Source organism: Eurosta solidaginis, unplaced genomic scaffold, assembly GCF_040869045.1.
Source record: "Eurosta solidaginis isolate ZX-2024a unplaced genomic scaffold, ASM4086904v1 ctg00001320.1, whole genome shotgun sequence".
In the NCBI taxonomy this organism is placed as follows: Eukaryota; Metazoa; Arthropoda; class Insecta; order Diptera; family Tephritidae; genus Eurosta; species Eurosta solidaginis.
This window is the reverse complement of record NW_027137070.1, coordinates 13854-85942: the sequence shown is the minus strand read 5'-3', so window position 1 is coordinate 85942 and position 72089 is coordinate 13854. Positions and strand designations below refer to the sequence as shown.

The following is a 72089-nucleotide window of genomic DNA, read 5'->3' as shown; positions in this document are numbered from 1 at the left end:
GTTCAATAGACATGTCGGTTAACCCCACCCACAATAGATGTGGACACTTATCCCTTTTAGTGGGTTAACCCCATCCACTTTGGCGTAGAAATTGAACCGTTAAAGATAGAACCTTGGATCATCTTGTAGATTAATATACACATAAAAGCCTATCATCAGCAAAAACAAATTCGATTCTATCTTGCTTGGTTCAATAGATATGGATACTTACCCCTTTTAGTCGGTTAACCCCATCCACTTTGACGTAGAAATTGAACCGTTAACGATACAACCTTGGATCAGCTTGTGGATTAATATACACATAAAAACCTATCATCTGCAAAACAAAATCGATTCTATCTTGCTTGGTTCAATAGATATGGACACTTATCCCTTTTAGTCGGTTAACCCCACCCAGTATGACGTAGAAATTGAACCATTAACGATAGAACCTTGGATCAGCTTGTGGATTAATATACACATAAAACCTACCATCTGCAAAAATAAATTCGAATCTATCTTGCTTGGTTCAATAGATATGTATACTTATCACTTTATCACTTTTAGTCGGTTAACCCCGCACACTATAACGTAGAAATTGAACCGTTAACGACAGAACTTTGTATCAGCTTGTGGATTAATATACACATAAAGAACTATCATCTGCAAATCAAAATCGATTCTATCTTGCTTGGTTCAATAGATATGGACACTTATCCCTTTTAGTCGGTTACTTTGATGTAGAAATTGAACCGTTACCGATACAACCTTGGATCTGCTTGTGAATTAATATACACATAAAAACCTTCCATCTGCAGAAACAAAATCGAATCTATCTTGCTTGGTTCAATAGACATCTCGGTTAACCCCACCCACAATAAATGTGGACACTTATCCCTTTTAGTCGGTTAACCCTATCCACTTTGACGTAGAAATTGAACCGTTAACGATACATCCTTGGATCAGCTTGTGGATTAATATACACATAAAAACCTATCACATGCAAAAACAAAATCGATTCTATCTTGCTTGGTTCAATAGATGTGGACACTTGTCCCTTTTAGTCGGTTAACCCCACCCACAATAGATATGGACACTTATCCCTTTAAGTGGGTTAACCCCATTCACTTTGGCGTAGAAATTGAACCGTTAAAGATAGAACCTTGCATCAGCTTGTAGATTAATACTCGCATAAAAACCTATCATCAGCAAAAACAAAACAGATTCTATCTTTCTTGGTTCAATAGATATGGATACTTATCCCTTTTAGTCGGTTAACCCCATCCACTTTGACGTAGAAATTGAACCGTTAACGATACATCTTTGGGTCAGCTTGTGGATTAATATACACATAAAAACCTATCACCTGCAAAAACAAAATCGATTCTATCTTGCTTGGTTCAATAGATATGGACACTTGTCCCTTTTAGTCGGTTAACCCCACCCACAATAGATATGGACACTTATCCCTTTTAGTGGGTTAACCCCATCCACTTTGGCGTAGAAATTGAACCGTTAAAGATAGAACCTTGGATCAGCTTGTGGATTAATATACACATAAAAACCTTCCATCTGCAGAAACAGAATCGATTCTATCTTGCTTGGTTCAATAGATATGGACACTTATCCCTTTTAGTCGGTTACTTTGATGTAGAAATTGAACCGTTACCGATAGAACCTTGGATCTGCTTGTGGATTAATACACACATAAAAACCTTCCATCTGCAGAAACAGAATCGATTCTATCTTGCTTGGTTCAATAGATATGGATACTTATCCCTCTTAGTCGGTTACTTTGATGTAGAAATTGAACCGTTAACGATAAAACCTTGGATCTGCTTGTGGATTAATATACACATAAAAATCTTCCATCTGCAGAAACAGAATCGATTCTATCTTGCTTGGTTCAATAGATATGGACACTTATCCCTTTTAGTCGGTTAACCCCATCCACTTTGACGTAGAAATTGAACCGTTAACGATACAACCTTGGATCAGCTTGTGGATTAATATACACATAAAAACCTATCATCTGCAAAACAAAATCGATTCTATCTTGCTTGGTTCAATAGATATGGACACTTATCCCTTTTAGTCGGTTACTTTGATGTAGAAATTGAACCGTTAACGATACAACCTTGGATCTGCTTGTGGATTAATATACACATAAAAACCTTCCATCTGCAGAAACAAAATCGATTCTATCTTGCTTGGTTCAATAGATATGGATACTTATCCCTTTTAGTCGGTTACTTTGATGTAGAAATTGAACCGTTAACGATAAAACCTTGGATCTGCTTGTGGATTAATATACACATAAAAACCTTCCATCTGCAGAAACAGAATCGATTCTATCTTGCTTGGTTCAATAGATATGGATACTTATCCCTTTTAGTCGGTTAGCCCCATCCACTTTGACGTAGAAATTGAACCGTTAACGATACATCCTTGGATCAGCTTGTGGATTAATGTACACATAAAAACCTATCATCTGCAAAACAAAATCGATTCTATCTTGCTTGGTTCAATAGATATGGACCCTTATCCCTTTTAGTCGGTTACTTTGATGTAGAAATTGAACCGTTAACGATACAACCTTGGATCTGCTTGTGGATTAATATACACATAAAAACCTTCCATCTGCAGAAACAAAATCGATTCTATCTTGCTTGGTTCAATAGATATGGATACTTATCCCTTTTAGTCGGTTACTTTGATGTAGAAATTGAACCGTTAACGATAAAACCTTGGATCTGCTTGTGGATTAATATACACATAAAAACCTTCCATCTGCAGAAACAGAATCGATTCTATCTTGCTTGGTTCAATAGATATGGATACTTATCCCTTTTAGTCGGTTAGCCCCATCCACTTTGACGTAGAAATTGAACCGTTAACGATACATCCTTGGATCAGCTTGTGGATTAATGTACACATAAAAACCTATCATCAGCAAAAACAAAATCGATCCTATCTTGCTTGGTTCAATAGATATGGATACTTATCCCTTTTAGTCGGTTAGCCCCATCCACTTTGACGTAGAAATTGAACCGTTAACGATACATCCTTGGATCAGCTTGTGGATTAATGTACACATAAAAACCTATGACCTGCAAAAACAAAATCGATTCTATCTTGCTTGGTTCAATAGATATGGACACTTTTCCCGTTTAGTCGGTTAACCCCATCCACCTTGACGTAGAAATTGAACCGTTAACGATACATCCTTGGATCAGCTTGTGGATTAATGTACACATAAAAACCTATGACCTGCAAAAACAAAATCGATTCTATCTTGCTTGGTTCAATAGATATGGACACTTATCCCTTTTAGTCGGTTACTTTGATGTAGAAATTGAACCGTTACCGATACAACCTTGGATCTGCTTGTGAATTAATATACACATAAAAACCTTCTATCTGCAGAAACAAAATCGAATATATCTTGCTTGGTTCAATAGACATGTCGGTTAACTCCACCCACAATAGATGTGGACACTTATCCCTTTTAGTCGGTTAACCCTATCCACTTTGACGTAGAAATTGAACCGTTAACGATACATCCTTGGATCAGCTTGTGGATTAATATACACATAAAAACCTATCACGTGCAAAAACAGAATCGATTCTATCTTGCTTGGTTCAATAGATATGGATACTTATCCCTTTTAGTCGGTTAGCCCCATCCACTTTGACGTAGAAATTGAACCGTTAACGATACATCCTTGGATCAGCTTGTGGATTAATATACACATAAAAACCTATCACGTGCAAAAACAAAATCGATTCTATCTTGCTTGGTTCAATAGATGTGGACACTTGTCCCTTTTAGTCGGTTAACCCCACCCACAATAGATATGGACACTTATCCCTTTTAGTGGGTTAACCCCATCCACTTTAGCGTAGAAATTGAACCGTTAAAGATAGAACCTTGTATCAGCTTGTAGATTAATGTACACATAAAACCCTATCATCAGCAAAAACAAAATTGATTCTATCGTGCTTGGTTCAATAGATATGGATACTTATCCCTTTTAGTAGCTTAACCCCATCCACTTTGACGTAGAAATTGAACCGTTAACGATAGAAGCTTAGGTCAGCTTGTGGATTAATATGCACATAAAAACCTACCATCTGCGAAAACAAAATCGATTCTATCTTGCTTGGTTCAATAGATATGGACACTTTTCCCTTTTAGTCGGTTACTTTGATGTATAAATTGAACCGTTAACGATAGAACCTTGTATCAGCTTGTGGATTAATATACACATAAAAACCTACCACCTGCAAAAACAAAATCGATTCTATCTTGCTTGGTTCAATAGATATGGACACTTTTCCCGTTTAGTCGGTTAACCCCACCCAGTATGACGTAGAAATTGAACCGTTAGCGAGAGAACCTTGGATCAGCTTGTGGATTAATATACACATAAAAACCTACCATCTGCAAAAATAAATTCGAATCTATCTTACTTGGTTCAATAGATATGTATACTTGTCACTTTTAGTCGGTTAACCCCGCCCACTATAATGTAGAAATTGAACCGTTAACGACAGAACCTTGTATCAGCTTGTGGATTAATATACACATAAAGAACTATCATCTGCAAAACAAAATCGATTCTATCTTGCTTGGTTCAATAGATATGGACACTTATCCCTTTTAGTCGGTTACTTTGATGTAGAAATTGAACCGTTACCGATAGAACCTTGGATCTGCTTGTGGATTAATATACACATAAAAACCTTCCATCTGCAGAAACAAAATCGATTCTATCTTGCTTGGTTCAATAGACATGTCGGTTAACCCCACCCACAATAGATGTGGACAATTATCCCTTTTAGTCGGTTAACCCTATCCACTTTGACGTAGAAATTGAACCGTTAACGATACATCCTTGGATCAGCTTGTGGATTAATATACACATAAAAACCTTCCATCTGCAGAAACAGAATCGATTCTATCTTGCTTGGTTCAATAGATATGGACACTTATCCCTTTTAGTCGGTTACTTTGATGTAGAAATTGAACCGTTACCGATAGAACCTTGGATCTGCTTGTGGATTAATTTACACATAAAAACCTTCCATCTGCAGAAACAGAATCGATTCTATCTTGCTTGGTTCAATAGATATGGATACTTATCCCTTTTAGTCGGTTACTTTGATGTAGAAATTGAACCGTTAACGATAAAACCTTGGATCGGCTTGTGGATTAATATACACATAAAAACCTATCACGTGCAAAAACAAAATCGATTCTATCTTGCTTGGTTCAATAGATGTGGACACTTGTCCCTTTTAGTCGGTTAACCCCACCCACAATAGATATGGACACTTATCCCTTTTAGTGGGTTAACCCCATCCACTTTAGCGTAGAAATTGAACCGTTAAAGATAGAACCTTGTATCAGCTTGTGGATTAATATACACATAAAAACCTATCACCTGCAAAAACAAAATCGATTCTATCTTGCTTGGTTCAATAGATATGGACACTTGTCCCTTTTAGTCGGTTAACCCCACCCACAATAGATATGGACAGTTATCCCTTTTAGTGGGTTAACCCCATCCACTTTGGCGTAGAAATTGAACCGTTAAAGATAGAACCTTGGATCAGCTTGTGGATTAATATACACATAAAAACCTTCCATCTGCAGAAACAGAATCGATTCTATCTTGCTTGGTTCAATAGATATGGACACTTATCCCTTTTAGTCGGTTACTTTGATGTAGAAATTGAACCGTTACCGATAGAACCTTGGATCTGCTTGTGGATTAATTTACACATAAAAACCTTCCATCTGCAGAAACAGAATCGATTCTATCTTGCTTGGTTCAATAGATATGGATACTTATCCCTTTTAGTCGGTTACTTTGATGTAGAAATTGAACCGTTAACGATAAAACCTTGGATCTGCTTGTGGATTAATATACACATAAAAACCTTCCATCTGCAGAAACAGAATCGATTCTATCTTGCTTGGTTCAATAGATATGGACACTTATCCCTTTTAGTCGGTTAACCCCATCCACTTTGACGTAGAAATTGAACCGTTAACGATACAATCTTGGATCAGCTTGTGGATTAATATACACATAAAAACCTATCATCTGCAAAACAAAATCGATTCTATCTTGCTTGGTTCAATAGATATGGACACTTATCCCTTTTAGTCGGTTACTTTGATGTAGAAATTGAACCGTTAACGATACAACCTTGGATCTGCTTGTGGATTAATATACACATAAAAACCTTCCATCTGCAGAAACAAAATCGATTCTATCTTGCTTGGTTCAATAGATATGGATACTTATCCCTTTTAGTCGGTTACTTTGATGTAGAAATTGAACCGTTAACGATAAAACCTTGGATCTGCTTGTGGATTAATATACACATAAAAACCTTCCATCTGCAGAAACAGAATCGATTCTATCTTGCTTGGTTCAATAGATATGGATACTTATCCCTTTTAGTCGGTTAGCCCCATCCACTTTGACGTAGAAATTGAACCGTTAACGATACATCCTTGGATCAGCTTGTGGATTAATGTACACATAAAAACCTATCATCAGCAAAAACAAAATCGATCCTATCTTGCTTGGTTCAATAGATATGGATACTTATCCCTTTTAGTCGGTTAACCCCATCCACTTTGACGTAGAAATTGAACCGTTAACGATACATCCTTGGATCAGCTTGTGGATTAATGTACACATAAAAACCTATGACCTGCAAAAACAAAATCGATTCTATCTTGCTTGGTTCAATAGATATGGACACTTTTCCCGTTTAGTCGGTTAACCCCATCCACTTTGACGTAGAAATTGAACCGTTAACGATACATCCTTGGATCAGCTTGTGGATTAATGTACACATAAAAACCTATGACCTGCAAAAACAAAATCGATTCTATCTTGCTTGGTTCAATAGATATGGACACTTATCCCTTTTAGTCGGTTACTTTGATGTAGAAATTGAACCGTTACCGATAGAACCTTGGATCTGCTTGTGGATTAATTTACACATAAAAACCTTCCATCTGCAGAAACAGAATCGATTCTATCTTGCTTGGTTCAATAGATATGGATACTTATCCCTTTTAGTCGGTTACTTTGATGTAGAAATTGAACCGTTAACGATAAAACCTTGGATCTGCTTGTGGATTAATATACACATAAAAACCTTCCATCTGCAGAAACAGAATCGATTCTATCTTGCTTGGTTCAATAGATATGGACACTTATCCCTTTTAGTCGGTTAACCCCATCCACTTTGACGTAGAAATTGAACCGTTAACGATACAATCTTGGATCAGCTTGTGGATTAATATACACATAAAAACCTATCATCTGCAAAACAAAATCGATTCTATCTTGCTTGGTTCAATAGATATGGACACTTATCCCTTTTAGTCGGTTACTTTGATGTAGAAATTGAACCGTTAACGATACAACCTTGGATCTGCTTGTGGATTAATATACACATAAAAACCTTCCATCTGCAGAAACAAAATCGATCCTATCTTGCTTGGTTCAATAGATATGGATACTTATCCCTTTTAGTCGGTTAACCCCATCCACTTTGACGTAGAAATTGAACCGTTAACGATACATCCTTGGATCAGCTTGTGGATTAATGTACACATAAAAACCTATCATCAGCAAAAACAAAATCGATCCTATCTTGCTTGGTTCAATAGATATGGATACTTATCCCTTTTAGTCGGTTAACCCCATCCACTTTGACGTAGAAATTGAACCGTTAACGATACATCCTTGGATCAGCTTGTGGATTAATGTACACATAAAAACCTATGACCTGCAAAAACAAAATCGATTCTATCTTGCTTGGTTCAATAGATATGGACACTTTTCCCGTTTAGTCGGTTAACCCCATCCACTTTGACGTAGAAATTGAACCGTTAACGATACATCCTTGGATCAGCTTGTGGATTAATGTACACATAAAAACCTATGACCTGCAAAAACAAAATCGATTCTATCTTGCTTGGTTCAATAGATATGGACACTTTTCCCGTTTAGTCGGTTAACCCCATCCACTTTGACGTAGAAATTGAACCGTTAACGATACATCCTTCGATCAGCTTGTGGATTAATGTACACATAAAAACCTATGACCTGCAAAAACAAAATCGATTCTATCTTGCTTGGTTCAATAGATATGGACACTTTTCCCGTTTAGTCGGTTAACCCCATCCACTTTGACGTAGAAATTGAACCGTTAACGATACATCCTTGGATCAGCTTGTGGATTAATGTACACATAAAAACCTATGACCTGCAAAAACAAAATCGATCCTATCTTGCTTGGTTCAATAGATATGGATACTTATCCCTTTTAGTCGGTTAACCCCATCCACTTTGACGTAGAAATTGAACCGTTAACGATACATCCTTGGATCAGCTTGTGGATTAATATACACATAAAAACCTTCCATCTGCAGAAACAAAATCGAATATATCTTGCTTGGTTCAATAGACATGTCGGTTAACCCCACCCACAATAGATGTGGACACTTATCCCTTTTAGTCGGTTAACCTTATCCACTTTGACGTAGAAATTGAACCGTTAACGATACATCCTTGGATCGGCTTGTGGATTAATATACACATAAAAACCTATCACGTGCAAAAACAAAATCGATTCTATCTTGCTTGGTTCAATAGATGTGGACACTTGTCCCTTTTAGTCGGTTAACCCCACCCACAATAGATATGGACACTTATCCCTTTTAGTGGGTTAACCCCATCCACTTTAGCGTAGAAATTGAACCGTTAAAGATAGAACCTTGTATCAGCTTGTAGATTAATATACACATAAAAACCTATCATCAGCAAAAACAAAATTGATTCTATCGTGCTTGGTTCAATAGATATGGATACTTATCCCTTTTAGTAGGTTAACCCCATCCACTTTGACGTAGAAATTGAACCGTTAACGATAGAAGCTTAGGTCAGCTTGTGGATTAATATACACATAAAAACCTACCATCTGCGAAAACAAAATCGATTCTATCTTGCTTGGTTCAATATATATGGACACTTTTCCCTTTTAGTCGGTTAACCCCACCCACAATAGATATGGACACTTATCCCTTTTAGTCGGTTACTTTGATGTATAAATTGAACCGTTAACGATAGAACCTTGTATCAGCTTGTGGATTAATATACACATAAAAACCTACCATCTGCAAAAATAAAATCGATTCTATCTTGCTTGGTTCAATAGATATGGACACTTATCCCTTTTAGTCGGTTAACCCCATCCAGTATGAAGTAGAAATTGAACCGTTAGCGATAGAACCTTGGATCAGCTTGTGGATTAATATACACATAAAAACCTACCATCTGCAAAAATAAATTCGAATCTATCTTGCTTGGTTCAATAGATATGTATACTTATCACTTTTAGTCGGTTAACCCCGCCCACTATAACGTAGAAATTGAACCGTTAACGACAGAACCTTGTATCAGCTTGTGGATTAATATACAGATAAAAACCTACCATCTGCAAAAATAAAATCGATTCCACCTTGCTTGGTTCAATAGATATGGACACTTATCCCTTTTACTCGGTTAATCGAATCCACTTTGACGTAGAAATTGAACCGTTAACGGTACAACCTTGGATCAGCTTGTGGATTAATATACACATAAAAACCTATCATCTGCAAAACAAAATCGATTCTATCTTGCTTGGTTCAATAGATGTGGACACTTATCCCTTTTAGTCGGTTAACCCTATCCACTTTGACGTAGAAATTGAACCGTTAACGATAGAACCTTGTATCAGCTTGTGGATTAATATACACATAAAAACCTACCATCTGCAAAAATAAATTCGATTCTATCTTGATTTGTTCAATAGATATGTATACTTATCCCTTTTAGTCGGTTAACCCCACCCATTATAACGTTGAAATTGAACCGTTAACGATAGAACCTTAAATCAGCTTGTGGATTAATATACACATAAAAACCTACCATCTGCAAAAATAAAATCGATTCCATCTTGTTTGGTTCAATAGATATTGACACTTATCCCCTTTAGTCGGTTAACCCCATCCACTTTGAGGTAGAAATTGAACCTTTAACGATAGAACCTTGTAACAGCTTGTGGATTAATATACAGATAAAAACCTACCATCAGCAAAAATAAAATCGATTCCATCTTGCTTGGTTCAATAGATATGGACACTTGTCCCTTTTAGTCGGTTAACCCTACCCACAATAGATATGGACACTTATCCCTTTTAGTGGGTTAACCCCATCCACTTTGGCGTAGAAATTGAACCGTTAAATATAGAACCTTGGATCAGCTTGTAGATTAATGTACACATAAAAACCTATGACCTGCAAAAACAAAATCGATTCTATCTTGCTTGGTTCAATAGATATGGACACTTTTCCCGTTTAGTCGGTTAACCCCATCCACTTTGACGTAGAAAATTGAACCGTTAACGACACAACCTTGGATCTGCTTGTGGATTAATATACACATAACAGCCTATCACATGCAAAAACAAAATCGATTCTATCTTGATTGGTTCAATAGATGTGGACACTTATCCCTTTTAGTCGGTTAACCCCATCCACTTTGACGTAGAAATTGAACCGTTAACGATAGAAGCTTAGGTCAGCTTGTGGATTAATATACACATAAAAACCTACCATTTGCGAAAACAAAATCGATTCTATCTTGCTTGGTTCAATAGATATGGACACTTTTCCCTTTTAGTCGGTTAACCCCACCCACAATAGATATGGACACTTATCCCTTTTAGTCGGTTACTTTGATGTATAAATTTAACCGTTAACGATAGAACCTTGTATCAGCTTGTGGATTAATATACACATAAAAACCTACCATCTGCAAAAATAAAATCGATTCTATCTTGCTTGGTTCAATAGATATGGACACTTATCCCTTTTAGTCGGTTAACCCCATCCAGTATGAAGTAGAAATTGAACCGTTAGCGATAGAACCTTGGATCAGCTTGTGGATTAATATACACATAAAAACCTACCATCTGCAAAAATAAATTCGAATCTATCTTGCTTGGTTCAATAGATATGTATACTTATCACTTTTAGTCGGTTAACCCCGCCCACTATAACGTAGAAATTGAACCGTTAACGACAGAACCTTGTATCAGCTTGTGGATTAATATACAGATAAAAACCTACCATCTGCAAAAATAAAATCGATTCCATCTTGCTTGGTTCAATAGATATGGACACTTATCCCTTTTACTCGGTTAATCGAATCCACTTTGACGTAGAAATTGAACCGTTAACGGTACAACCTTGGATCAGCTTGTGGATTAATATACACATAAAAACCTATTATCTGCAAAACAAAATCGATTCTATCTTGCTTGGTTCAATAGATGTGGACACTTATCCCTTTTAGTCGGTTAACCCTATCCACTTTGACGTAGAAATTGAACCGTTAACGATAGAACCCTGTATCAGCTTGTGGATTAATATACACATAAAAACCTACCATCTGCAAAACTAAATTCGATTCTATCTTGATCTGTTCAATAGATATGTATACTTATCCCTTTTAGTCGGTTAACCCCACCCATTATAACGTTAAAATTGAACCGTTAACGATAGAACCTTAAATCAGCTTGTGGATTAATATACACATAAAAACCTACCATCAGCAAAAATAAAATCGATTCCATCTTGCTTGGTTCAATAGATATGGACACTTGTTCCTTTTAGTCGGTTAACCCCACCCACAATAGATATGGACACTTATCCCTTTTAGTGGGTTAACCCCATCCACTTTGGCGTAGAAATTGAACCGTTAAAGATAGAACCTTGGATCAGCTTGTAGATTAATATCCACATAAAAACCTATCATCAGCAAAAACAAAATCGATTCTATTTTGCTTGGTTCAATAGATATGGATACTTATCCGTTTTAGTCGGTTAACCCCATCCACTTTGACGTAGAAATTGAACCGTTACCGATACAACCTTGGATCTGCTTGTGAATTAATATACACATAAAAACCTTCCATCTGCAGAAACAAAATCGAATATATCTTGCTTGGTTCAATAGACATGTCGGTTAACCCCACCCACAATAGATGTGGACACTTATCCCTTTTAGTCGGTTAACCCTATCCACTTTGACGTAGAAATTGAACAGTTAACGATACATCCTTGGATCGGCTTGTGGATTAATATACACATAAAAACCTATCACGTTCAAAAACAAAATCGATTCTATCTTGCTTGGTTCAATAGATGTGGACACTTGTCCCTTTTAGTCGGTTAACCCCACCCACAATAGATATGGACACTTATCCCTTTTAGTGGGTTAACCCCATCCACTTTAGCGTAGAAATTGAACCGTTAAAGATAGAACCTTGTATCAGCTTGTAGATTAATATACACATAAAAACCTATCATCAGCAAAAACAAAATTGATTCTATCGTGCTTGGTTCAATAGATATGGATACTTATCCCTTTTAGTAGGTTAACCCCATCCACTTTGACGTAGAAATTGAACCGTTAACGATAGAAGCTTAGGTCAGCTTGTGGAGTAATATACACATAAAAACCTACCATCTGCGAAAACAAAATCGATTCTATCTTGCTTGGTTCAATAGATATGGACACTTTTCCCTTTTAGTCGGTTAACCCCACCCACAATAGATATGGACACTTATCCCTTTTAGTCGGTTACTTTGATGTATAAATTGAACCGTTAACGATAGAACCTTGTATTGAACACTTATCCCTTTTAGTCGGTTAACCCTATCCACTTTGACGTAGAAATTGAACCGTTAACGATACATCCTTGGATCGGCTTGTGGATTAATATACACATAAAAACCTATCACGTGCAAAAACAAAATCGATTCTATCTTGCTTGGTTCAATAGATGTGGACACTTGTCCCTTTTAGTCGGTTAACCCCACCCACAATAGATATGGACACTTATCCCTTTTAGTGGGTTAACCCCATCCACTTTAGCGTAGAAATTGAACCGTTAAAGATAGAACCTTGTATCAGCTTGTGGATTAATATACACATAAAAACCTATCATCAGCAAAAACAAAATTGATTCTATCGTGCTTGGTTCAATAGATATGGATACTTATCCCTTTTAGTAGGTTAACCCCATCCACTTTGACGTAGAAATTGAACCGTTAACGATAGAAGCTTAGGTCAGCTTGTGGATTAATATACACATAAAAACCTACCATCTGCGAAAACAAAATCGATTCTATCTTGCTTGGTTCAATAGATATGGACACTTTTCCCTTTTAGTCGGTTAACCCCACCCACAATAGATATGGACACTTATCCCTTTTAGTCGGTTACTTTGATGTATAAATTGAACCGTTAACGATAGAACCTTGTATCAGCTTGTGGATTAATATACACATAAAGACCTACCATCTGCAAAAATAAAATCGATTCTATCTTGCTTGGTTCAATAGATATGGACACTTATCCCTTTTAGTCGGCCCATCCAGTATGAAGTAGAAATTGAACCGTTAGCGATAGAACCTTGGATCAGCTTGTGGATTAATATACACATAAAAACCTACCATCTGCAAAAATAAATTCGATTCTATCTTGCTTGGTTCAATAGATATGGACACTTATCCCTTTTAGTCGGCCCATCCAGTATGAAGTAGAAATTGAACCGTTAGCGATAGAACCTTGGATCAGCTTGTGGATTAATATACACATAAAAACCTACCATCTGCAAAAATAAATTCGAATCTATCTTGCTTGGTTCAATAGATATGTATACTTATCACTTTTAGTCGGTTAACCCTATCCACTTTGACGTAGAAATTGAACCGTTAACGATAGAACCTTGTATCAGCTTGTGGATTAATATACACATAAAAACCTACCATCTGCAAAAATAAATTCGATTCTATCTTGATTTGTTCAATAGATATGTATACTTATCCCTTTTAGTCGGTTAACCCCACCCATTATAACGTTGAAATTGAACCGTTAACGATAGAACCTTAAATCAGCTTGTGGATTAATATACACATAAAAACCTACCATCTGCAAAAATAAAATCGATTCCATCTTGTTTGGTTCAATAGATATTGACACTTACCCCTTTAGTCGGTTAACCCCATCCACTTTGACGTAGAAATTGAACCTTTAACGATAGAACCTTGCAACAGCTTGTGGATTAATATACAGATAAAAACCTACCATCAGCAAAAATAAAATCGATTCCATCTTGCTTGGTTCAATAGATATGGACACTTGTTCCTTTTAGTCGGTTAACCCCACCCACAATAGATATGGACACTTATCCCTTTTAGTGGGTTAACCCCATCCACTTTGGCGTAGAAATTGAACCGTTAAAGATAGAACCTTGGATCAGCTTGTAGATTAATGTCCACATAAAAACCTATCATCAGCAAAAACAAAATCGATTCTATCTTGCTTGGTTCAATAGATATGGATACTTATCCGTTTTAGTCGGTTAACCCCATCCACTTTGACGTAGAAATTGAACCGTTACCGATACAACCTTGGATCTGCTTGTGAATTAATATACACATAAAAACCTTCCATCTGCGGAAACAAAATCGAATATATCTTGCTTGGTTCAATAGACATGTCGGTTAACCCCACCCACAATAGATGTGGACACTTATCCCTTTTAGTCGGTTAACCCTATCCACTTTGACGTAGAAATTGAACAGTTAACGATACATCCTTGGATCGGCTTGTGGATTAATATACACATAAAAACCTATCACGTGCAAAAACAAAATCGATTCTATCTTGCTTGGTTCAATAGATGTGGACACTTGTCCCTTTTAGTCGGTTAACCCCACCCACAATAGATATGGACACTTATCCCTTTTAGTGGGTTAACCCCATCCACTTTAGCGTAGAAATTGAACCGTTAAAGATAGAACCTTGTGTCAGCTTGTAGATTAATATACACATAAAAACCTATCATCAGCAAAAACAAAATTGATTCTATCGTGCTTGGTTCAATAGATATGGATACTTATCCCTTTTAGTAGGTTAACCCCATCCACTTTGACGTAGAAATTGAACCGTTAACGATAGAAGCTTAGGTCAGCTTGTGGATTAATATACACATAAAAACCTACCATCTGCAAAAATAAAATCGATTCTATCTTGCTTGGTTCAATAGATATGGACACTTATCCCTTTTAGTCGGTTAACCCCATCCAGTATGAAGTAGAAATTGAACCGTTAGCGATAGAACCTTGGATCAGCTTATGGATTAATATACACATAAAAACCTACCATCTGCAAAAATAAATTCGAATCTATCTTGCTTGGTTCAATAGATATGTATACTTATCACTTTTAGTCGGTTAACCCCGCCCACTATAACGTAGAAATTGAACCGTTAACGACAGAACCTTGTATCAGCTTGTGGATTAATATACAGATAAAAACCTACCATCTGCAAAAATAAAATCGATTCCATCTTGCTTGGTTCAATAGATATGGACACTTATCCCTTTTACTCGGTTAATCGAATCCACTTTGACGTAGAAATTGAACCGTTAACGGTACAACCTTGGATCAGCTTGTGGATTAATATACACATAAAAACCTATCATCTGCAAAACAAAATCGATTCTATCTTGCTTGGTTCAATAGATGTGGACACTTATCCCTTTTAGTCGGTTAACCCTATCCACTTTGACGTAGAAATTGAACCGTTAACGATAGAACCTTGTATCAGCTTGTGGATTAATATACACATAAAAACCTACCATCTGCAAAAATAAAATCGATTCCATCTTGTTTGGTTCAATAGATATTGACACTTATCCCCTTTAGTCGGTTAACCCCATCCACTTTGAGGTAGAAATTGAACCTTTAACGATAGAACCTTGTAACAGCTTGTGGATTAATATACAGATAAAAACCTACCATCAGCAAAAATAAAATCGATTCCATCTTGCTTGGTTCAATAGATATGGACACTTGTCCCTTTTAGTCGGTTAACCCCACCCACAATAGATATGGACACTTATCCCTTTTAGTGGGTTAACCCCATCCACTTTGGCGTAGAAATTGAACCGTTAAATATAGAACCTTGGATCAGCTTGTAGATTAATGTACACATAAAAACCTATGACCTGCAAAAACAAAATCGATTCTATCTTGCTTGGTTCAATAGATATGGACACTTTTCCCGTTTAGTCGGTTAACCCCATCCACTTTGACGTAGAAATTGAACCGTTAACGACACAACCTTGGATCTGCTTGTGGATTAATATACACATAACAGCCTATCACATGCAAAAACAAAATCGATTCTATCTTGATTGGTTCAATAGATGTGGACACTTATCCCTTTTAGTCGGTTAACCCCATCCACTTTGACGTAGAAATTGAACCGTTAACGATAGAAGCTTAGGTCAGCTTGTGGATTAATATACACATAAAAACCTACCATTTGCGAAAACAAAATCGATTCTATCTTGCTTGGTTCAATAGATATGGACACTTTTCCCTTTTAGTCGGTTAACCCCACCCACAATAGATATGGACACTTATCCCTTTTAGTCGGTTACTTTGATGTATAAATTTAACCGTTAACGATAGAACCTTGTATCAGCTTGTGGATTAATATACACATAAAAACCTACCATCTGCAAAAATAAAATCGATTCTATCTTGCTTGGTTCAATAGATATGGACACTTATCCCTTTTAGTCGGTTAACCCCATCCACTTTGACGTAGAAATTGAACCGTTAACGATACATCCTTGGATCAGCTTGTGGATTAATGTACACATAAAAACCTATAACCTGCAAAAACAAAATCGATTCTATCTTGCTTGGTTCAATAGATATGGACACTTTTCCCGTTTAGTCGGTTAACCCCATCCACTTTGACGTAGAAATTGAACCGTTAACGATACAACCTTGGATCTGCTTGTGGATTAATATACACATAACAACCTATCACCTGCAAAAACAAAATCGATTCTATCTTGCTTGGTTCAATAAATATGGACACTTGTCCCTTTTAGTCGGTTAACCCCACCCACAATAGATATGGACACTTATCCCTTTTAGTGGGTTAACCCCATCCACTTTGGCGTAGAAATTGAACCGTTAAAGATAGAACCTTGGATCAGCTTGTAGATTAATATCCACATAAAAACCTATCATCAGCAAAAACAAAATCGATTCTATCTTGCTTTGTTCAATAGATATGGATACTTATCCCTTTTAGTCGGTTAACCCCATCCACTTTGACCTAGAAATTGAACCGTTAACGACACAACCTTGGATCAGCTTGTAGATTAATATCCACATAAAAACCTATCATCAGCAAAAACAAAATCGATTATATCTTGCTTGGTTCAATAGATATGGATACTTATCCCTTTTAGTCGGTTAACCCCATCCACTTTGACGTAGAAATTGAACCGTTAACGATACATCCTTGGATCAGCTTGTGGATTAATGTACACATAAAAACCTATGACCTGCAAAAACAAAATCGATTCTATCTTGCTTGGTTCAATAGATATGGACACTTTTCCCGTTTAGTCGGTTAACCCCACCCAGTATGACGTAGAAATTGAACCGTTAGCGATAGAACCTTGGATCAGCTTGTGGATTAATATACACATAAAACCTACCATCTGCAAAAATAAATTCGAATCTATCTTGCTTGGTTCAATAGATATGTATACTTATCACTTTATCACTTTTAGTCGGTTAACCCCGCCCACTATATAGTAGAAATTGAACCGTTAACGACAGAACCTTGTATCAGCTTGTGGATTAATATACACATAAAGAACTATCATCTGCAAAACAAAATCGATTCTATCTTGCTTGGTTCAATATATATGGACACTTATCCCTTTTAGTCGGTTACTTTGATGTAGAAATTGAACCGTTACCGATACAACCTTGGATCTGCTTGTGAATTAATATACACATAAAAACCTTCCATCTGCAGAAACAAAATCGAATATATCTTGCTTGGTTCAATAGACATGTCGGTTAACCCCACCCACAATAGATGTGGACACTTATCCCTTTTAGTCGGTTAACCCTATCCACTTTGACGTAGAAATTGAACCGTTAACGATACATCCTTGGATCGGCTTGTGGATTAATATACACATAAAAGCCTATCACGTCCAAAAACAAAATCGATTCTATCTTGCTTGGTTCAATAGATGTGGACACTTGTCCCTTTTAGTCGGTTAACCCCACCCACAATAGATATGGACACTTATCGCTTTTAGTGGTTTAACCCCATCCACTTTAGCGTAGAAATTGAACCGTTAAAGATAGAACCTTGTATCAGCTTGTAGATTAATATACACATAAAAACCTATCATCAGCAAAAACAAAATCGATTCTATCGTGCTTGGTTCAATAGATATGGATACTTATCCCTTTTAGTAGGTTAACCCCATCCACTTTGACGTAGAAATTGAACCGTTAACGATAGAAGCTTAGGTCAGCTTGTGGATTAATATACACATAAAAACCTACCATCTGCGAAAACAAAATCGATTCTATCTTGCTTGGTTCAATAGAAATGGACACTTTTCCCTTTTAGTCGGTTAACCCCACCCACAATAGATATGGACACTTATCCCTTTTAGTCGGTTACTTTGATGTATAAATTGAACCGTTAACGATAGAACCTTGTATCAGCTTGTTCATTAATATACACATAAAAACCTACCATCTGCAAAAATAAAATCGATTCTATCTTGCTTGGTTCAATAGATATGGACACTTATCCCTTTTAGTCGGTTAACCCCATCCAGTATGAAGTAGAAATTGAACCGTTAGCGATAGAACCTTGGATCAGCTTGTGGATTAATATACACATAAAAACCTACCATCTGCAAAAATAAATTCGAATCTATCTTGCTTGGTTCAATAGATATGTATTACTTATCACTTTTAGTCGGTTAACCCCGCCCACTATAACGTAGAAATTGAACCGTTAACGACAGAACCTTGTATCAGCTTGTGGATTAATATACAGATAAAAACCTACCATCTGCAAAAATAAAATCGATTCCATCTTGCTTGGTTCAATAGATATGGACACTTATCCCTTTTACTCGGTTAATCGAATCCACTTTGACGTAGAAATTGAACCGTTAACGGTACAACCTTGGATCAGCTTGTGGATTAATATACACATAAAAACCTATCATCTGCAAAACAAAATCGATTCTATCTTGCTTGGTTCAATAGATGTGGACACTTATCCCTTTTAGTCGGTTAACCCTATCCACTTTGACGTAGAAATTGAACCGTTAACGATAGAACCTTGTATCAGCTTGTGGATTAATATACACATAAAAACCTACCATCTGCAAAAATAAATTCGATTCTATCTTGATTTGTTCAATAGATATTGTTTAGGCCACCAGCCTAAATATTTCGGACCACCCTAACACGCACATTAGTTTTTATTATTATTACCGGTAACGGCTAACACCAGCCGAAAGCTAACTTCGAAGGGGAAAAACTCAACGAAAGTTAGCTATCGGCGGGTGCCGCGGACTTGTTCGCAGTCTTGGTCTTTCTTTCTATTTTGGAACGTCAAAGAGCCAGCAGCTAGCCCAAGGTGAGTTATCCAAACCAACCATTTTTCATTTTTTTTCTCAGTTGCGATTCTCATTATAAATAATATTTGAGATAACTAATTTTCCTACATGTGAATTTGCCAAGTGCATAGTAAAGGGTGCTGTAATTAATTCTCCGCTTTGTGGCGTTCTATATTTTTACAATTTAATATTTGCGATTGTTATTGAATCTAGAGTTCCAATTAATCACTTGCCTAAATTTAAATGTGCACATGCCCTGTGGATTTGAATTAATTTGAAATTGTTAAACCCCTTGCAATAAACAAAGCAAAGAGTGTCCCATTTAATATAGTGAATAAAATTGTTATTGTCTTGATACTAATTCGGTGTTTTATTTCTTTTATTTGCAACGCACACGCCCGACTTCCCCGGGTCCACTGCCCCGCAAAACATCGGTCCTTACGCGCGGAGGAAAGTAAAATTTGAGCATATTTTGTGACAAAAACCCAGAAAATAAAAACATTTGGGAAAGTTGAGAATTGGAAATTATAATTTACTTAAACATTAAAATCATCAAAACCAGCGAGACAACAAACCAATATAGCCGACCAACTCGTCATCTAGCACAACATTTTTGGCAACTCGCTATCACGCAACACACACTGCCATAAAATCATCACATCATACAATCTATTATAACATACAATCCATTGATCATCACAGGTCATAACATCATACAGTCCATTACAGTCAACAGCACATCATACATTTTCAATATCGCAGTACACTCGTCAAGTTCACATACAACATCCCACCGTTAATCACATCACATCATCTACGGCACATACAGTCCATTATTATATCATACAGTCCATTAGCTTCATCACACAACATCACAATCAAATTACTATAATATATCACATCCATTAGAATCATCATCATAACATCACATTCAACAGCCACAGTCCATTATTATCGCATACAGTACATTCATCACATCATCGTTATATCGCACTCACTCATACAGTCCATTCGCATCACATCGAAAACACATTATCATCACTTCACATCACACATAAAAACTTAAGGTACGTACGTGGTTGCTTGGTTTCACAAACCTTTTTTATGTACGTGATTCACGTAAAAAAGTGCACTCTGTGATTGATGCAAGGCAAAGCAAGTGAAATTGCTAAATTTCGTGTTTTTTAAGCACACAACGCCTTTTGACGATCGGGTAATTCCCCCCACCAGTGGTAAGGGTTACTCGACACCGCTCAAGGCAGACAGTCAGTGAATTTTTTTTAGTTTTTTTTCACACTCATCACTGCACTGTGTTGTACCCCCTCATCGTCACATACATTGACAAACTTCCCAGTCAGGAACCATAATTTCACTTGGTTGATAGCCTTAGCTTGTCTATCACAGAATTCACTTTGGTAATCAGTTTGCGAGCTGAAATATTACCAAAAGCCAAAAAGGATCACTACGTTGGGTGGCTAGTGGCTCATCACAATTGGTCACAAACACAATTTTATACTGATCGTTTTTATATTATATAGCTGTATGTTTTCAGCGTTTTTTTATAATAAATAATTAAAAGTGCAGTTGTCCACATTAAGTTGGATACACACATTTATTTTCTTATTTATATTGGGAAAGATACCCTGGTTGGCTACTCGGCGATACTCATCAACGTTCACATAACACCCTTTTGTATACACATTTAATCCTCGTCAGGATTTCTATCTGTGTTTCACATTAAATCCTCATTGGGATTTTTTATCTGTGGTTCACATTTTACACTATATCCACATTGGGATTACCATCTGCGTTTTTAATTTTTTTTAAACACGCTAAGTTTCAAAATATTTCTATCTGTGTCCAACACACCTGTTAAGACACATTAAATATTTGCAGACGATTCTCTTCTCTGCATCGCATATCACTGTAGACACATTAAATCCTTTCAGGACTTCTATCCGTGCTTAATATCACTTTGCACCGACTAGAACCTCAGGATTTCTATCTGTGCTGCATATCACTACATTTATATCACTTTATACACACTAAATCCTCGTCAGGATTTCTATCTGTGTTTATTTCCATATCACTGCATACACATTAAATCCTCGTCAGGATTTCTATCTGTGCTGCATATCACTACATTTATATCATTTTATACACACTAAATCCTCGTCAGGATTTCTATTTGTGTTTATTTCCATATCACTGCATACACATTAAATCCTCGTCAGGATTTCTATCTGTGGCTTGCACAATCCTCGTGAGGACTTCTATAAGTGGTTCATATCACCGGCCACATTACATACACGGCATAATTTACATTTGATTAAATTTTTGCTTAGCACTATTCACATAAGATTGCTATCTGTGTTAACACATTCAATCAGAATTCGTGTGTTCCTAAAGCTTTTACTTATACAGCGCAATCACAGCAAAAACGAAAACACTCTTATAATTTTTTGTTGTGGTTGCATTTACACCAAAGCCACTAAGTCGTTTACCTCCGAGCTCGACACCTTCAAAGAGACAAAATATTCAAATTAATAAAATCAATGGAGACTTATATTAGATTGGCTGATTCCATAGTGGAGTTTGAACAAGAGTTCAACTCCACCCCGGCCGAATCCCGGAGCAAGCACACTCTTGCACTACTGCAAGAGGAGCTAAGGGCACTATGGAAGAAGACCAAGTCCACATATGAAAGTCTTCTCAGCAATTCTGAACTGTCCAAAGACGAGCTCAGCTCATTAAGAAAGAAAAATAAAAGTTGCTTTGCATGCTACCTGCAATGCATGTCTGCTGTGGCGGCTGAAGCCGAAGCTATCACCCCACAGCCAGCGAAAGATGAAGCAAAGGAGGAAGACTCCTCGCGCCGTGGACATAAAATGCGGCTGCCGCCGTGTGACACCGATGTATTTAAAGGCGACTACCTCTCCTGGCCAGCTTTTCGAGATATGTTCACGGCGATATACATCCACAATACCGATCTGAAAGATGTCGAGAAATTATACTATTTGAAGCAAAAAACGCAAGGGGAGGCAAAAGAAATAGTGGGCAGGTGCTCATTAACAAACGAGGGTTTTGCAACCGCCTGGAAGAATCTAAGCGACAGGTACGAAAATAAACGTATCCTCGTCAACACACAATTAAAACTTTTATTTAATCTGACGGCAGTCGAGCAGGAGTGTGGAACATCAATTAAAAAATTGCAACGTGAGATCTACAATTGCATTTCTGCGCTACAATGTCATAATATTGACATCACAAATTGGGACGCAATCATAACTTACTTATGCTCCACAAAACTCCCTGAATCTACATTGGCTCTTTGGGAACAGACCGTAGAACGGAAGACAGATATCCCGAAATGGGAGGATATGGACAAATTCCTGTCCAATCGCTTCCAGACATTGGAGACGGTTTCCGATCTGAGGGGTAATAAAACAACAAAAACACCCAAAAGTCAGAGTTCGAATTCTAGGGAAAATTCTACGAAACTTGGGGTTTACCAAGCAAGCGTACCAAAGTCGGCATGTAAGATGTGCAACAGTACGGAGCACAAATTACGAAATTGCCAAAAATTCCGTAGGTTGTCCACGTCAGGCAAAATCGAATTTATCAAAAACAATAGTTATTGTCTGAATTGTCTGTCGGGTGGACACACCGTGACACGATGCACTAGCCAATTCAATTGCAGCACGTGCCACGCAAGGCACAACACCTTGCTCCATCTTCCGACAGCACAACCAAAGACAACTCCTCAAAGGTGGACTCAAAACGCCACCGACAATTCACCTTCAACCTCACAGCAGGCTAGGGCAAGGATGGAGTCTGAAAAAAGACAAGATAATACTAATAACGTCTCTTCGTGTCATGCTAACACCACTAAAGGGGTGTTATTAGGAACAGCGCGGGTTCATATATTTTATATTTTTATATATTTTATATTTTATATTTATTTATATTTCGGTCTAAAAAGTACAAACTTCCTTACAGACTAGTTAAAAATAGAGAAAAGTTCAAGCTTAAATTTATAAATGCTATTATTAAAGTTAAGAAGACCACTATATCGATTTGCTAGGTGTAAAGCCTTGGATATGGGTTCATTCAACGCGTAATTCGTTCGATGAGTTACTTCAACAAATAGTCTGGTGTGCCTTAGATCACGTGGTGGAATATATGAAACGAATAAATTAGATAAATCAGGGCAGTTTATATTACCGTTGATAACGTTATAGGCAAGCATGAGTGAGATACAAGTTCTACGGTCATACAAAGCCTGGAGTCCGAGCAATTTACGCCTGCTGATATATGATGGGAGGCCATCGGGCCAGTGAAGCATACGCAAAGCAATTTTGGTGAAAATTCTTTGAACTCTCTCAATTTTATGTGAGCTACCTTCATAGAATGGACTCCATATAATCGAGCAATATTCCAGACGACTTCTTACCAATGCCGTAAAAAGTGCCTTCAAAGTCATCGGATCCTTGAAGTCCCTGGAATTACGTCTAATAAACCCAACCATTGCAAAAGATTTGGAAATAATAAAGTCGATGTGACCAGAAAAAGAAAGTTGGTTGTCAAACATTACACCCAGATCTTTTATCTCTCGACAACGGTTTAAAGATCCAGCATTTAATTTGTAGTTGAAAAAGGTGGTAGTGACCCTTTTAGAATAGGAAACCACGCAGCATTTGTTAGTATTTAAAAGTAGGTTATTACTTGAACACCATTCATTAAAAGAATCGAGATCATATTGCAAGTTAATGCAGTCAGAAGTATCCCGTACGGTTAGAAAGAGTTTGACGTCGTCTGCAAACATTAAACATTTAGCAAATTTGAATTTTTGAGGTAGATCATTAATAAAAATTAGGAACAACAGAGGGCCACAGTGGGTTCCCTGTGGGATTCCAGACCAAGCGTTAATAAGCGCAGTAGACTGGTTGGCTCCGATTGACACAAAAAGCTTTCTATTCGATAAGAAACTTGAGAAGAACTTCAGCAAACTTCCGGTCACTCCGTACATCCCCAGTTTTTGCAAGAGTATAGAGTGGTCGACCTTGTCAAATGCTTTCGAGAAGTCAGTATAGATGACGTCTAGTTGCGCATGGTTCTCAAAGGCATCTACAATTTGGCTAGTGACTAAAGCCAGATTGGTAGAAGTAGACCTGCCAGGAAAAAACCCATGCTGACACTCAACAATAGCCTTGACTATGTAGTGAAACAATTTGCTATGAAGGATACTATCGAATAGTTTTGCCAGAGTACTCTGCTTAACAATAGGTCTGTAGTTGCGAATATCATTGCGATCACCAGACTTAAATACCGGATTTATGGAGCATAACTTCCAAGAGTCTAAAAATATCCCATGGTTCAAGCATCCTTGGAAAAGAATTGCCAGGGGTTCAGAAATTGTATTTGAACATAGTTTGAAGAATAACGGAGAAAATCCCTCGCTATCTGATTTCGGACTATTATTCAATTTTGAAATTGACAGAAATACATCTTCGGCTGTAATATCAAAAGAAGAAATTTGACGCGGAGAACCAGAGTAGAATGTCGGACTAGGTGAAGAGGTAGGATCTGAGTATACCTTCTGAAATAATTTGGCAAATAAGTTACAAATATCTACCGTATTACTGGACGATATACCGTCATACTCCATGCACGTCGGAAATCCGTTAGTCTGCCTCTTGGAATTAATCACCGACCAGAAACTAGATGGATTCGTCTTCAGTTTTGATTCCAGATTATTCATATATTGTCTAAACAAGAACTTATTGAGACAGTTAAAATTCAATTTAAGCCTGACAAAGGTAAGACGATCAGATTCACTCCTGCTCCTTTTATATTTCTTAAAGGCCTTACGTCTTTTATTTTTAATATTATTAAGTTTAGTATTGAACCAGGGTGGCCTGTTGTTCAGAATTTTCCGTTTTGGCGGAACAAAATTCGAGACTGCTAATGAAAGTCTTTGCTTTAAGAGCTCATAAGAAGCCTCAGGCCCATTAGCGGAGTCCAAGAAGGACCAATCAGTGTCGAGGATAAACTCGTTTATCGCTGGAGCATCAGCCTTGAAATAGTTATATTCTGAAATATTTACAACTGGGTTTTTATCAAAGCTATAAAACTCGAAATTTGCAACCAAAGCATTGTGATGTAAACTGTTTTCCAAGATTGGAGATAGACACTCCAGGCAAGATATTCTTAAATCATCAGATCCAAAAACGAGATCAAGGAACCTACCATTACTGTTTGGTTGAGTATTATATTGTTTTAATGTACAACGGGGTGAAATTTTCCGCCAGAGCGCTGATAGACTCTGGGTCCGAATGCTCTTTCATAACTGAAAGACTAAAGAAGCGAATAAACCTTCCGTCCAAACGTTTGCATGTGCAGGTGTCAGGAATAAATAATACACCATCTGCACAGGTAAAGGAATCATGCTCAATTAACTTAGGCTCGCTTACAGACCCCTTAGTAAGCATCCATACAGTGGCCCTAGTCCTGCCTCAATTAACAGGGGACCTTCCGACTTGCCAAGTGAGCGCAACGACTCGGCAAGCATTCCCTGATCTGATTCTGGCGGATAAGAGTGTCTTCATTAATGAACCAGTCGACCTCATACTTGGAGGCGATATTTATCCCCAGATCATACTAAACGGTATACGGAAGAACGTCCTAAATACGCTTTTCGCCCAAGAAACCGTCTTCGGTTGGATTTTAACCGGTCGTGCAGATGCACCTCACCCAACCAATACACGAGTATCCTTTTTCAATGAAATTAGCCTAGACAAGCAGCTAGCCGCTTTCTGGGAACTTGAAAACGTACCTACAAAAAAGGCCCTGACCGAAGATAATGCCTATTGCGAGGCACTATATAAAAACACAACGGAAAGGAATTCAGATGGAAGATATACTGTCGCACTTCCATTCAAACAAAGCTTCCCAAAAACCGTCTGTTTGGGCCCATCTCTCAAGAGCGTCTGCTCTCAGTTCTATCGGAACGAGACGCGCCTAGCCAAGACCCCGGCCCTACAGATGGAATACAATAGGGTACTGACAGAATATGTCACGTTAGGGCACATGACTAAGGTGCACACCGTAGTACCACCACAATCAACTGATTGATATTTCTTACCGCATCATGCGGTGATCAAAGAAGAAAGCACAACGACTAAAGTAAGGGTCGTATTCAACGCGTCGTGCCCGACATCCAATGGCATAAGCCTGAACGAGGTTCTACACACCGGCCCAGTACTGCAATCCGACTTAACAATACTGCTCCTCCGATGGAGATTCTACAAGTACGTCTTCAATAGCGACATTGAGAAGATGTACAGGCAAATTTGGGTAAAGGAAAATCAAACCCAATACCAAAGAATAGTTTTTCGACTCCAAGCAGAGGACCCTGTCAGCGTGTTTGAGCTCAACACGGTAACCTTTGGGGTAAACTGTGCCCCCTATCTAGCGATCAGAACCCTACATCAACTTGCTGATGACGTCGAGACGTCTCTGCCAACCGCAGCGCATATCTTGCGAAACAGTATGTACGTCGATGACGTCCTTGCAGGGGGACATAGCATCGAAGCAGCAATCGCGGCCCGCGATGAAATCACAGCTGCATTAAAGTCAGCAGGATTCCCTCTGCGAAAGTGGACATCTAACTGCAGTAGGATACTACAGGGCATACCCAAACCTCACAGGCTTACAGAAGACTTTCTGGAATTCAAGGACGCGAGCATGGTAAAAACCCTAGGCATCCGTTGGAACGCGCATTCCGACTATTTCTATTTCACAGCGAAACCAATCGAAAACCAAGACATCTTAACAAAAAGGGCGATCCTATCGGCCATCGCCAAACTCTTCGACCCGTTAGGCTGGCTTGCTCCAGTTATCATCGTAGCTAAGATATTAATGCAGAACATTTGGCTGGAGGGGACGGATTGGGATGAACCGGTATCCACAATCACTTTAGATCGGTGGCAAACCTTTATGCAGGAGTACCCCGCCATTAACCGGATTCGTATACCTCGGTGGGTGCACTTCACCCCAACCAACGATATAGAAATTCACGGCTTCTGTGACGCATCCGAAAAAGCCTACGCGGCTACGGTTTACGTGCGAGCTAAGATCAACGATAGGGCATACGTTAGTCTACTCATGGCGAAAACGAGGGTGGCACCAGTAAAAACAATTTCACTACCAAGATTGGAGTTATGCGGTGCCGTCTTGCTGGCTGAAACTTTGGAAAATGTGATGGAGAACCTGAACTTAGGCACATTTAACATGCACCTATGGACAGATTCGACCATCGTCCTCGCATGGATTCGAAAACCCCCGTGTTCCTGGTCAACATTTGTAGCTCACAGGGTAACGAAAATCGTCGAGAAGGTAGGAACTAAAGCATGGCATCATGTCGAGTCCGCATCAAATCCAGCGGACTTAGCCAGCAGAGGACTTCCAGCCACGGACCTAGTCGCCAACTCTTTGTGGTGGCAGGGACCTTCTTGGCTGCAAGAAGGCAAAGCAAAATGGCCATCTCAAGGCGAACAGGAGTACCACACAAACATCGAAGAAAAACGAGTACAAGTGCATGTAGCAACGAACATCAACAATAGCGAGGATATTCTTGATCGGTTTTCCGATCTATCAAGAGCGTTGCGGGTAATCTCCTACATTATACGATTCTCGAAAAGAACACGTCCAAAAACTAAAATGTCCTTTAAAGCAGAGTCTCACCAGATCTCGCCCGACGAAATCAAGGCTACGACTAGCCGCCTCATAAGGATATCACAAACCAACCACTATGCCGAAGAAATAAGCTCTCTGAGAACTAGGAAACCCATCGCTACCAAAAGCGAGATTCTCTCTCTAAACCCCTTTATCGACGAAGATAATGTCCTTCGGGTGGGGGGTCGCCTCAACGCATCCAGGGACGTTCCCGTCGACGAGCGTCACCCGATAATCCTCCCTTACGCCTGCCGACTCACCCGTCTCCTGGTCCAGTTTGTCCACACCATTTCCATACATGGCGGAAATCAACTAATGCTGCGGCTCCTACGCACGCAGTATTGGATACCTCGGGTCAAAAACATGATCCGATCCATCATACACAACTGCATGGCCTGTACGCTATTCCGCAAACGTTCCCCGACGCAGGGCATTTACCAACACCGGGGTGGATTTCGCGGGACCGTTTGACATAAAGTCTTACAGCGGACGAGGATGCCGCATGTCTAAGGGTTACGTCTGCCTATTCGTCTGCTTTGCGACTAAGGCGGTCCACTTAGAGGCGACTAGCGACCTCAGCACCGCCGCGTTTCTAGCAGCATTTAGTCGGTTTGTCTCCAGACGAGGATGCCCGAAAAACCTCTATTCCGACAACGGAACGAACTTTGTCGGTGCGTCGAGGGCTCTCCGCTCAGAGGTCAAGGCATTCCTCGTTGATGCGCGCAACCAAACCCTCTCTAAATATGCCCACCAAACCCTTACATGGCATTTCATACCAGCAGCTGCTCCTCATATGGGCGGACTGTGGGAAGCGGGAGTCAAGAGTTTCAAAACCCATTTCAAAAAGATCGCATCGGATCATAAATTTACTCTCGAGGAGTTTAGCACCCTCCTGTCTCAACTCCCGACCCCTGAGCCCATCTTCAAATGACCCGTCTAACCTGGAGCCACTCACCCCCGGGCACTTCCTAGTCGGGGGCCACCTACTAGCGCCACCCGAGATTGACGTCAGCGAGAATCGCGCTTCGCTCGTCAATCGATGGGAAAAACTTAAGGCGCTGCATCAAACCTTCTGCAAGCGGTGGAAAACGGAGTATCTCACCGAACTACAGAAGCGCGTGAAGTGGAAGCATCCACAATCGAATCTCAAACAGGGAGACTTAGTCGTCATTAAAGAGGACAATCTGCCCCCCAACGAATGGAGACTTGGTCGGATAGCCAACCTCCATTATGGCCCCGATAACCGAGTTCGAGTCGTCGAACTGGATACGGCAAGGGGACAAACCACCAGACCAATCACGAAATTGGTCCTACTGCCACCCTCCAGTGAGGGTGAGGGAGACTTGTAACTCCCAACCGCTCTAACAAACCCCGTAACCCAGCTCTCGTTCACCCCGAACGAGGCCAACAAATCCCATAACCCAGCTCTCGTTCACCACGAACGAGGCCAACAGAACCCTACCGCAGATCCGCTATCTGCCACAGAATACCAGTGAATCAATAATCATGCTTTTGTCTAAAAACATCTACATACCAATTCTAAATATTCCCGCGGAAAAATTCCTCCAATTCTTTTCTCCTAGGGAGAAGAAAAATTGGGGAATAGGAATTTCGAAGTCAGCTGTTTTGTCAATTGAAGTCTCATTGCGCATTTCTTATTTTGTTTAAAAAAAAAAAAAAAAAAATTTTTGTAAGGTCTAATGATTGTTGCTAATTTGTTTGAAATTAAGAAATAAGGTGTAAACCACGCACATTATTGCATTTCATGTGAAATGAATAATGAGTTGGTGCCACAGCAACATCAACTGAGGAGCATAAGAAGAAGACGGCGGGATAACACAAATCCGCCGGAGAGGCCTGCTCTCATTCTGCAAAGCAAATTTCTGGCGGCCATGTCGAGTTGAGTTCGCCCTTCGCCATATACAAAATCTAATTAAGCCTGCTTAAAATCTTTGCGCAATTTCTGGATGGCTACATCAAGTATACAAAGAGCTCTTCCGTTGCTTTTGATACTTTTCGACTTAAAATAGAGAATATTGTGGTTGTTGATGCGGTTGTGTTAACAGTGAACCATGTGGTACAATGCAAATACATATTTTAGCACACATTTGTACAATTAAGTGTTCTTTCTTAAAAGAACCAATTTCCTTTAACTATTTTGATGCATTCCCTTTAACTCGTGGAAAAACTCCTATGATGGCAAGGAAATATCCCTCTCCCTCACATTCATAATACCTACTCTTCTCCCATAACTGGTTTCCTCTTTTTCGAACATTGTTCAGAATAGGAGGAAAGGGAGAAGTGAAAAAAAAACTTACAAGGAATTTTTATTTAGAATACGAGGAATGGGAGAAGGGAATTGGGCTGCTAATATTTTATTACCTTAACGTAATATAGTTTACCATCATACCTTTAAATCCGTTTGGCGTATCAATCTCCGTCATGTGGTGCGTAGGATCTGCACGTTCCTGTGGTTTGGCTGTAGTAGCATTTGAGGTAGTTGTTTTGTCAACGTTGTTCCACCTGTTAAATTAACTGATTTTGAAATTAAGGTGATTTTAGCTAACGTTACTACCTACTTACCATCATAAATTAATTCCAATCATCGGGTTGCTTGTCTTCGGGTAGAACTGGTAGATACAACAACAACCGCCACAACAGCATCAATCGCCACCACAACAACAACATCAATCGCCACCACCCGTTTTAAAATATTTTTCCAAATTGTCACAATCTAATTTGGTGCGACAAAAGATAATGGCACGATCCATTTTATGTTGGTCAATTGCAGATATGCAATATTCGCCTTTAAGTATTTTTAACACCTTCTTATAATGTTTCTGGTGTAGGATTTTGTGGTTGTACATTATCACGAGCATGTACACCATCGGTGCGTATATGTTGTCTTAGATTATGCCAAGTGGTATCTTGTTGAGGGGCGACCATACACACAACGTGGTGTACAGTTTCTGGCACAGCATCTTCACCCTTCAGATCAACCCATGTAGGAAAATGCATTAAACGATCAGCCATCTTTTTCACTTCAAATGCATGAAGTGTAGCCGAGCAGACAACCATTTGTAAACGACGCCCATCGGATGTAATTTTTGGTATTTGCTTGTGAAGACGATCGATTAAATCGGTATAACCCTGTTTTAGCAATGCATCCGCTTCATCCAGAACAAAGAATTTGCAATGTGTCAACGACACAAACCCACTACTAATCATCTCTTCAAGCCGTCCAGGTGTACCGACTATAATATGAACACCTTGTTGTAGTGAAGTTTTCTGCGTTTCTAACTTAACACCACCAATCAGTAATAGCGAACGCACGTCAGGGTTGCTTAAATCCACTCAAAATTTTTCAATGTGATTATTTTAGATTCGGAATGGTTTTCGAGGATGCCCGAAAAACCTCTATTCCGACAACGGAACGAACTTTGTCGGTGCGTCGAGGGCTCTCCGCTCAGAGGTCAAGGCATTCCTCGTTGATGCGCGCAACCAAACCCTCTCTAAATATGCCCACCAAACCCTTACATGGCATTTCATACCAGCAGCTGCTCCTCATATGGGCGGACTGTGGGAAGCGGGAGTCAAGAGTTTCAAAACCCATTTCAAAAAGATCGCATCGGATCATAAATTTACTCTCGAGGAGTTTAGCACCCTCCTGTCTCAACTCCCGACCCCTGAGCCCATCTTCAAATGACCCGTCTAACCTGGAGCCACTCACCCCCGGGCACTTCCTAGTCGGGGGCCACCTACTAGCGCCACCCGAGATTGACGTCAGCGAGAATCGCGCTTCGCTCGTCAATCGATGGGAAAAACTTAAGGCGCTGCATCAAACCTTCTGCAAGCGGTGGAAAACGGAGTATCTCACCGAACTACAGAAGCGCGTGAAGTGGAAGCATCCACAATCGAATCTCAAACAGGGAGACTTAGTCGTCATTAAAGAGGACAATCTGCCCCCCAACGAATGGAGACTTGGTCGGATAGCCAACCTCCATTATGGCCCCGATAACCGAGTTCGAGTCGTCGAACTGGATACGGCAAGGGGACAAACCACCAGACCAATCACGAAATTGGTCCTACTGCCACCCTCCAGTGAGGGTGAGGGAGACTTGTAACTCCCAACCGCTCTAACAAACCCCGTAACCCAGCTCTCGTTCACCCCGAACGAGGCCAACAAATCCCATAACCCAGCTCTCGTTCACCACGAACGAGGCCAACAGAACCCTACCGCAGAGCCGCTATCTGCCACAGAATACCAGTGAATCAATAATCATGCTTTTGTCTAAAAACATCTACATACCAATTCTAAATATTCCCGCGGAAAAATTCCTCCAATTCTTTTCTCCTAGGGAGAAGAAAAATTGGGGAATAGGAATTTCGAAGTCAGCTGTTTTGTCAATTGAAGTCTCATTGCGCATTTCTTATTTTGTTTAAAAAAAAAAAAAAAAAATTTTTGTAAGGTCTAATGATTGTTGCTAATTTGTTTGAAATTAAGAAATAAGGTGTAAACCACGCACATTATTGCATTTCATGTGAAATGAATAATGAGTTGGTGCCACAGCAACATCAACTGAGGAGCATAAGAAGAAGACGGCGGGATAACACAAATCCGCCGGAGAGGCCTGCTCTCATTCTGCAAAGCAAATTTCTGGCGGCCATGTCGAGTTGAGTTCGCCCTTCGCCATATACAAAATCTAATTAAGCCTGCTTAAAATCCTTGCGCAATTTCTGGATGGCTACATCAAGTATACAAAGAGCTCTTCCGTTGCTTTTGATACTTTTCGACTTAAAATAGAGAATATTGTGGTTGTTGATGCGGTTGTGTTAACAGTGAACCATGTGGTACAATGCAAATACATATTTTAGCACACATTTGTACAATTAAGTGTTCTTTCTTAAAAGAACCAATTTCCTTTAACTATTTTGATGCATTCCCTTTAACTCGTGGAAAAACTCCTATGATGGCAAGGAAATATCCCTCTCCCTCACATTCATAATACCTACTCTTCTCCCATAACTGGTTTCCTCTTTTTCGAACATTGTTCAGAATAGGAGGAAAGGGAGAAGTGAAAAAAAAACTTACAAGGAATTTTTATTTAGAATACGAGGAATGGGAGAAGGGAATTGGGCTGCTAATATTTTATTACCTTAACGTAATATAGTTTACCATCATACCTTTAAATCCGTTTGGCGTATCAATCTCCGTCATGTGGTGCGCAGGTTCTGCACGTTCCTGTGGTTTGGCTGTAGTAGCATTTGAGGTAGTTGTTTTGTCAACGTTGTTCCACCTGTTAAATTAACTGATTTTGAAATTAAGGTGATTTTAGCTAACGTTACTACCTACTTACCATCATAAATTAATTCCAATCATCGGGTTGCTTGTCTTCGGGTAGAACTGGTAGATACAACAACAACCGCCACAACAGCATCAATCGCCACCACAACAACAACATCAATCGCCACCACCCGTTTTAAAATATTTTTCCAAATTGTCACAATCTAATTTGGTGCGACAAAAGATAATGGCACGATCCATTTTATGTTGGTCAATTGCAGATATGCAATATTCGCCTTTAAGTATTTTTAACACCTTCTTATAATATTTCTGGTGTAGGATTTTGTGGTTGTACATTATCACGAGCATGTACACCATCGGTGCGTATATGTTGTCTTAGATTATGCCAAGTGGTATCTTGTTGAGGGGCGACCATACACACAACGTGGTGTACAGTTTCTGGCACAGCATCTTCACCCTTCAGATCAACCCATGTAGGAAAATGCATTAAACGATCAGCCATCTTTTTCACTTCAAATGCATGAAGTGTAGCCGAGCAGACAACCATTTGTAAACGACGCCCATCGGATGTAATTTTTGGTATTTGCTTGTGAAGACGATCGATTAAATCGGTATAACCCTGTTTTAGCAATGCATCCGCTTCATCCAGAACAAAGAATTTGCAATGTGTCAACGACACAAACCCACTACTAATCATCTCTTCAAGCCGTCCAGGTGTACCGACTATAATATGAACACCTTGTTGTAGTGAAGTTTTCTGCGTTTCTAACTTAACACCACCAATCAGTAATAGCGAACGCACGTCAGGGTTGCTTAAATCCACTCAAAATTTTTCAATGTGATTATTTTAGATTCGGAATGGTTTTTCAAATGTTGGAGCACCCCGAATCCTAAAAGATATTCATAGCAGATAAGACTAAAAGCTATTAAACATAGGTACAAACAGATCTTTTGCCAAGCATGCATATACATATGTCCTTAGCTATAAACACAAGTTACATAAAAGCATATTCAACTGTTGGCTCATCCACAATAATTCGATCAAAACTAAGTCTCGTTAAATCTATTTTGCGAAACTGTCCATCTATAATTAATTCTGAAATCACCCTACCCACAGCAGGCGATTGTTGTAAGCCTAAGCAGGAAAATGCAGTCGCTATAAAAGGATTATTATAGTACGGATGAGCTCCAATAATACCATTTTCATCATAGACATTATAGTCAAAAGAACTCTTCCAACTATCCATAATTTAGGCGGCTTCGACATTTTCAATCTATGTATTAAGCTTGGTAGTATATTTTTAAAATCGTTTTCCTTTAATTTACTTTCACTATCAGATGTCGCAGTTGTACTAAATCCTGCTATATAGTTACCAGTTAGACAGTCTCTTCGAAAATGTGTACCATTTAAATCGACTATACATGGCGTGTTTAAACTTGCAGCTCTATCCAAATCGGCATTAAAACTATAGCCATAGAATTCACGGCGCTGTATGGGCAGTGGAATACGTAGTAATCCACCGGAACCACTACCAATTTTTGCTAGTATTGCAGTGTTTTCCGTATTGTTTTCGGTTGCTATAACACAAATTGCGAATTTAATTGTCCTCAAATCTCCATCTGGCATTTTAACGACTGCCTTGTCTAAAGCATTGTAGGAGGACGCTTTATTTTCACCCTCCACGATAACATCTGATAGATTTTGGAATTCAAAGTCAATTAATTCAGCATTACAAAAATAAGCTTCATATTCTTTAGCTTTGAATCTGAGTCCTAATAGGAAGTTATTTGCATCAAACCATCCGTGTTTTTCGAGTCCTTGACAACTAAGTGCTACGTCATCAGTTTTTAACCAGGGGAATTTCGCTCTTAGGCGTTCTAGCGTTAGTAATTCAATACGCGCTCCCAATTCGGTTTGGATTAGTGCCATTTCTTTTAGAGTTTGAGCATTTTTGTTTGATGCCAATGTGAGAAAGCCTTGTGGGTCATAGTTGAGATTAATACCAAGATCCTCTTTTGCATTCATAATAAATTGTGCTCCGAACAGTGACATTTCTATATTTTCAGGTAAATAGAACTGTTGGTGCAATCCACCCACAGGCAAAGTTGAACAAACTCTGCCATCTAAATGCGGTATATCTCTCTCCAAAACCACAACGCTTAGTCCATTACGAGCTATCTTTTTCAACCAATACGCAATAGAGGCTGCTATGGCTCCTTCACCAACTACAAGAACATCACAATGCGTCTGAGACTCATTTCCTTCTGTTAATGGATTTACGCCGCGAAATCGCGAATCAATTAACTTTTTAGGTGTCGCTTTCCTTTTCAAAAATGGTACAAAATAGCTCTTTATGGAACGCATATCATTTGCGAGAATACCTAGCGTACGTGGGATAGGATGAAGCCTTTCATTTTTATTCCTATCATCACTTAAATGACGCATGAAACCAGTGCGATAGTATTTGTTCATATTTAACAGGTTAATGCATGTTCTGCTCTTCATAATTTTCCATGGTGCAATAGCGCCACCAGAAGCAGCAGTTTTGCTAACCTTTCCCCCCTCTAAATCGCGTAACGTTTCCCAAACTATTTGCACAATGGGTAAACAGAAAGCTCCTGTTTTACCAGAACCAGTTTCGGCGGCCAAAAGAGTACCTGAAATGAAAATAAAGAATAAAAATTTAGTAACTTTGTAAAATTATAAAAAAAGGGAACGATACTGGCATACTTATACTTACCCATTACAAGTTTTTTTCATAGTAAAAATTCATTCAAAATGTATCTATACTCATTTCCATGAATGAATGTCATTTTGAATGAACGAAATCAGGTTGCCACTCGATGACATTTGCTTTTGTCTTTTCTTACGCAGTAAACACATTGCGCGCGACCCCATGCATTACAAGTCGGATCCGCGGGATCCAAAATAAAAACTTTATTTTGGTTCCGATAAATGAAAGGTTTGTTTTAGTTTGACAAATTGGTGCATAAAGACACACTCAAAACCAACTTTCTTGTGAAAAAAAAGGGGTGAACCACTCGAGACCGAAATAATTCTCCCGGTTATTTGCATTGATTTCATTGTTAAAAAGGTTAGTGCAAAATTAAAATGTAAAACATAAACAGAAACATGTCACACTCCATAGTGGTCTCGCTTTCATAATAGAAATTGCCTTTGTGTATTGAGGTTCCGATAAGGTTTCGTCAGTCCTGTCAGCTTGAAATCCCAGCAGGAAGAAAGTAGTGTCATCTATGCTTTCGATGTTACAAAAAAGGGAGAAATTAAACTTTTTAGAACAGACTTTAAATTTAATGTCGCGTCAGGACTCAGACGCAAGCTGTCCCTAAATACTCTCATGACATGACCATTATGTATCAATACATTGCAATGGGCAGCACCGCACAGTGGTCTCATTCCAACGATTGGAAGACTGAACAGCTGACAGCTCTACAAATTGCCACACTCGTTAGTGTAGGCTATTCCCGCGAGGGTTGTGTTGGAATCAACAAACACACCACAATTTGTGATTCTCACACAACATGGCCCAAATCAACACAAAGAGTGTTCCCAGACAGCGAGTAAAGGCCTTTTTACATTTGTCGCACATTTATATGCAAGACGTCATTTGACTAGTCATTTTACAGGGATTCATAGGTTATATTCACAGCCACATTTGTATCGGCGTGGGTGAGTTTTGTGACGAAATTTTTGTAGGTCAACTACAAGGAGCCGTGAAAATACACGGGTAACTCGTGATACCATCTGCGACACAAATGTAGCGTGTACTACCGCATATTGCCTGTATTAGGCAAACACTAAAGAATATAGTTTGCTTTCAGTCTATATTCAACAATTTGTTAATTTTTACTTATATTTTTCCCTCACCATTGGTGACTGCTTTCAACATCAGAATTTCGTTATGATGACAATATTTACCAACACTAAAGATACCTTTAGGCGTATCTCGATCAAATTATATGAAATATAACAGTGGTTTCAACCACTACAAACACATCATTACATCGACATAATAACTTCATAAGATTATTCGTTCCACACAACCCTTTATCCCGAGTACGCCAACCACAAGCTCAGCCAATTGAGCTCCTTGTCTCCGCTCATAAGCCACCCAACCTAAGGACATCTACGAATGTTCTACTAACAATTTGATATTCCAGAATTACCGGATTGTCCCACAAACGCGCAAAGACGGAGGCACGCGGCACCACATTCAGCGTCCCCTGCCGGCTATGTCAAAAGCCACACAGCATAAGGCTCTGCCCGATTTACCGGGGCATGACGAACCTGGATCGACTAAAGACGATCATAGATTTCAGATATTGCACAAATTGCCTATCGCCATTCCACCAACGGAAGACATGTCCCAGCGTAGATCGCTGTCATCGGTGCAACGAGCAGCACCACACGTCAACACACCTCGACGACGTTCCACCACCGTCCCACGAGAGTGATGGCGAAGAGAGCTCCGACGGAGCCCTATCCATCCACGTCACGGAACAAACCCTGTGGTGGGAAGCGGACGTCGCCGAGGAAGAGATCGAACGACGGGAAGATCCTACTGCGACACTAGCCACGACACCACAAGGCGGTTTAGGACCACAACGTTTCCGACCGCTCCTACGACACGAGAAGCCTACAAACGTACAACGCGGGGATGGCGGGGAGACACGTCCTTTCCCCCCATCGTACCGCTCTACCGGGGGGCGCCGTGGCGACGCGGAACCGCGTCCGTCCCGCTCGTCACGACGCTCAATTGGTAGGGCGGCCCCGTATAATGCGCGTAACCAAGTAACCACGCTCGCGCGCCAACCAACAACGCCCACCGGCTTCAGAACAGGACGCCTCCGGGAGACGCCTCTAGCAACGACCATCACACCTGCATTCGTAGCCATAGCTCCAACGGCGGTCGTTCGGATAGCAGCAGGAGGGAAGCTCCACGCAGTACGCACCCTAATCGATCCGTGCGCTCCGAATTCAATCATAGATGCGAATCTCGCAAAGGACCTCGGGTTAGAGCGTACCGGCACGTCCTATCATGTGAAGTGCACGCTTGTTCTGCGAGGGAAATACGGGATAACAGGAGCCGTGACAACCCAGGCCACAGTGGTGGCGCGATATTCACGGCTTAGTCCGACAGCAACGCTGGATCCATCGGTAGCCACGCCATTCCAATTCATGAAGCTGGCGGATCCAGCTTTCCACCGGTCTACACCTGTCCGGTTCACACTAGGTGCCGACGTCTACGCCAGCCTAATGGTTAGCGGCACACCACGGCGAACGTCGGCGGGCTGCTGACTCAAGCCACCATATTCGGGTTGGTAGTGTCGGGAGCCCACCAGCAATAATCAGGCATCTGTCCATTCAATAAGTAAAGTGCACTAAAACCAAGCAACCCCACGTACATGACCACTAACGTTTTTTCTCTTTTCATCCACAGTTCAGCGAGGCTGCATTACTGCGAGCATGGATGTCCGCCGGAGAGCGTACTGACGATCCGCCTATACATACATACCATATTTTTTAATTTTAGTTAAGTTTATCCCGCCTTGGGAAGGTTGCTGGCGCACTCACCAAATTTCAAATTGCTCGCCGCAAGGGGGCCGGCATATTTAGGCCACCAGCCTAAATATTTCGGACCACCCTAACACGCACATTAGTTTTTATTATTATTACCGGTAACGGCTAACACCAGCCGAAAGCTAACTTCGAAGGGGAAAAACTCAACGAAAGTTAGCTATCGGCGGGTGCCGCGGACTTGTTCGCGGTCTTGGTCTTTCTTTCTATTTTGGAACGTCAAAGAGCCAGCAGCTAGCCCAAGGTGAGTTATCCAAACCAACCATTTTTCATTTTTTTTCTCAGTTGCGATTCTCATTATAAATAATATTTGAGATAACTAATTTTCCTACATGTGAATTTGCCAAGTGCATAGTAAAGGGTGCTGTAATTAATTCTCCGCTTTGTGGGGTTCTATATTTTTACAATTTAATATTTGCGATTGTTATTGAATCTAGAGTTCCAATTAATCACTTGCCTAAATTTAAATGTGCACATGCCCTGTGGATTTGAATTAATTTGAATTTGTTAAACCCCTTGCAATAAACAAAGCAAAGAGTGTCCCATTTAATATAGTGAATAAAATTGTTATTGTCTTGATACTAATTCGGTGTTTTATTTCTTTTATTTGCAACGCACACGCCCGACTTCCCCGGGTCCACTGCCCCGCAAAACAGATATGTATACTTATCCGTTTTAGTCGGTTAACCCCACCCATTATAACGTTGAAATTGAACCGTTAACGATAGAACCTTAAATCAGCTTGTGGATTAATATACACATAAAAACCTACCATCTGCAAAAATAAAATCGATTCCATCTTGTTTGGTTCAATAGATATTGACACTTATCCCCTTTAGTCGGTTAACCCCATCCACTTTGACGTAGAAATTGAACCTTTAACGATAGAACCTTGTATCAGCTTGTGGATTAATATACAAATAAAAACCTACCATATGCAAAAATAAAATCGATTCCATCTTGCTTGGTTCAATAGATATGGACACTTATCCCTTTTAGTCGGTTACTTTGATGTAGAAATTGAACCGTTACCGATACAACCTTGGATCTGCTTGTGAATTAATATACACATAAAAACCTTCCATCTGCAGAAACAAAATCGAATATATCTTGCTTGGTTCAATAGACATGTCGGTTAACCCCACCCACAATAGATATGGACACTTATCCCTTTTAGTCGGTTAACCCTATCCACTTTGACGTAGAAATTGAACCGTTAACGATACATCCTTGGATCGGCTTGTGGATTAATATACACATAAAAACCTATCACGTGCAAAAACAAAATCGATTCTATCTTGCTTGGTTCAATAGATGTGGACACTTGTCCCTTTTAGTCGGTTAACCCCACCCACAATAGATATGGACACTTATCCCTTTTAGTGGGTTAACCCCATCCACTTTGGCGTAGAAATTGAACCGTTAAAGATAGAACCTTGGATCAGCTTGTAGATTAATATCCACATAAAAACCTATCATCAGCAAAAACAAAATCGATTCTATCTTGCTTGGTTCAATAGATATGGATACTTATCCCTTTTAGTCGGTTAACCCCATCCACTTTGACGTAGAAATTGAACCGTTAACGATACAACCTTGGATCAGCTTGTAGATTAATATCCACATAAAAACCTATCATCAGCAAAAACAAAATCGATTCTATCTTGCTTGGTTCAATAGATATGGATACTTATCCCTTTTAGTCGGTTAACCCCATCCACTTTGACGTAGAAATTGAACCGTTAACGATACATCCTTGGATCAGCTTGTGGATTAATGTACACATAAAAACCTATGACCTGCAAAAACAAAATCGATTCTATCTTGCTTGGTTCAATAGATATGGACACTTTTCCCGTTTAGTCGGTTAACCCCACCCAGTATGACGTAGAAATTGAACCGTTAGCGATAGAACCTTGGATCAGCTTGTGGATTAATATACACATAAAACCTACCATCTGCAAAAATAAATTCGAATCTATCTTGCTTGGTTCAATAGATATGTATACTTATCACTTTATCACTTTTAGTCGGTTAACCCCGCCCACTATAACGTAGAAATTGAACCGTTAACGACAGAACCTTGTATCAGCTTGTGGATTAATATACACATAAAGAACTATCATCTGCAAAACAAAATCGATTCTATCTTGCTTGGTTCAAGAGATATGGACACTTATCCCTTTTAGTCGGTTACTTTGATGTAGAAATTGAACCGTTACCGATACAACCTTGATTCTGCTTGTGAATTAATATACACATAAAAACCTTCCATCTGCAGAAACAAAATCGAATATATCTTGCTTGGTTCAATAGACATGTCGGTTAACCCCACCCACAATAGATGTTGACACTTATCCCTTTTAGTCGGTTAACCCTATCCACTTTGACGTAGAAATTGAACCGTTAACGATACATCCTTGGATCGGCTTGTGGATTAATATACACATAAAAACCTATCACGTGCAAAAACAAAATCGATTCTATCTTGCTTGGTTCAATAGATGTGGACACTTGTCCCTTTTAGTCGGTTAACCCCACCCACAATAGATATGGACACTTATCCCTTTTAGTGGGTTAACCCCATCCACTTTAGCGTAGAAATTGAACCGTTAAAGATAGAACCTTGTATCAGCTTGTAGATTAATATACACATAAAAACCTACCATCTGCGAAAACAAAATGGATTCTATCTTGCTTGGTTCAATAGATATGGACACTTTTCCCTTTTAGTCGGTTAACCCCACCCACAATAGATATGGACACTTATCCCTTTTAGTCGGTTACTTTGATGTATAAATTGAACCGTTAACGATAGAACCTTGTATCAGCTTGTGGATTAATATACACATAAAAACCTACCATCTGCAAAAATAAAATCGATTCTATCTTGCTTGGTTCAATAGATATGGACACTTATCCCTTTTAGTCGGTTAACCCCATCCAGTATGAAGTAGAAATTGAACCGTTAGCGATAGAACCATGGATCAGCTTGTGGATTAATATACACATAAAAACCTACCATCTGCAAAAATAAATTCGAATCTATCTTGCTTGGTTCAATAGATATGTATACTTATCACTTTTAGTCGGTTAACCCCGCCCACTATAACGTAGAAATTGAACCGTTAACGACAGAACCTTGTATCAGCTTGTGGATTAATATACAGATAAAAACCTACCATCTGCAAAAATAAAATCGATTCCATCTTGCTTGGTTCAATAGATATGGACACTTATCCCTTTTACTCGGTTAATCGAATCCACTTTGACGTAGAAATTGAACCGTTAACGGTACAACCTTGGATCAGCTTGTGGATTAATATACACATAAAAACCTATCATCTGCAAAACAAAATCGATTCTATCTTGCTTGGTTCAATAGATGTGGACACTTATCCCTTTTAGTCGGTTAACCCTATCCACTTTGACGGAGAAATTGAACCGTTAACGATAGAACCTTGTATCAGCTTGTGGATTAATATACACATAAAAACCTACCATCTGCAAAAATAAATTCGATTCTATCTTGATTTGTTCAATAGATATGTATACTTATCCCTTTTAGTCGGTTAACCCCACCCATTATAACGTTGAAATTGAACCGTTAACGATAGAACCTTAAATCAGCTTGTGGATTAATATACACATAAAAACCTACCATCTGCAAAAATAAAATCGATTCCATCTTGTTTGGTTCAATAGATATTGACACTTATCCCCTTTAGTCGGTTAACCCCATCCACTTTGACGTAGAAATTGAACCTTTAACGATAGAACCTTGTATCAGCTTGTGGATTAATATACAGATAAAAACCTACCATCTGCAAAAATAAAATCCATTCCATCTTGCTTGGTTCAATAGATATGGACACTTATCCCTTTTACTCGGTTAATCGAATCCACTTTGACGTAGAAATTGAACCGTTAACGGTACAACCTTGGATCAGCTTGTGGATTAATATACACATAAAAACCTATCATCTGCAAAACAAAATCGATTCTATCTTGCTTGGTTCAATAGATATGGACACTTATCCCTTTTAGTCGGTTACTTTGATGTAGAAATTGAACCGTTAACGATACAACCTTGGATCTGCTTGTGGATTAATATACACATAAAAACCTTCCATCTGCAGAAACAAAATCGATTCTATCTTGCTTGGTTCAATAGATATGGACACTTATCCCTTTTAGTCGGTTACTTTGATGTAGAAATTGAACCGTTAACGATAGAACCTTGTATCAGCTTGTGGATTAATATACACATAAAAACCTACCATCTGCAAAAATAAATTCGATTCTATCTTGATTTGTTCAATAGATATGTATACTTATCCCTTTTAGTCGGTTAGCCCCACCCATTATAACGTTGAAATTGAACCGTTAACGATAGAACCTTAAATCAGCTTGTGGATTAATATACACATAAAAACCTACCATCTGCAAAAATAAAATCGATTCCATCTTGTTTGGTTCAATAGATATTGACACTTATCCCCTTTAGTCGGTTAACCCCATCCACTTTGACGGAGAAATTGAACCGTTAACGATAGAACCTTGTATCAGCTTGTGGATTAATATACACATTAAAACCTACCATCTGCAAAAATAAATTCGATTCTATCTTGATTTGTTCAATAGATATGTATACTTATCCCTTTTACTCGGTTAACCCCACCCACTATAACGTAGAAATTGAACCGTTATCGATAGGACCTTAAATCAGCTTGTGGATTAATATACACGTAAAAACCTACCATCTGCAAAATCAAAATCGATTCTATCTTGCTTGGTTCAATAGATATGGACACTTATCCCTTTTAGTCGGTTACTTTGATGTAGAAATTGAACCGTTAACGATACAACCTTGGATCTGCTTGTGGATTAATATACACATAAAAACCTTCCATCTGCAGAAACAAAATCGATTCTATCTTGCTTGGTTCAATAGACATGTCGGTTAGCCCCACCCACAATAGATGTGGACACTTATCCCTTTTAGTGGGTTAACCCCATCCACTTTGGCGTAGAAATTGAACCGTTAAAGATAGAACCTTGGATCATCTTGTAGATTAATATACACATAACAGCCTATCATCAGCAAAAACAAAATCGATTCTATCTTGCTTGGTTCAATAGATATGGATACTTATCCCTTTTAGTCGGTTAACCCCATCCACTTTGACGTAGAAATTGAACCATTAACGATACATCCTTGGATCAGCTTTTGGATTAATATACACATAAAAACCTATCATCTACAAAACAAAATCGATTCTATCTGGCTTGGTTCAATAGATATGGACACTTTTCCCGTTTAGTCGGTTAACCCCACCCAGTATGACGTAGAAATTGAACCGTTAGCGATAGAACCTTGGATCAGCTTGTGGATTAATATACACATAAAACCTACCATCTGCAAAAATAAATTCGAATCTATCTTGCTTGGTTCAATAGATATGTATACTTATCACTTTATCACTTTTAGTCGGTTAACCCCGCACACTATAACGTAGAAATTGAACCGTTAACGACAGAACCTTCTATCAGCTTGTGGATTAATATACATATAAAGAACTATCATCTGCAAATCAAAATCGATTCTATCTTGCTTGGTTCAATAGATATGGACTCTTATCCCTTTTAGTCGGTTACTTTGATGTAGAAATTGAACCGTTACCGATACAACCTTGGATCTGCTTGTGAATTAATATACACATAAAAACCTTCCATCTGCAGAAACAAAATCGAATCTATCTTGCTTGGTTCAATAGACATCTCGGTTAACCCCACCCACAATAGATGTGGACACTTATCCCTTTTAGTCGGTTAACCCTATCCACTTTGACGTAGAAATTGAACCGTTAACGATACATCCTTGGATCAGCTTGTGGATTAATATACACATAAAAACTTATCACATGCAAAAACAAAATCGATTCTATCTTGCTTGGTTCAATATATGTGGACACTTGTCCCTTTTAGTCGGTTAACCTCACCCAAAATAGATATGGACATTTATCCCTTTTAGTGGGTTAACCCCATTCACTTTGGCGTAGAAATTGAACCGTTAAAGATAGAACCTTGCATCAGCTTGTAGATTAATATTCACATAAAAACCTATCATCAGCAAAAACAAAATCGATTCTAACTTGCTTGGTTCAATAGATATGGATACTTATCCCTTTTAGTCGGTTAACCCCACCCACTATGACGTAGAAATTGAACCATTAAAGATAGAGCCTTGGATGAGCTTGTGGATTAATATAGCCATAAAAACCTACCATCTGCAAAAACAAAATCGATTCTATCTTGCTTTGTTCAATAGATATGGACACTTATCCCTTTTAGTCGGTTAACCCCACACAGTATGACGTAGAAATTGAACCGTTAGCGACAGAACCTTGGATCAGCTCGTGAATTAATACACACATAAAAACCTACCATCTGCAAAAATAAATTCGATTCTATCTTGCTTGGTTCAATGGATATGTATACTTATCCCTTTTAGTCGGTTAACCCCACCCACGATGACGTAGAAATTGAACCATTAAAGATAGAGCCTTGGATCAGCTTGTGGATTAATATACACATAAAAACCTATCATCTGAAAAACAAAATCGATTCTATCTTGCTTGGTTCAATAGATATGGACACTTATCCCTTTTAGTCGGTTAACCCCACCCAGTATGACGTAGAAATTGAACCGTTGGCGACAGAACCTTGGATCAGCTTGTGGATTAATATATATATAAAAACCTATCATCTGCAGAAACAAAATCGATTCTATCTTGCTTGGTTCAATAGATATGGACACTTATCACTTTTAGTCGGTTAACCCCACCCAGTATGACGTAGAAATTGAACTGTTAACGATAGAACCTTGTATCAGCTTGTGGATTAATATACACATAAAAACCTACCATCTGCAAAAGATAAAATCGATCATATCTTGCTCGGTTCAATAGATGTGGACACTTATCCCTTTTAGTCGGTTAACCCCACCCAGTATGACGTAGAATTGTACCGTTAGCGACAGAACCTTGGATCAGTTTGTGGATTAATATACATATAAAAACCTATCATCTGAAAAACAAAATCGATTCTATCTTGCTTGGATCAATAGATATGTATGCTTATCCCTTTTAGTCGGTTAACCCCACCCACTATGACGTAGAAATTGAACCATTAAAGATAGAGCCTTGGATCAGCTTGTGGATTAATATACACATAAAAACCTACCATCTGCAAAAACAAAATCGATTCTATCTTGTTTGGTTCAATAGATATGGACACTTATCCCTTTTAGTCGGTTACTTTGATGTAGAAATTGAACCGTTAACGATACAACCTTGGATCTGCTTGTGGATTAATATACACATAAAAACCTTCCATCTGCAGAAACAAAATCGGATCTTACTTGCTTGGTTCAATAGACATATCGGTTAACCCCACCCACAATAGATGTGGACACTTATCCCTTTTAGTCGGTTAACCCTATCCACTTTGACGTAGAAATTGAACCGTTAACGATAGAACCTTGTATCAGCTTGCGGATTAATATACACATAAAAACTTACCATCTGCAAAAATAAATTCGATTCTATCTTGCTTGGTTCAATAGACATGGACACTTATCCCTTTTAGTCGGTTAACCCCACCCACAATAGATGTGGACACTTATCCGTTTTAGTGGGTTAACGCCATCCACTTTGGCGTAGAAATTGAACCGTAAACGATACATCCTTGGAACAGCTTGTGGATTAATATACACATAAAAACCTATCACCTGCAAAAACAAAATCGATTCTATCTTGCTTGGTTCAATAGATATGGACACTTGTCCCTTTTAGTCGGTTAACCCCACCCACAATAGATATGGACACTTATCCCTTTTAGTGGGTTAACCTCATCCACTTTGGCGTAGAAATTGAACCGTTAAAGATAGAACCTTGGATCAGCTTGTAGATTAATATTCACATAAAAACCTATCATCAGCAAAAACAAAATCGATTCTATCTTGCTTGGTTCAATAGATATGGATACTTATCCCTTTTAGTCGGTTAACCCCATCCACTTTCACGTAGAAATTGAACCGTTAACGGTACAACCTTGGATCAGTTTGTGGATTAATATACACATAAAAACTTATCATCTGCAAAACAAAATCGGTTCTATCTTGCTTGGTTCAATAGATATGGACACTTATCCCTTTTAGTCGGTTACTTTGATGTAGAAATTGAACCGTTAACGATACAACCTTGGATTTACTTGTGGATTAATATACACATAAAAACCTTCCATCTGCAGAAACAAAATCGATTCTATCTTGCTTGGTTCAATAGATATGGATACTTATCCCTTTTAGTCGGTTAACCCCATCCACTTTGACGTAGAAATTGAACCGTTAACGATACATCCTTGGATCAGCTTGTGGATTAATGTACACATAAAAACCTATCACCTGCAAAAACAAAATCGATTATATCTTGCTTGGTTCAATATATATGGACACTTTTCCCGTTCAGTCGGTTAACCCCACCCAGTATGACGTAGAAATTGAAACGTTAGCGATAGAACCTTGGATCAGCTTGTGGATTAATATACGCATAAAAGCCTACCATTTGCAAAAATAAATTCGAATCTATCTTGCTTGGTTCAATAGATATGTATACTTATCAGTTTTAGTCGGTTAACCCCGCCCACTATAACGTAGAAATTGAACCGTTAACGACAGAACCTTGTATCAGCTTGTGGATTAATATACACATAAAGAACTATCATCTGCAAAACAAAATCGATTCTATCTTGCTTGATTCAATAGACATGTCGGTTAACCCCACCCACAATAGATGTGGACACTTATCCCTTTTAGTCGGTTAACCCTATCCACATTTGACCACTTGAATCGTTAACGATACATCCTTGGATCAGCTTGTGGATTAATATACACATAAAAACCTATCACCTGCAAAAACAAAATCGATTCTATCTTGCTTGGTTCAATAGATATGGATACTTATTCCTTTTAGTCGGTTAACCCCATCCACTTTGACGTAGAAATTGAACCGTTAACGATACATTCTTGGATCAGCTTGTGGATTAATGTACACATAAAAACCTATCACCTGCAAAAACAAAATCGATTCTATCTTGCTTGGTTCAATAGATATGGATACTTATCCCTTTTAGTCGGTTACCCCATCCACTTTGACGTAGAAATTGAACCGTTAACGATACATCCTTGGATCAGCTTGTGGATTAATGTACACATAAAAACCTATCACCTGCAAAAACAAAATCGATTCTATCTTGCTTGGTTCAATAGATATGGACACTTTTCCCGTTTAGTCGGTTAACCCCACCCAGTGTGACGTAGAAATTGAACCGTTAGCGAGAGAACCTTGGATCAGCTTGTGGATTAATATACACATAAAAACCTACCATCTGCAAAAATAAATTCGAATCTATCTTACTTGGTTCAATAGATATGTATACTTGTCACTTTTAGTCGGTTAACCCCGCCCACTATAACGTAGAAATTGAACCGTTAACGACAGAACCTTGTATCAGCTTGTGGATTAATATACACATAAAGAACTATCATCTGCAAAACAAAATCGATTCTATCTTGCTTGGTTCAATAGATATGGACACTTATCCCTTTTAGTCGGTTACTTTGATGTAGAAATTGAACCGTTACCGATAGAACCTTGGATCTGCTTGTGGATTAATATACACATAAAAACCTTCCATCTGCAGAAACAAAATCGATTCTATCTTGCTTGGTTCAATAGACATGTCGGTTAACCCCACCCACAATAGATGTGGACACTTATCCCTTTTAGTCGGTTAACCCTATCCACTTTGACGTAGAAATTGAACCGTTAACGATACATCCTTGGATCAGCTTGTGGATTAATATACACATAAAAACCTATCACCTGCAAAAACAAAATCGATTCTATCTTGCTTGGTTCAATAGATATGGACACTTGTCTCTTTTAGTCGGTTAACCCCACCCACAATAGATATGGACACTTATCCCTTTTAGTGGGTTAACCCCATCCACTTTGGCCTAGAAATTGAACCGTTAAAGATAGAACCTTGGATCAGCTTGTAGATTAATATTCACATAAAAACCTATCATCAGCAAAAACAAAACAGATTCTATCTTGCTTGGTTCAATAGATATGGATACTTATCCCTTTTAGTCCCACCCACTATGACGTAGAAATTGAACCGTTAGCGACAGAACCTTGATTCAGCTTGTGGATTAATATATATATAAAAACCTACCATCTGCAAAAATAAATTCGATTCTATCTTGCTTGGTTCAATAGACATGGACACTTATCCCTTTTAGTCGGTTAAACCCACCCAGTATGAAGAAATTGAACTGTTAACGATAGAACCTTGTATCAGCTTGTGGATTAATATACACATAAAAACCTATCATCTGAAAAACAAAATCGATTCTATCTTGCTTGGTTCAATAGATATGGACACTTATCCCTTTTAGTCGGTTAACCCCACCCAGTATGACGTAGAAATTGAACCGTTAGCGACAGAACCTTGCATCAGCTTGTGGATTAATATATATATAAAAACCTATCATCTGCAGAAACAAAATCGATTCTATCTTGCTTAGTTCAATAGATATGGACACTTATCACTTTTAGTCGGTTAACCCCACCCAGTATGACGTAGAAATTGAACTGTTAACGATAGAACCTTGTATCAGCTTGTGGATTAATATACACATAAATACCTACCATCTGCATAAATAAAATCGATCATATCTTGCTCGGTTCAATAGATGTGGACACTTATCCCTTTTAGTCGGTTAACCCCACCCAGTATGACGTAGAAATTGTACCGTTAAAGATAGAACCTTGGATCAGCTTGTAGATTAATATTCACATAAAAACCTATCATCAGCAAAAACAAAACAGATTCTATCTTGCTTGGTTCAATAGATATGGATACTTATCCCTTTTAGTCCCACCCGCTATGACGTAGAAATTGAACCGTTAGCGACAGAACCTTGATTCAGCTTGTGGATTAATATATATATAAAAACCTACCATCTGCAGAAACAAAATCGATTCTATCTTGCTTGGTTCAATAGATATGGACACTTATCACTTTTAGTCGGTTAACCCCACCCAGTATGACGTAGAAATTGAACTGTTAACGATAGAACCTTGTATCAGCTTGTGGATTAATATACACATAAATACCTACCATCTGCATAAATAAAATCGATCATATCTTGCTCGGTTCAATAGACATGGACACTTATCCCTTTTAGTCGGTTAACCCCACCCAGTATGACGTAGAAATTGAACTGTTAACGATAGAACCTTGTATCAGCTTGTGGATTAATATACACATAAAAACCTATCATCTGAAAAACAAAATCGATTCTATCTTGCTTGGATCAATAGATATGTATACTTATCCCTTTTAGTCGGTTAACCCTATCCACTATGACGTAGAAATTGAACCATTAAAGATAGAGCCTTGGATCAACTTGTGGATTAATATACACATAAAAACCTACCATCTGCAAAAATAAAATCGATTCTATCTTGCTTGGTTCAATAGATATGGACACTTATCCCTTTTAGTCGGTTACTTTGATGTAGAAATTGAACCGTTAACGATACAGCCTTGGATCTGCTTGTGGATTAATATACACATAAAAACCTTCCATCTGCAGAAACAAAATCGATTCTATCTTGCTTGGTTCAATAGACATGTCGGTTAACCCCACCCACAATAGATGTGGACACTTATCCCTTTTAGTCGGTTAACCCTATCCACTTTGACGTAGAAATTGAACCGTTAACGATATAACCTTGTATCAGCTTGTGGATTAATATACACATAAAAACCTACCATCTGCAAAATTAAATTCGATTCTATTTTGCTTGGTTCAATAGACATGGACACTTATCCCTTTAAGTCGGTTAACCCCACCCACAATAGATGTGGACACTTATCCCTTTTAGTGGGTTAACCCCATCCACTTTGGCGTAGAAATTGAACCGTTAAAGATAGAGCCTTGGATCAGCTTGTAGATTAATACACACATAAAAACCTATCATCAGCAAAAACAAAATCGATTCTATCTTGCTTGGTTCAATAGATATGGATACTTAACCCTTTTAGTCGGTTAACCCCATCCACTTTGACGTAGAAATTGAACCGTTAACGATACAACCTTGAGTCAGCTTGTGGATTAATATACACATAAAAACCTACAATTTGCGAAAACAAAATCGATTCTATCTTGCTTGGTTCAATAGATACGGGCACTTGTCCCTTTTAGTCGGTTAACCCCACCCACAATAGATATGGACACTTATCCCTTTTAGTCGGTTACTTTGATGTAGAAATTGAACCGCTAACAACAGAACCTTGTATCAGCTTGTGGATTAATACACACATAAAAACCTACCATCTGCAAAAATAAATTCGATTCTATCTTGCTTGGTTCAATAGATATGTATACTTATTCCTTTTAGTCGGTTAACCCCACCCCCTATAACGTAGAAATTGAACCGTTAACGATAGAAACTTAGATCAGCTTGTGGATTAATATACACATAAAAACCTATCATCTGAAAAACAAAATCGATTCTATTTTGCTTGGTTCAATAGATATGGACACTTATCCCTTTTAGTCGGTTAACCCCACCCAGTATGACGTAGAAATTGAACCGTTAGCGACAGAACCTTGGATCAGCTTGTGGATTAATATATATATATAAAAACCTACCATCTGCAAAAATAAAATCGATTCTATCTTGCTTGGTTCAATAGATATGGACACTTAACCCTTTTAGTCGGTTACTTTGATGTAGAAATTGAACCGTTAACGATACAGCCTTGGATCTGCTTGTGGATTAATATACACATAAAAACCTTCCATCTGCAGAAACAAAATCGATTCTATCTTGCTTGGTTCAATAGACATGTCGGTTAACCCCACCCACAATAGATGTGGACACTTATCCCTTTTAGTCGGTTAACCCTATCCACTTTGACGTAGAAATTGAACCGTTAACGGTAGAACCTTGTATCAGCTTGTGGATTAATATACACATAAAAACCTACCATCTGCAAAAATAAATTCGATTCTATTTTGCTTGGTTCAATAGACATGGACACTTATCCCTTTTAGTCGGTTAACCCCACCCACAATAGATGTGGACACTTATCCCTTTTAGTGGGTTAACCCCATCCACTTTGGCGTAGAAATTGAACCGTTAAAGATAGAGCCTTGGATCAGCTTGTAGATTAATATACACATAAAAACCTACAATCTGCGAAAACAAAATCGATTCTATCTTGCTTGGTTCAATAGATATGGGCACTTGTCCCTTTTAGTCGGTTAACCCCACCCACAATAGATATGGACACTTATCCCTTTTAGTCGGTTACTTTGATGTAGAAATTGAACCGCTAACAATAGAACCTTGTATCAGCTTGTGGATTAATACACACATAAAAACCTACCATCTGCAAAAATAAATTCGATTCTATCTTGCTTGGTTCAATAGATATGTATACTTATTCCTTTTAGTCGGTTAACCCCACCCACTATAACGTAGAAATTGAACCGTTAACGATAGAAACTTAGATCAGCTTGTGGATTAATATACACATAAAAACCTATCATCTGAAAAACAAAATCGATTCTATTTTGCTTGGTTCAATAGATATGGACACTTATCCCTTTTAGTCGGTTACCCCACCCAGTATGACGTAGAAATTGAACCGTTAGCGACAGAACCTTGGATCAGCTTGTGGATTAATATATATATAAAAACCAACCATCTGCAAAAATAAAATAGATTCTATCTTGCTTGGTTCAATAGATATGGACACTTATCCCTTTTAGTCGGTTTTTTTGATGTAGAAATTGAACCGTTAACGATACAACCTTGGATCTGCTTGTGGATTAATATACACATAAAAACTTACCATCTGCAAAAATAAATTCGATTCTATCTTGCTTGGTCCAATAGACATGGACACTTCTCCCTTTTAGTCGGTTAACCCCACCCACAATAGATGTGGACACTTATCCCTTTTAGTGGGTTAACCCCATCCACTTTGGCGTAGAAATTGAACCGTTAAAGATGGAGCCTTGGATCAGCTTGTAGATTAATATACACATAAAAACCTATCATCAGAAAAACAAAATCGATTCTATCTTGCTTGGTTCAATAGATATGGATACTTATCCCTTTTAGTCGGTTAACCCCATCCACATTGACGTAGAAAATGAACCGTTAACGATACAACCTTGAGTCAGCTTGTGGATTAATATACACATAAAAACCTACAATCTGCGAAAACAAAATCGATTCTATCTTGCTTGGTTCAATAGATATGGGCACTTGTCCCTTTTAGTCGGTTAACCCCACCCACAATAGATGTGGACACTTATCCCTTTTAGTGGGTTAACCCCATCCACTTTGGCGTAGAAATTGAACCGTTAAAGATGGAGCCTTGGATCAGCTTGTAGATTAATATACACATAAAAACCTATCATCAGAAAAACAAAATCGATTCTATCTTGCTTGGTTCAATAGATATGAACACTTTTCCCGTTTAGTCGGTTAACCCCACCCAGTATGACGTAGAAATTGAACCGTTAGCGATAGAACCTTGGATCAGCTTGTGGATTAATATACACATAAAACCTACCATCTGCAAAAATAAATTCGAATCTATCTTGCTTGGTTCAATAGATATGTATACTTATCACTTTATCACTTTTAGTCGGTTAACCCCGCACACTATAACGTAGAAATTGAACCGTTAACGACAGAACCTTGTATCAGCTTCTGGATTAATATACATATAAAGAACTATCATCTGCAAATCAAAATCGATTCTATCTTGCTTGGTTCAATAGATATGGACTCTTATCCCTTTTAGTCGGTTACTTTGATGTAGAAATTGAACCGTTACCGATACAACCTTGGATCTGCTTGTGAATTAATATACACATAAAAACCTTCCATCTGCAGAAACAAAATCGAATCTATCTTGCTTGGTTCAATAGACATCTCGGTTAACCCCACCCACAATAGATGTGGACACTTATCCCTTTTAGTCGGTTAACCCTATCCACTTTGACGTAGAAATTGAACCGTTAACGATACATCCTTGGATCAGCTTGTGGATTAATATACACATAAAAACTTATCACATGCAAAAACAAAATCGATTCTATCTTGCTTGGTTCAATATATGTGGACACTTGTCCCTTTTAGTCGGTTAACCTCACCCAAAATAGATATGGACATTTATCCCTTTTAGTGGGTTAACCCCATTCACTTTGGCGTAGAAATTGAACCGTTAAAGATAGAACCTTGCATCAGCTTGTAGATTAATATTCACATAAAAACCTATCATCAGCAAAAACAAAATCGATTCTAACTTGCTTGGTTCAATAGATATGGATACTTATCCCTTTTAGTCGGTTAACCCCACCCACTATGACGTAGAAATTGAACCATTAAAGATAGAGCCTTGGATGAGCTTGTGGATTAATATAGCCATAAAAACCTACCATCTGCAAAAACAAAATCGATTCTATCTTGCTTTGTTCAATAGATATGGACACTTATCCCTTTTAGTCGGTTAACCCCACACAGTATGACGTAGAAATTGAACCGTTAGCGACAGAACCTTGGATCAGCTCGCGAATTAATACACACATAAAAACCTACCATCTGCAAAAATAAATTCGATTCTATCTTGCTTGGTTCAATGGATATGTATACTTATCCCTTTTAGTCGGTTAACCCCACCCACGATGACGTAGAAATTGAACCATTAAAGATAGAGCCTTGGATCAGCTTGTGGATTAATATACACATAAAAACCTATCATCTGAAAAACAAAATCGATTCTATCTTGCTTGGTTCAATAGATATGGACACTTATCCCTTTTAGTCGGTTAACCCCACCCAGTATGACGTAGAAATTGAACCGTTGGCGACAGAGCCTTGGATCAGCTTGTGGATTAATATATATATAAAAACCTATCATCTGCAGAAACAAAATCGATTCTATCTTGCTTGGTTCAATAGCTATGGACACTTATCACTTTTAGTCGGTTAACCCCACCCAGTATGACGTAGAAATTGAACTGTTAACGATAGAACCTTGTATCAGCTTGTGGATTAATATACACATAAAAACCTACCATCTGCAAAAGATAAAATCGATCATATCTTGCTCGGTTCAATAGATGTGGACACTTATCCCTTTTAGTCGGTTAACCCCACCCAGTATGACGTAGAATTGTACCGTTAGCGACAGAACCTTGGATCAGTTTGTGGATTAATATACATATAAAAACCTATCATCTGAAAAACAAAATCGATTCTATCTTGCTTGGATCAATAGATATGTATGCTTATCCCTTTTAGTCGGTTAACCCCACCCACTATGACGTAGAAATTGAACCATTAAAGATAGAGCCTTGGATCAGCTTGTGGATTAATATACACATAAAAACCTACCATCTGCAAAAACAAAATCGATTCTATCTTGTTTGGTTCAATAGATATGGACACTTATCCCTTTTAGTCGGTTACTTTGATGTAGAAATTGAACCGTTAACGATACAACCTTGGATCTGCTTGTGGATTAATATACACATAAAAACCTTCCATCTGCAGAAACAAAATCGGATCTTACTTGCTTGGTTCAATAGACATATCGGTTAACCCCACCCACAATAGATGTGGACACTTATCCCTTTTAGTCGGTTAACCCTATCCACTTTGACGTAGAAATTGAACCGTTAACGATAGAACCTTGTATCAGCTTGCGGATTAATATACACATAAAAACTTACCATCTGCAAAAATAAATTCGATTCTATCTTGCTTGGTTCAATAGACATGGACACTTATCCCTTTTAGTCGGTTAACCCCACCCACAATAGATGTGGACACTTATCCGTTTTAGTGGGTTAACGCCATCCACTTTGGCGTAGAAATTGAACCGTAAACGATACATCCTTGGAACAGCTTGTGGATTAATATACACATAAAAACCTATCACCTGCAAAAACAAAATCGATTCTATCTTGCTTGGTTCAATAGATATGGACACTTGTCCCTTTTAGTCGGTTAACCCCACCCACAATAGATATGGACACTTATCCCTTTTAGTGGGTTAACCTCATCCACTTTGGCGTAGAAATTGAACCGTTAAAGATAGAACCTTGGATCAGCTTGTAGATTAATATTCACATAAAAACCTATCATCAGCAAAAACAAAATCGATTCTATCTTGCTTGGTTCAATAGATATGGATACTTATCCCTTTTAGTCGGTTAACCCCATCCACTTTCACGTAGAAATTGAACCGTTAACGGTACAACCTTGGATCAGTTTGTGGATTAATATACACATAAAAACTTATCATCTGCAAAACAAAATCGGTTCTATCTTGCTTGGTTCAATAGATATGGACACTTATCCCTTTTAGTCGGTTACTTTGATGTAGAAATTGAACCGTTAACGATACAACCTTGGATTTGCTTGTGGATTAATATACACATAAAAACCTTCCATCTGCAGAAACAAAATCGATTCTATCTTGCTTGGTTCAATAGATATGGATACTTATCCCTTTTAGTCGGTTAACCCCATCCACTTTGACGTAGAAATTGAACCGTTAACGATACATCCTTGGATCAGCTTGTGGATTAATGTACACATAAAAACCTATCACCTGCAAAAACAAAATCGATTATATCTTGCTTGGTTCAATAGATATGGACACTTTTCCCGTTCAGTCGGTTAACCCCACCCAGTATGACGTAGAAATTGAAACGTTAGCGATAGAACCTTGGATCAGCTTGTGGATTAATATACGCATAAAAGCCTACCATCTGCAAAAATAAATTCGAATCTATCTTGCTTGGTTCAATAGATATGTATACTTATCAGTTTTAGTCGGTTAACCCCGCCCACTATAACGTAGAAATTGAACCGTTAACGACAGAACCTTGTATCAGCTTGTGGATTAATATACACATAAAGAACTATCATCTGCAAAACAAAATCGATTCTATCTTGCTTGATTCAATAGACATGTCGGTTAACCCCACCCACAATAGATGTGGACACTTATCCCTTTTAGTCGGTTAACCCTATCCACATTTGACCACTTGAATCGTTAACGATACATCCTTGGATCAGCTTGTGGATTAATATACACATAAAAACCTATCACCTGCAAAAACAAAATCGATTCTATCTTGCTTGGTTCAATAGATATGGATACTTATCCCTTTTAGTCGGTTAACCCCATCCACTTTGACGTAGAAATTGAACCGTTAACGATACATTCTTGGATCAGCTTGTGGATTAATGTACACATAAAAACCTATCACCTGCAAAAACAAAATCGATTCTATCTTGCTTGGTTCAATAGATATGGATACTTATCCCTTTTAGTCGGTTACCCCATCCACTTTGACGTAGAAATTGAACCGTTAACGATACATCCTTGGGTCAGCTTGTGGATTAATGTACACATAAAAACCTATCACCTGCAAAAACAAAATCGATTCTATCTTGCTTGGTTCAATAGATATGGACACTTTTCCCGTTTAGTTGGTTAACCCCACCCAGTGTGACGTAGAAATTGAACCGTTAGCGAGAGAACCTTGGATCAGCTTGTGGATTAATATACACATAAAAACCTACCATCTGCAAAAATAAATTCGAATCTATCTTACTTGGTTCAATAGATATGTATACTTGTCACTTTTAGTCGGTTAACCCCGCCCACTATAACGTAGAAATTGAACCGTTAACGACAGAACCTTGTATCAGCTTGTGGATTAATATACACATAAAGAACTATCATCTGCAAAACAAAATCGATTCTATCTTGCTTGGTTCAATAGATATGGACACTTATCCCTTTTAGTCGGTTACTTTGATGTAGAAATTGAACCGTTACCGATAGAACCTTGGATCTGCTTGTGGATTAATATACACATAAAAACCTTCCATCTGCAGAAACAAAATCGATTCTATCTTGCTTGGTTCAATAGACATGTCGGTTAACCCCACCCACAATAGATGTGGACACTTATCCCTTTTAGTCGGTTAACCCTATCCACTTTGACGTAGAAATTGAACCGTTAACGATACATCCTTGGATCAGCTTGTGGATTAATATACACATAAAAACCTATCACCTGCAAAAACAAAATCGATTCTATCTTGCTTGGTTCAATAGATATGGACACTTGTCTCTTTTAGTCGGTTAACCCCACCCACAATAGATATGGACACTTATCCCTTTTAGTGGGTTAACCCCATCCACTTTGGCCTAGAAATTGAACCGTTAAAGATAGAACCTTGGATCAGCTTGTAGATTAATATTCACATAAAAACCTATCATCAGCAAAAACAAAACAGATTCTATCTTGCTTGGTTCAATAGATATGGATACTTATCCCTTTTAGTCCCACCCACTATGACGTAGAAATTGAACCGTTAGCGACAGAACCTTGATTCAGCTTGTGGATTAATATATATATAAAAACCTACCATCTGCAAAAATAAATTCGATTCTATCTTGCTTGGTTCAATAGACATGGACACTTATCCCTTTTAGTCGGTTAAACCCACCCAGTATGAAGAAATTGAACTGTTAACGATAGAACCTTGTATCAGCTTGTGGATTAATATACACATAAAAACCTATCATCTGAAAAACAAAATCGATTCTATCTTGCTTGGTTCAATAGATATGGACACTTATCCCTTTTAGTCGGTTAACCCCACCCAGTATGACGTAGAAATTGAACCGTTAGCGACAGAACCTTGGATCAGCTTGTGGATTAATATATATATAAAAACCTATCATCTGCAGAAACAAAATCGATTCTATCTTGCTTGGTTCAATAGATATGGACACTTATCACTTTTAGTCGGTTAACCCCACCCAGTATGACGTAGAAATTGAACTGTTAACGATAGAACCTTGTATCAGCTTGTGGATTAATATACACATAAATACCTACCATCTGCATAAATAAAATCGATCATATCTTGCTCGGTTCAATAGATGTGGACACTTATCCCTTTTAGTCGGTTAACCCCACCCAGTATGACGTAGAAATTGTACCGTTAAAGATAGAACCTTGGATCAGCTTGTAGATTAATATTCACATAAAAACCTATCATCAGCAAAAACAAAACAGATTCTATCTTGCTTGGTTCAATAGATATGGATACTTATCCCTTTTAGTCCCACCCGCTATGACGTAGAAATTGAACCGTTAGCGACAGAACCTTGATTCAGCTTGTGGATTAATATATATATAAAAACCTACCATCTGCAGAAACAAAATCGATTCTATCTTGCTTGGTTCAATAGATATGGACACTTATCACTTTTAGTCGGTTAACCCCACCCAGTATGACGTAGAAATTGAACTGTTAACGATAGAACCTTGTATCAGCTTGTGGATTAATATACACATAAATACCTACCATCTGCATAAATAAAATCGATCATATCTTGCTCGGTTCAATAGACATGGACACTTATCCCTTTTAGTCGGTTAACCCCACCCAGTATGACGTAGAAATTGAACTGTTAACGATAGAACCTTGTATCAGCTTGTGGATTAATATACACATAAAAACCTATCATCTGAAAAACAAAATCGATTCTATCTTGCTTGGATCAATAGATATGTATACTTATCCCTTTTAGTCGGTTAACCCAATCCACTATGACGTAGAAATTGAACCATTAAAGATAGAGCCTTGGATCAACTTGTGGATTAATATACACATAAAAACCTACCATCTGCAAAAATAAAATCGATTCTATCTTGCTTGGTTCAATAGATATGGACACTTATCCCTTTTAGTCGGTTACTTTGATGTAGAAATTGAACCGTTAACGATACAGCCTTGGATCTGCTTGTGGATTAATATACACATAAAAACCTTCCATCTGCAGAAACAAAATCGATTCTATCTTGCTTGGTTCAATAGACATGTCGGTTAACCCCACCCACAATAGATGTGGACACTTATCCCTTTTAGTCGGTTAACCCTATCCACTTTGACGTAGAAATTGAACCGTTAACGATATAACCTTGTATCAGCTTGTGGATTAATATACACATAAAAACCTACCATCTGCAAAATTAAATTCGATTCTATTTTGCTTGGTTCAATAGACATGGACACTTATCCCTTTAAGTCGGTTAACCCCACCCACAATAGATGTGGACACTTATCCCTTTTAGTGGGTTAACCCCATCCACTTTGGCGTAGAAATTGAACCGTTAAAGATAGAGCCTTGGATCAGCTTGTAGATTAATACACACATAAAAACCTATCATCAGCAAAAACAAAATCGATTCTATCTTGCTTGGTTCAATAGATATGGATACTTAACCCTTTTAGTCGGTTAACCCCATCCACTTTGACGTAGAAATTGAACCGTTAACGATACAACCTTGAGTCAGCTTGTGGATTAATATACACATAAAAACCTACAATTTGCGAAAACAAAATCGATTCTATCTTGCTTGGTTCAATAGATACGGGCACTTGTCCCTTTTAGTCGGTTAACCCCACCCACAATAGATATGGACACTTATCCCTTTTAGTCGGTTACTTTGATGTAGAAATTGAACCGCTAACAATAGAACCTTGTATCAGCTTGTGGATTAATACACACATAAAAACCTACCATCTGCAAAAATAAATTCGATTCTATCTTGCTTGGTTCAATAGATATGTATACTTATTCCTTTTAGTCGGTTAACCCCACCCCCTATAACGTAGAAATTGAACCGTTAACGATAGAAACTTAGATCAGCTTGTGGATTAATACACATATAAACCTATCATCTGAAAAACAAAATCGATTCTATTTTGCTTGGTTCAATAGATATGGACACTTATCCCTTTTAGTCGGTTAACCCCACCCAGTATGACGTAGAAATTGAACCGTTAGCGACAGAACCTTGGATCAGCTTGTGGATTAATATATATATATAAAAACCTACCATCTGCAAAAATAAAATCGATTCTATCTTGCTTGGTTCAATAGATATGGACACTTAACCCTTTTAGTCGGTTACTTTGATGTAGAAATTGAACCGTTAACGATACAGCCTTGGCTCTGCTTGTGGATTAATATACACATAAAAACCTTCCATCTGCAGAAACAAAATCGATTCTATCTTGCTTGGTTCAATAGACATGTCGGTTAACCCCACCCACAATAGATGTGGACACTTATCCCTTTTAGTCGGTTAACCCTATCCACTTTGACGTAGAAATTGAACCGTTAACGATAGAACCTTGTATCAGCTTGTGGATTAATATACACATAAAAACCTACCATCTGCAAAAATAAATTCGATTCTATTTTGCTTGGTTCAATAGACATGGACACTTATCCCTTTTAGTCGGTTAACCCCACCCACAATAGATGTGGACACTTATCCCTTTTAGTGGGTTAACCCCATCCACTTTGGCGTAGAAATTGAACCGTTAAAGATAGAGCCTTGGATCAGCTTGTAGATTAATATACACATAAAAACCTACAATCTGCGAAAACAAAATCGATTCTATCTTGCTTGGTTCAATAGATATGGGCACTTGTCCCTTTTAGTCGGTTAACCCCACCCACAATAGATATGGACACTTATCCCTTTTAGTCGGTTACTTTGATGTAGAAATTGAACCGCTAACAATAGAACCTTGTATCAGCTTGTGGATTAATACACACATAAAAACCTACCATCTGCAAAAATAAATTCGATTCTATCTTGCTTGGTTCAATAGATATGTATACTTATTCCTTTTAGTCGGTTAACCCCACCCACTATAACGTAGAAATTGAACCGTTAGCGACAGAACCTTGGATCAGCTTGTGGATTAATATATATATAAAAACCTATCATCTGTAGAAACTAAATCGATTCTATCTTGCTTGGTTCAATAGATATGGACACTTATCACTTTTAGTCGATTAACCCCACCCAGTATGACGTAGAAATTGAACTGTTAATGATAGAACCTTGTATCAGCTTGTGGATTAATATACACATAAAAACCTACCATCTGAAAAAATAAAATCGATCCTATCTTGCTCGGTTCAATAGATGTGTACACTTATCCCTTTTAGTCGGTTAACCCCACCCAGTATGACGTAGAAATTGTACCGTTAGCGACAGAACCTTGGGTCAGCTTGTGGATTAATATACATATAAAAACCTATCATCTGAAAAACAAAATCGATTCTATCTTGCTTGGATCAATAGATATGTATACTTATCCCTTTTAGCCGGTTAACCCCACCCACTATGACGTAGAAATTGAACCATTAAAGATAGAGCCTTGGATCAGCTTGTGGATTAATATACACATAAAAACCTACCATCTGCAAAAATAAAATCGATTCTATCTTGCTTGGTTCAATAGATATGGACACTTATCCCTTTTAGTCGGTTACTTTGATGTAGAAATTGAACCGTTAACGATACAACCTTGGATCTGCTTGTGGATTAATATACACATAAAAACCTTCCATCTGCAGAAACAAAATCGATTCTATCTTGCTTGGTTAAATAGACATGTCGGTTAACCCCACCCACAATAGATGTGGACACTTATCCCTTTTAGTCGGTTAACCCTATCCACTTTGACGTAGAAATTGAACCGTTAACGATAGAACCTTGTATCAGCTTGTGGATTAATATACACATAAAAACCTACCGTCTGCAAAAATAAATTCGATTCTATTTTGCTTGGTTCAATAGACATGGACACTTATCCCTTTTTAGTCGGTTAACCCCACCCACAATAGATGTGGACACTTATCCCTTTTAGTGGGTTAACCCCATCCACTTTGGCGTAGAAATTGAACTGTTAAAGATAGAGCCTTGGATCAGCTTGATTAATATACACATAAAAACCTATCATCAGCAAAAACAAAATCGATTCTATCCTGCTTGGTTCAATAGATATGGATACTTATCCCTTTTAGTCGGTTAACCCCATCCACTTTGACATAGAAATTGAACCTTTAACGATACAACCTTGAATCAGCTTGTGGATTAATATACACATAAAAACCTACCATCTGCGAAAACAAAATCGATTCTATCTTGCTTGGTTCAATAGATATGTATACTTTCCCTTTTAGTCGGTTAACCCCACCCACTATAACGTAGAAATTGAACCGTTAACGATGGAAGCTTAGATCAGCATGTGGATTAATATACACATAAAAACCTACCCCATCTGCAAAAACAAAATCGATTCTATCTCGCTTGGTTCAATAGATATGGAAACTTGTCCCTTTTAGTCGGTTAACGCCACCCACAATAGATATGGACACTTATCACTTTTAGTCGGTTACTTTGATGTAGAAATTGAACCGCTAACGATAGAACCTTGTATCAGCTTGTGGATTAATACACACATAAAAACCTACCATCTGCAAAAATAAATTCGATTCTATCTTGCTTGGTTCAATAGATATGTATACTTATCCCTTTTAGTCGGTTAACCCCACCCACTATAACGTAGAAATTGAACCGTTAACGATGGAAGCTTAGATCAGCTTGTGGATTAATATACACATAAAAACCTACCATCTGCAAAAATAAATTCGATTCTATCTTGCTTGGTTCAATAGATATGGACACTTGTCCCTTTTAGTCGGTTAACCCCAGCCACAATAGATGTGGACACTTATCCCTTTTAGTGGGTTAACCCCATCCACTTTGGCGTAGAAATTGAACCGTTAACGATACATCCTTGGATCAGCTTGTGGATTAATATACACATAAAAACCTATCACCTGCAAAAACAAAATCGATTCTATCTTGCTTGGTTCAATAGATATGGACACTTGTCCCTTTTAGTCGGTTAACACAACCCACAACAGATATGGACACTTATCCCTTTTAGTGGGTTAACCCCATCCACTTTGGCGTAGAAATTGAACCGTTAAAGATAGAACCTTGGATCAGCTTGTAGATTAATATACACATAAAAACCTATCATCAGCAAAAACAAAATCGATTCTATCTTGCTTGGTTCAATAGATATGGATACTTATCCCTTTTAGTCGGTTAAACCCATCCACTTTGACGTAGAAATTGAACCGTTAACGATACAACCTTAGATCAGCTTGTGGATTAATATACACATAAAAACCTATCATCTGCAAAACAAAATCGATTCTATCTTGCTTGGTTCAATAGATATGGACACTTATCCCTTTTAGTCGGTTACTTTGATGTAGACATTGAACCGTTAACGATACAACCTTGGATCTGCTTGTGGATTAATATAAACATAAAAACCTTCCATCTGCAGAAACAAAATCGATTCTATCTTGCTTGGTTCAATAGATATGTACACTTATCCCTTTTAGTCGGTTAACCCCATCCAGTATGATGTAGAAATTGAACCCTTAGCGATAGAACCTTGGATCAGCTTGTGCATTAATATACACATAAAAGCCTACCATCTGCAAAAATAAATTCGATTCTATCTTGCCTGGTTCAATAGATATGTATACTTATCCCTTTTAGTCGGTTAACCCCACCCACTATGACGTAGAAATTGAACCATTAAAGACAGAGCCTTGGGTCAGCTTGTGGATTAATATACCCATAAAAACCTACCATCTGCAAAAACAAAATCGATTCTATCTTGCTTGGTTCAATAGATATGGACACTTATCCCTTTTAGTCGGTTAACCCCACACAGTATGACGTAGAAATTGAACCATTAGCGACAGAACCTTGGATCAGCTCTTGAATTAATACACACATAAAAACCTACCATCTGCAAAAATAAATTCGATTCTATCTTGCTTGGTTCAATAGATATGTATACTTATCCCTTTTAGTCGGTTAACCCCACCCACGATGACGTAGAAATTGAACCATTAAAGATAGAGCCTTGGATCAGCTTGTGGATTAATATACACATAAAAACCTATCATCCGAAAAACAAAATCGATTCTATCTTGCTTGGTTCAATAGATATGGACACTTATCCCTTTTAGTCGGTTAACCCCACCCAGTATGACGTAGAAATTGAACCGTTAGCGACAGAACCTTGGATCAGCTTGTGGATTAATATATATATATAAAAACTTATCATCTGTAGAAACAAAATCGATTCTATCTTGCTTGGTTCAATAGATATGGACACTTATCACTTTTAGTCGGTTAACCCCACCCAGTATGACGTAGAAATTGAACTGTTAACGATAGAACCTTGTATCAGCTTGTGGATTAATATACACATAAAAACCTACCATCTGCAAAAATAAAATCGATCCTATCTTGCTCGGTTCAATAGATGTGGACACTTATCCCTTTTAGTCGGTTAACCCCACCCAGTATGACGTAGAAATTGTACCGTTAGCGACAGAACCTTGGGTCAGCTTGTGGATTAATATACATATAAAAACCTATCATCTGAAAAACAAAATCGATTCTATCTTGCTTGGATCAATAGATATGTATACTTATCCCTTTTAGTCAATTAACCCCACCCACTATGACGTAGAAATTGAACCATTAAAGATAGAGCCTTGGATCAGCTTGTGGATTAATATACACATAAAAACCTACCATCTGCAAAAATAAAATCGATTCTATCTTGCTTGGTTCAATAGATATGGACACTTATCCCTTTTAGTCGGTTACTTTGATGTAGAAATTGAACCGTTAACGATACAACCTTGGATCTGCTTGTGGATTAATATACACATAAAAACCTTCCATCTGCAGAAACAAAATCGATTCTATCTTGCTTGGTTCAATAGACATGTCGGTTAACCCCACCCACAATAGATGTGGACACTTATCCCTTTTAGTGGGTTAACCCCACCCACGATGACGTAGAAATTGAACCATTAAAGATAGAGCCTTGGATCAGCTTGTGGATTAATATACACATAAAAACCTATCATCCGAAAAACAAAATCGATTCTATCTTGCTTGGTTCAATAGATATGGACACTTATCCCTTTTAGTCGGTTAACCCCACCCAGTATGACGTAGAAATTGAACCGTTAGCGACAGAACCTTGGATCAGCTTGTGGATTAATATATATATAAAAACCTATCATCTGTAGAAACTAAATCGATTCTATCTTGCTTGGTTCAATAGATATGGACACTTATCACTTTTAGTCGATTAACCCCACCCAGTATGACGTAGAAATTGAACTGTTAATGATAGAACCTTGTATCAGCTTGTGGATTAATATACACATAAAAACCTACCATCTGAAAAAATAAAATCGATCCTATCTTGCTCGGTTCAATAGATGTGTACACTTATCCCTTTTAGTCGGTTAACCCCACCCAGTATGACGTAGAAATTGTACCGTTAGCGACAGAACCTTGGGTCAGCTTGTGGATTAATATACATATAAAAACCTATCATCTGAAAAACAAAATCGATTCTATCTTGCTTGGATCAATAGATATGTATACTTATCCCTTTTAGCCGGTTAACCCCACCCACTATGACGTAGAAATTGAACCATTAAAGATAGAGCCTTGGATCAGCTTGTGGATTAATATACACATAAAAACCTACCATCTGCAAAAATAAAATCGATTCTATCTTGCTTGGTTCAATAGATATGGACACTTATCCCTTTTAGTCGGTTACTTTGATGTAGAAATTGAACCGTTAACGATACAACCTTGGATCTGCTTGTGGATTAATATACACATAAAAACCTTCCATCTGCAGAAACAAAATCGATTCTATCTTGCTTGGTTAAATAGACATGTCGGTTAACCCCACCCACAATAGATGTGGACACTTATCCCTTTTAGTCGGTTAACCCTATCCACTTTGACGTAGAAATTGAACCGTTAACGATAGAACCTTGTATCAGCTTGTGGATTAATATACACATAAAAACCTACCGTCTGCAAAAATAAATTCGATTCTATTTTGCTTGGTTCAATAGACATGGACACTTATCCCTTTTTAGTCGGTTAACCCCACCCACAATAGATGTGGACACTTATCCCTTTTAGTGGGTTAACCCCATCCACTTTGGCGTAGAAATTGAACTGTTAAAGATAGAGCCTTGGATCAGCTTGATTAATATACACATAAAAACCTATCATCAGCAAAAACAAAATCGATTCTATCCTGCTTGGTTCAATAGATATGGATACTTATCCCTTTTAGTCGGTTAACCCCATCCACTTTAACATAGAAATTGAACCTTTAACGATACAACCTTGAATCAGCTTGTGGATTAATATACACATAAAAACCTACCATCTGCGAAAACAAAATCGATTCTATCTTGCTTGGTTCAATAGATATGTATACTTTCCCTTTTAGTCGGTTAACCCCACCCACTATAACGTAGAAATTGAACCGTTAACGATGGAAGCTTAGATCAGCATGTGGATTAATATACACATAAAAACCTACCCCATCTGCAAAAACAAAATCGATTCTATCTCGCTTGGTTCAATAGATATGGAAACTTGTCCCTTTTAGTCGGTTAACGCCACCCACAATAGATATGGACACTTATCACTTTTAGTCGGTTACTTTGATGTAGAAATTGAACCGCTAACGATAGAACCTTGTATCAGCTTGTGGATTAATACACACATAAAAACCTACCATCTGCAAAAATAAATTCGATTCTATCTTGCTTGGTTCAATAGATATGTATACTTATCCCTTTTAGTCGGTTAACCCCACCCACTATAACGTAGAAATTGAACCGTTAACGATGGAAGCTTAGATCAGCTTGTGGATTAATATACACATAAAAACCTACCATCTGCAAAAATAAATTCGATTCTATCTTGCTTGGTTCAATAGATATGGACACTTGTCCCTTTTAGTCGGTTAACCCCAGCCACAATAGATGTGGACACTTATCCCTTTTAGTGGGTTAACCCCATCCACTTTGGCGTAGAAATTGAACCGTTAACGATACATCCTTGGATCAGCTTGTGGATTAATATACACATAAAAACCTATCACCTGCAAAAACAAAATCGATTCTATCTTGCTTGGTTCAATAGATATGGACACTTGTCCCTTTTAGTCGGTTAACACAACCCACAACAGATATGGACACTTATCCCTTTTAGTGGGTTAACCCCATCCACTTTGGCGTAGAAATTGAACCGTTAAAGATAGAACCTTGGATCAGCTTGTAGATTAATATACACATAAAAACCTATCATCAGCAAAAACAAAATCGATTCTATCTTGCTTGGTTCAATAGATATGGATACTTATCCCTTTTAGTCGGTTAAACCCATCCACTTTGACGTAGAAATTGAACCGTTAACGATACAACCTTAGATCAGCTTGTGGATTAATATACACATAAAAACCTATCATCTGCAAAACAAAATCGATTCTATCTTGCTTGGTTCAATAGATATGGACACTTATCCCTTTTAGTCGGTTACTTTGATGTAGACATTGAACCGTTAACGATACAACCTTGGATCTGCTTGTGGATTAATATAAACATAAAAACCTTCCATCTGCAGAAACAAAATCGATTCTATCTTGCTTGGTTCAATAGATATGTACACTTATCCCTTTTAGTCGGTTAACCCCATCCAGTATGATGTAGAAATTGAACCCTTAGCGATAGAACCTTGGATCAGCTTGTGCATTAATATACACATAAAAGCCTACCATCTGCAAAAATAAATTCGATTCTATCTTGCCTGGTTCAATAGATATGTATACTTATCCCTTTTAGTCGGTTAACCCCACCCACTATGACGTAGAAATTGAACCATTAAAGACAGAGCCTTGGGTCAGCTTGTGGATTAATATACCCATAAAAACCTACCATCTGCAAAAACAAAATCGATTCTATCTTGCTTGGTTCAATAGATATGGACACTTATCCCTTTTAGTCGGTTAACCCCACACAGTATGACGTAGAAATTGAACCATTAGCGACAGAACCTTGGATCAGCTCTTGAATTAATACACACATAAAAACCTACCATCTGCAAAAATAAATTCGATTCTATCTTGCTTGGTTCAATAGATATGTATACTTATCCCTTTTAGTCGGTTAACCCCACCCACGATGACGTAGAAATTGAACCATTAAAGATAGAGCCTTGGATCAGCTTGTGGATTAATATACACATAAAAACCTATCATCCGAAAAACAAAATCGATTCTATCTTGCTTGGTTCAATAGATATGGACACTTATCCCTTTTAGTCGGTTAACCCCACCCAGTATGACGTAGAAATTGAACCGTTAGCGACAGAACCTTGGATCAGCTTGTGGATTAATATATATATAAAAACTTATCATCTGTAGAAACAAAATCGATTCTATCTTGCTTGGTTCAATAGATATGGACACTTATCACTTTTAGTCGGTTAACCCCACCCAGTATGACGTAGAAATTGAACTGTTAACGATAGAACCTTGTATCAGCTTGTGGATTAATATACACATAAAAACCTACCATCTGCAAAAATAAAATCGATCCTATCTTGCTCGGTTCAATAGATGTGGACACTTATCCCTTTTAGTCGGTTAACCCCACCCAGTATGACGTAGAAATTGTACCGTTAGCGACAGAACCTTGGGTCAGCTTGTGGATTAATATACATATAAAAACCTATCATCTGAAAAACAAAATCGATTCTATCTTGCTTGGATCAATAGATATGTATACTTATCCCTTTTAGTCAATTAACCCCACCCACTATGACGTAGAAATTGAACCATTAAAGATAGAGCCTTGGATCAGCTTGTGGATTAATATACACATAAAAACCTACCATCTGCAAAAATAAAATCGATTCTATCTTGCTTGGTTCAATAGATATGGACACTTATCCCTTTTAGTCGGTTACTTTGATGTAGAAATTGAACCGTTAACGATACAACCTTGGATCTGCTTGTGGATTAATATACACATAAAAACCTTCCATCTGCAGAAACAAAATCGATTCTATCTTGCTTGGTTCAATAGACATGTCGGTTAACCCCACCCACAATAGATGTGGACACTTATCCCTTTTAGTCGGTTAACCCTATCCACTTTGACGTAGAAATTGAACCGTTAACGATAGAACCTTGTATCAGCTTGTGGATTAATATACACATAAAAACCTACCATCTGCAAAAATAAATTCGATTCTATTTTGCTTGGTTCAATAGACATGGACACTTATCCCTTTTTAGTCGGTTAACCCCACCCACAATAGATGTGGACACTTATCCCTTTTAGTGGGTTAACCCCATCCACTTTGGCGTAGAAATTGAACCGTTAAAGATAGAGCCTTGGATCAGCTTGTAGATTAATATACACATAAAAACCTACCATCTGCAAAAATAAAATCGATTCTATCTTGCTTGGTTCAATAGACATGGACACTTATCCCTTTTAGTCGGTTAACCCCACCCACAATAGATGTGGACACTTATCCCTTTTAGTGGGTTAACCCCATCCACTTTGGCGTAGAAATTGAACCGTTAAAGATAGAGCCTTGGATCAGCTTGTAGATTAATATACACATAAAAACCTATCATTAGCAAAACAAAATCGATTCTATCCTGCTTGGTTCAATAGATATGGGCACTTGTCCCTTTTAGTCGGTTAACCCCACCCACAATAGATAAGGACACTTATCCCTTTTAGTCGGTTACTTTGATGTAGAAATTGAACCGCTAACGATAGAACCTTGTATCAGCTTGTGGATTAATACACACATAAAAACCTACCATCTGCAAAAATAAATTCGATTCTATCTTGCTTGGTTCAATAGATATGTATACTTATCCCTTTTAGTCGGTTAACCCCACCCACTATAACGTAGAAATTGAACCGTTAACGATGGAAGCTTAGATCAGCTTGTGGATTAATATACACATAAAAACCTACCATCTGCAAAAACAAAATCGATTCTATCTTGCTTGGTTCAATAGATATGGACACTTGTCCCTTTTAGTCGGTTAACCCCAGCCACAATAGATATGGACACTTATTCCTTTTAGTGGGTTAACCCCATCCACTTTGGCGTAGAAATTGAACCGTTAAAGATAGAGCCTTGGATCAGCTTGTGGATTAATATACACATAAAAACCTACCATCTGCAAAAATAAAATCGATTCTATCTTGCTTGGTTCAATAGACATGGACACTTATCCCTTTTAGTCGGTTAACCCCACCCACAATAGATGTGGATACTTATCCCTTTTAGTGGGTTAACCCCATCCACTTTGGCGTAGAAATTGAACCGTAAAAGATAGAACCTTGGATCAGCTTGTAGATTAATATACACATAAAAACCTATCATCAGCAAAAACAAAATCGATTCTATCTTGCTTGGTTCAATAGATATGGATACTTATCCCTTTTAGTCGGTTAAACCCATCCACTTTCAAGTAGAAATTGAACCGTTAACGATACAACCTTAGATCAGCTTGTGGATTAATATACACATAAAAACCTATCACCTGCAAAAACAAAATCGATTCTATCTTGCTTGGTTCAATAGAAATGGACACTTGTCCCTTTTAGTCGGTTAACAGAACCCACAACAGATATGGACACTTATCCCTTTTAGTGGGTTAACCCCATCCACTTTGGCGTAGAAATTGAACCGTTAAAGATAGAACCTTGGATCAGCTTGTAGATTAATATACACATAAAAACCTATCATCAGCAAAAACAAAATCGATTCTATCTTGCTTGGTTCAATAGATATGGATACTTATCCCTTTTA

The 72089-nt window shown here is 38.2% G+C and overlaps 1 protein-coding gene and 1 pseudogene across 1 annotated transcript; both read right to left on the bottom strand.

The window, feature by feature from the left end:
• Positions 1-33520: 33520 nt before the first annotated feature.
• LOC137236097 (ATP-dependent RNA helicase Ddx1-like) lies at positions 33521-34620 on the bottom strand. Its single transcript, XM_067758785.1, is given in 4 exon segments — positions 33521-33640; positions 33701-33936; positions 33938-34470; positions 34593-34620. Coding segments are annotated over 3 exon segments (693 nt in total). The 3' UTR covers positions 33521-33640; positions 33701-33804.
• A 23-nt stretch (positions 34621-34643) lies between these two features.
• Positions 34644-36306, bottom strand: LOC137236096 (FAD-dependent oxidoreductase domain-containing protein 1-like; annotated as a pseudogene).
• Positions 36307-72089: the final 35783 nt, after the last annotated feature.